Consider the following 72,089-nt stretch of genomic DNA (forward strand, 5'->3'; position numbering starts at 1 on the left):
GCCTGGTTGATCATAACAATACTTCCTTTAACGAAAATTAAGCCTCGTATGGGCGGCCTGTCACGTATATTGTAAATATACAGCAACTGAATCTCTCCTGTACTAACCTGACCTAGTTTATTGTACCGGTACTAGAACTGTACACCTGACCTAACCTACTGTACCGGTACTAGCCCTGTACACCTGACGTAGCTTTAGTAGTGACCCAGTACACCTGACTTACTTTTGCACCAGTAACAAACCTGACCTAACATATCATATTAAGCAGTACTACCCTCACCTTATCCTACGCCATATTACTATCAAATCAACCTGACCTTTCTATCTTTATACAGGTGAAAAAATAAATTACCTGAACATCGAAAGTAAAAATAAAAATCACTTTGAAACGAGAAAAAAACATTAAAAATCATAAGAATATCCGTCAGTGGTAATGGTCGTTTTTCGTCATATAACGGGGTAAAAAAACTCACCGCATTTGGTTATGTTAATTCCGATACACTAATTTAGGTGAGCGGATAATTTATTAAGCGAGAGGCGGAGGGTACACAGAGCCAACCTGTTGCAGAGAGGAGAGAGAGAGAGAGAGAGAGAGAGAGAGAGCTGCAACATTCACTACGCCTCATTACCTTCTTCTTCTCTCTCTCTCTCTCTCTCTCTCGGGCGGTCCACAGGTACCTGCCCATTACACCTTAGCCAAGAGGGCCCACATTTCTTCCCTAATATGGACCAATCGCTTGACTGGTGGTGTAATGGTCAGTGCATTCGGCTCGTAACCTTGAGGGCCTTGGTTTGCATCACCTGGGGTAGAAGAGCTCAATCCTCACTACCTGCCGCCTAGCCCTTTTATGTCCGTCAGTCAGTCAGTAACCGAGGCATGTATAGAGCTGCTGACGCCTAAATATAACCTGTAAATAATAAAAAAATCGGGTAGTATATACAGAGAAGCTCCACATAACGAACTATAAGGAATGGTAGTCCGTTAGATATGAAACCTGCATCTAACGGACTAACTATATCCGTTAGATGGAAGCTTCACCACCTCTAAAAGCTTATCAATTCAAGTCACAGCTTACAATCGGAGAACATGTGACCCTCTAAAAGCTTAGTGGCCCAGAGGTGACCAATTACTCGTTATAAGCTTTGATAACAAGTTTTTTTAAATATGAACACGTTATGGTACAGTTAGGTTAGAGTTAAGCAAATCGTGTTCGTTTAGGGGTAAGTTAGGGTTAAGTTACATTATAAACTGTACCTAATCAAGAGCGGGATAGACATTGGTTAGGTGAGGCGACACAATTATTTAGTAAAGGCCTTAAAGGAGCCACCACCCCGCTCTATCCCCAATACCAAGGAGCAGGAATATGTTAAAGGTAGTTACGACAGTCCAAAGTGCCACTGGTTATATGAGTGCCAGGTGAGAATAGCAATAGGTTGGTGGATCATGTGGCAGTTAACTTATCACCTCCCTGACGCTAGCCTGGTGTTAAGAGAGAGAGAGAGAGAGAGGAGAGAGAGAGAGAGGGAGAGAAGAGAGAGAGAGAGTCTCACAGGTGACTCAATAAGCCTTGTCCCAGAAACCACACCACCACCTGTCTCACACACACACACACACACACACACACACACACACACACACACACACACACAAAATGAACCTACAATAACGAAAATAATCATTAAATAACTCCTTAACACGCAACCAAGTTACTGATATCAAACCTGAATTTCCACCCGAGCCAATTACAGACACTTTAACAAGTATTAATTAATAAAGACAAAAGCTTGACACAACGTCCACATTACACACCAACACCCGCTATTTACACCATGGCCGTCTTGTAAACTCAACAGGTGATGATAAAACACCTATCAGCTGTAAGGTAAAGTGGCAGGGCAGCAGGTGTCCAAAACAAGAGGCAAAGTGGCGCTGTTACCTGTATTCTGAGGGAGGAGTCAGGTACCTGTTATGATGAAAGGTGAGCTTGTAATTAATTTTGGAATTACCTGAAACTCGTTGTAATGGGTAGGAGTAGAAAGTGAGTTTCTGTGACTCGGCTGATCAAGAAGCATGTGTAGCAAATTTAAAGTAAAGTCAGTCCTCCTTAAAGTAATCCATATAGTTAGAGTAAGTACAGTACTCTCACACATCCTCCCAGAGTAAGCAGCCCCCCACCACCTCCTCCTCAGGGCTTAGGCAATATATGTACCCCATCCACCGCCGTCCTCCCAGGAATCTAGTTTGTTGACATTCACATTTTCTATGGAGGAATAATCTCAAGGGGTACACGTTCATTTCCAGTGGCGGGATATTTCGTTTATTAATTTTAGATATATCTCTTAATGTTATGGTAAATAAAATTCCAACAGAGGGAAGGTAATTTAGAGTAAAAGATGAAGTTCCAAGTAGTAAAAATAATTTCTGTTATAAAATTTCTCAAAAAGGAAATTTGGACTAAAAACAAAATCTGGAAACGCTTATATGAATAAAAGTGTCTCAATAACCGATGTCACTCTACGACCACACTATAAATCCTGGCTTAATGGAGCGATTTTGTGAGCGTTCAGAGGTTTGGTTTTACGGTTTGACGAATGAGAGAGAGAGAGAGAGAGAGAGAGAGAGAGAAAGAGAAAGAGAGAGAAAGAGAAAGAGAGAGAGAAGAAAGAGAAAGAGAAAGAGAGAGAGAAAGAGAGAGAGAGAGAGAGAGAGAGAGAGAGAGGACGGGACTACTCGGTAAAGAACCCACACAAAAGACTCTCACTGATCCCAACTAAACTTTTAATACTCAAAAGATAAGAAAAACAAAATAGTAAAGTCTCAATACAATACCGACGCCATGTTTATCTGTCTTCTCACCGCACCTGAACTTAATCCACCTCATTTGACACCTTCCCACCTGCCCAATTAAACACACCCACGCACCCACACCCAGGCGGCAGGCGGACTCAGCATTAACCTGTTCGTCGTCACAGCTTAACAAGTGGATACAGATGATGGTGTTGGTCAATAGATTATCATAAATTACTTATCCGGATGACAAGTTTATGATGCGGGTGAGTGATGGATGAGAGACTTGTTCTGGGTGTTGTGGGTAGAGACCGGCTGACCTGTTTATATGTGGGTTTCAGGCCTAATACGGCTTAATCTATTCCTAGCCTAGCCTAACCCAACCTAGCCTAACCATATCTAACCGAACCTAACTGAACCCAGCCTAACCTAAACCAACCTAGCCTAAACCAACTTAACTAAACTTAATTGAACCTAACTCAAACCCAGACTAGCCTAACTGTATGTGGTGGGCGTGAATGCAGTAAGGAATGGGCGTGAATGTAGTGGAGAGGACGGACGTTAATGCAGTGACTGGGGTGGGCGTGAGTAGTGGCTGGGCGTGAATGTAGTGGGTGTGGTGGAATGGGCGTGATGTGAAAGGCCACATGATAGCGTGGCCAGGTCACTTGAACTGCTGGGTGCACACAAACCACACACACGCACACAGCAACATACACTAACACAAACACACACACACACGCACACAGTAACATACACATACAGTAACACAAAACACACACACACGCACACAGTAACATACACTAACACAAAACACACACACGCACACAGTAACATACACATACAGCAAACTCACACAATAACATACACATACAGGAACACACACACACACACACACACACACATAAACCGTATATATTACACACACACACACACACACACACACACGCACACAGTAACATACACATACAGGAACACACACACACACACTAGACTGTCCTCATAAGCCAACGTAACCTCCTAACATTCCCCGTCGACACATGAAGCAAAAACTAATTACACTGAGATCAAGACTCTGCCTAGACGTTTAGAGACTCGGGCCACACAACACTAAACAAAAACAGGTCCATTCATAGTGACTTCACTCACCCGTCCCAATAAACATGAGGGTGAACGGGTCTGTGTGTTTATACCACCGATGTTTATTTCGACGCGTGCAGCTGTATGACCCCACCCACTGCATGGCGGCGGCCACACAGCTTCCCTGATTCCTCCTCCCTCCACCTGTGCCAGCGCCAGCTTGTATGCTTCCTAAGGAGATCGCCTCTGCACACTCTGCCCAGGTCGCCCTCCCTATTCCCCCCTTCAACAAACAAGGCCCTTACCTACTGTACCCACCAGCAGTAAAACGCCATTAAACACTATTCAAGATCCTGCGTTCATAACACACACTCCAACACTCACCCGGTACTCTCGTCCACTGTAAGTCTTGAAGAGTTCACAGCGACACCTCACCCGGGCCAGGGAATAGATTGTCTACCTAAAGCAGCCCAGCCAGTCCCCATGCCTCGCCTTCATTAAGTTCATGGAGGGTTGCCATGTACGGGAGGCTGTGTCACTAACAACACTTTCTTAAGAAGTAGCATCGTTAACTTCACTCGCTGTATGTAGTCGATTAAATTAAATAAATATATAAACAAACGTTGGACGAGGGTAGGATCGTTCCCAGGGTCAACTCTGTTATCGCGGCGGATCTAACCTCACCAAAGGCGAGTTTCACTACGACGCGCCGGGTTTAGCTCACCAAGACAGCGTGGGTTTAAGCTCACCAAGACAGCTTACGGTGGGTTTAAGCTCACCAGACAGCTTACGGTGGGTTTAAGCTCACCAAGACAGTTACAGTGGGTTTAAGCTCACCAATCATTACCTACATTTGACGTTAGTTTTATATATCAATCAATATTACCCTCACCAAACCTGGCCTACCTTAAGCTACACTGGGATTAACCTAACCATACATGTTCCAAGATTGGCTATGCATTAGTCCTAATCACAACCCGATTAGCCTACTTACGATATAGTCACTACTAATCTGACGCTTGCCGGCGTTTGTTGATATTGGATCTAGCCAGATAAAGACCCCAGTAAATATGTCTATAGAATTAGGCCCGGGTCGGTCGGTCGGTGGAGTTCAAGAATACTTCACTCTTCCCACCCCTAAACAAGGTCACCAAGTCACGTCACGGTACACCTGAGGCAGCGCAGTGACAGAGCCGTCATAACGTGTCGACTCTTGCCAGGACACGGGGAGACGGCTGGTGCCTAACTGACCCGTGACCTCCACTCAGTGCCGGGTGCTCTGCCGCCTCCTGCCGCCTCACTTGGCAATGACACTGATTCTATATGGCACGGCAGGCCACACACACACACACCGACTGTATTACTGTTTGTTTACTAATTAACTGCAGTTATAATACACACACCTGTTAACACATTTTAACATTCTTTTCAATCACTCTCAGTATAAGAAACTGTATTTTATCACTTAATACATTATTATTAACACGTTATAAGACATACAGTAGTACTTAAGTTACACTGGCAGCGTAATACAGTGTACTGATACACTTCCGGTGGTCAGTATTTAACACAGTTCCATCACTCACACTGGAGATATCAACACGGGGTTTGTGATCAAGTTTATGAACGTCCAGTCATGGTTGGGAGGAGACGAGGTGCCCAACACACCCAACCTCTGAGCCTGCCACTGACACACTGGGCATCTAACCCACACTATCAGCTGGGCGCCAGAGAGCCACCCCCACCCACCCAACAGTCGCCAGTTACTCATTAATCTATCATATTTCAATTACTATAAACGACTGATGGCTCTTCCTCCACCTGACAACTTCAGGTAAATACAAGAACAGGTACAGAAGATGCTGCTCTACATAAAGTAATCTTCGGGAAAACAGGAGAAAAATAGTAGAAATGAGTCACCGGCCAGCATACTCCATGATGTAATGGAAGACACACGCGGTCAGTTTCTGATTTCAAATGTCAAACGATGGTGAAGACCCTCCGAACGATCGTTTCGCGTGCCGATAACGACCACACGCTAATTACTCAGAGGCAACTAAACAACGGGGGTAATTTATGGTTGTAAGAACTGAAAATGATCATGTTAAATACAATAATAATAATAATAAAATAATAATAATAAACAATAATAATAATAGAATCTACGGTGGACTAAACACCTGGGGTAAAGCGAGGACTGGAAGCGGCGTACCCTAGCTAAATAATAAACGTTGACCCAGATAATCCTCTCTACCACCTGCCGATCACCATCCCACCCACCTCACCCCGCCCCGCCCACCCCGTGTTGCCTTACCTCAATTACCCCATCCCCTACTCTTTCCTACCCCTTTCAACCCCTACTCACTTCTACCCACCTCCCCCTTGCACCACCAGTACCTTACCTACCTAACCCCACCTGTCTCACCCCCCCCTCCCCGCCCCTGGACCGCCTCACACTCGATCGTCTTCATATCGCATGCGTATTGCACTCCTCCACCTGCAACCTCCTGTCAGCAATGCCTTTACCGTATACTGAGCCCAACTACCACACCTCCCCCTCTCTCTCTCCACCACGCCTCCTTCCCCCCCTCCACCTCTCTTCCTTCTCTCCAATACAGCAAGCCACCACCCCCTCTCCCCCCATCGTCAAACACCTCCCTCCCTCCTCCTTCCTTCCTTCCCTTACACCTGTCATCCACGTTCCTCTCTCCACCACAATCACCCACCTCACCTCCCTCCCCACCACAATAAACCATTCCTCTCCTCTCTACAATCACCTCACCTCCCCTCTCCCCACCACAATAAACCATTCCCTCTCCTCTCTACAGTCAACCACTATACCACCTTAAACAACTCATTCACCACCACCTCTAGTTTACCCCTCCCTCTCCCCCTCCTCCAGCCCATAACTTTCAAGTAGCCCTAAATCCCTTCCTCTTCCCCTTTCCACCTCTTCATATCCCTTTACTAAGCCACTAACACCCCTTTAACCCCCTTACAGAGCTACTAACACTCCCTTAATTAACTCCTTATTGAGCCACTAACATCCCCTTAATTAACCCCTTAACTAAGAGGATTAACTCTTTATTGAGACACTAACACTCTTAACCCTTACATAGCCACAAACACCCCTTAAATAGACAATAACACCCCTTAAAGAACCACGAACACCCTTCCCTTAACCTTAATACCCCCTTACAAAGCCAATAACATCCCCTTATCCCCCTACCTACCCCCCCCCAATCACCAACCAGCATTAAGGGTAGAGAGAGAGAGAGGGGGTGGGGGGATGGGGGTGGGGGGGATAAAGCCTTGATAACAATAGGTCTTTGTAGGCGAAGAGAAAGCTAATTCCTCCTAACCTTTTTTTTACCATTTTATCCAATTTTTTTTCCTGTCTCCAACCTTTTTTTCTCTTCACTTTTTTGCCTGTCTATTTCCACATTATTTCTGTCTACTAGTTTCTACATTATTACCTGTTTTATTAATGTCTTACCTGTCCCTATTTTATTATTTTAATTTTATTTTCACTTTTATTTCATTCCATATTATTATTATTTTTTGTCTGTCTCCTTTGTTCACTCTTATCTGTTAATTCTCTTTTATTATTTTTCAATCTGTCTCTACGTTATTCTGTTTTCTTTAGCTAGACCTTTACCTGTTTTTACATTATTTAATTTCATTTATTTTTTACCTGTTAATTACCTTAATCAATATTTTACCTGTACATTATCATGTCTCTATTAGTTATTCCTACCTTTATCGATTTATCTAAACCCTTCATTCCTTCAGTTAACTTCCACCCTCCGCCTCACTTCCCTCCTTCTCTCCCTTCATCACACTTTCCTCCTTCCCTTCCTTCACCACACCTTCCTCCTTCTCTCCCCTCACCACACCTTCCTCCTTCTCCCCTCACCACACCTTCCTCCTTCCCTTCCTTCACCACACCTTCCTCCTTCCCTTCCTTCACCACACCTTCCTCCTTCCCTTCCTTCACCACACCTTCCTCCTTCTCTCCCTTCATCACACCTTCCTCCTTCTCTCCTTCATTCACCTTCCTCCTTCCTCCCTTCTGCTCACACCTTCCCTCCTTCTCTCCCTTCATCACACCTTCCTCCTTCTCTCCCTTCATCACACCTTCCTCCTTCTCTTCCTTCACCACACCTTCCTCTCTTCTCTCACTCCACCTCACTTCTTTTTCTCCATTATAGTAAAGAAACGCAACTTTCCTTCACCAGTCAACCACTTCAATCCCTCCACCAGTCAACCACACCCTCCTTCCCTCCACCAAAGCCAACCACCTCCTCCCTCCACCATAGCCAACCACCTCCTCCCTCCACCATAGCCAACCACCTCCTCCCTCCACCAAAGCCAGCCACCTCCTTCCTCCACCATAGCCAGCCACCTCCTCCCTCCACCACAGCCAACCACGTCATTATCGAACTTTCTAAAATTATTATCCAACCTTTATCAATTATCTCTAAACCTTCTTTTCTCTTGTTATTTCTCAAAGATGTTATAGAAGAGAGAGTTAACCAACACCTGCCTCACCTCATGACCCGGGACAGACAGGTACAGTACAGGTAAGATTCACGTGGTCAAGCTCCTACCTGACTTCCAGAGTTAATTGGCTTGTTCACAGTTATTAGCTGTAGGTAAAATGGGGCTCATATTATTTATAGGTCCCATTCCTAATAGGCTCCTTCTCTAATAGGGCACAGTCCAATTAGTCCCCAGTCCTATTAAATCTCAGTTCCAATAGGTCCCAATCCTACTAGGCCCCATTCCTACTAGTACTCATTCCTATTAGACCCCAGTCCCAAGACCCCAGTGCTATTAGATCCCCCCCCTAAAAGACCAGGAACCCCCCTTACGACTGAATCTCATTAGCATCGAAGCCTCTATATATATCTCGTCACCACAATTACCTTCACCCACCGACATACAATTACTTACACGCGATTACACTAAGCTTGTATAATTATTTACTCGCGTATTGTAACCCCCAGCCGTATAATTACCTACAACACGCCCCTATAATCACCTCCACGAGATCTGCTTCACCTGTCCTGGCTCCTGTTACCTGTGTTCCGGATTGATCTGGGCTGTGTAAATAATGGTGGTGTGTTTGTTATGGTGAGTCAACAACAACAGCAACAATAATAAGGGTTGAAAAAATAATCAATAAAAATCTAAGAAGGAATAAACGAAATGAAGAAAAAATTATCATAAAATATACAGATTTCTATATACAATTTAGAATACAAATTTATGGGGTAAATATAAAAATAAATAAAACTCAAGTAACACTGAATAAATTGAAATAAATAGATAAAATAGGGAGTTAGGAAATATTAGGATAAAGGGGGAAAATAACGAAAACGATAACAGGAACAGTGCAGAAGATTGTGGGATTATTCACCACTACTATCACCATAACCACCACAACCATCAATAACAATACCATTACCAGCATCACCAGTACCTCATTGCATTATAACTACCACCATTTATACCATCCACCAACACCATCAATATTACCAACACCATTACTAACACCACCATCACCCCTACCACACTACCATGTTCCACCACAGTCAATATCATCCAGCCATCACTTCCACTACTACAATCTCACCATACCACACCACACCATGCACACTACACCACACTATACGTTACCACACTCCACCACACCACACACTACCACAGTTCAATAAGCACACCACAATACACCAACACTGGGGTGACAAAGGAGGGTGATATCACTACTAGTCACTGGTCGTCCGTCGCTGTTTACTCAACCCACCCCGGGGAGCCGCGCGACACACACCTCTCAAACCTGTCGTGTCGTGTCGTGTCGGATCATATTCTTTATGACTGTGTGGATAAACTTACTTCCCAGCCTTTTCGAGAATATTAACTGTTTTTTACATCTATACATCGTGGAGTTTCGTCGTTATACATCGCGTCGTGTTGTGTCGCAAGTTTTCATGTTCGTGCCATAAATCAGCGGCAGTACTGAGAGAAAGCGGGCGAACGTTAGTCTGGCGTATCTTCGGTAAGCCTGTCACTGAGAGGGGGAAGGGGTAGAAGGGAGGGAGAGAAGGAGAGAGCCCCAGGAGGTAATGACACACTGTGCTAAGGTTGGTTGTTTTTTTTAAGGTAGATCAGTGTGTGTAAACCTCCCGCCCTGGCCACCATCATCCTCACCACCATCACCATCGGCACCATCCTCCTCCTTATCATCATCATCATCATCATCATCATCATCATCATCATCACCATCACCATCATTATCATCACCACCACGATCATCTTCCTCCTAATCATCACTAGCACCATCATCCTCATCATCACCACTACCATCGTCATTAGCACCATCCTCCTCCTCCTCACCATCATCATCATCATCTGGATGCACTATCTCGTGACGTCAATGACCGTTCTGGGAATCAGCGCGTCATCTAGATGTGGCCAGACGCTTCCCCATTTAACTCAGGCGTCACTCAGGAGCCAGACAGGTCCACTGCGAGGGCCCAGCGTCACTCAGGAGCCAAACTGGTCCACTGTGAGGGCCCAGCGTCACTCAGGAACCAAACGGATCCACTGTGAAGACCTGGCGTCACTCACAAGTTAAACTAAAACGTCCATTTTTCATCCAGCCATCCAATTAAACCTCCCACACGTCACTCAGCACCCAGGAAGAGTGTCAAGGTTCAGCTGCAGTGAACATGGCATGTCAATTCCTTACTTTACAACCGACATACTTTGTGTCATGGTGTCACTTTGCAATTCAAGGTGATCGTCCATTCGTCACTTTGCAACACACACATATTTGTTCATGCACGCTATAATACCCAGGGTGTGTCAATGCATCATGTTGCAATTCAAGATGATCATCCATTCGTCACTTTGCAACACACACATATTTGTTCATGCACGCTATAATACCCAGAGTGTGTCAATGCATCATGTTGCAATTCAAGATGATCATCCATTCGTCACTTTGCAACACACATATTTGTTCATGCACGCTATAATACCCAGAGTGTGTCAATGCATCATGTTGCAATTCAAGATGATCATCAATTCGTCACTTTGCAACACACACATATTTGTTCATGCACGCTATAATACCCAGGGTGTTTCAATGCATCATGTTGCAATTCAAGATGATGGTCCATTCGTCACTATGCAACGCAGAGGTCGTGTATTGCTTCATGACTCCGCCCACCTACTCCACCTCTCCCTTGAGTCGATCGCTACCTCACTCCTGGACTCCCGGCCACGAAAACCAAAACAGTCAACATTTTCTTCACTCCCTTTACAGCATCTCGTTTTCTTCACTCCATAACGAAAGTACCGTCTCGTGTGTACTCTCTGCCCCCTCTAACCCCCTGTACTACCCCATGTATTCCGGGCCCAGGACAGTGAGGGAGGCGACACAGTGAGTTTATGGTGTGGGTGAACTGATGGATGGTGTATTGGTGGTCAGAATATTGTCCCTCCATCAACCCCCCACGACCCAGTACGTGAGAGAGAGAGAGAGAGAGAGAGAGAGAGAGAGAGAGAGAGAGAGAGAGAGAGAGAGAGAGAGAGAGAGAGAGACTTCACTTCACTTCACTTCACCAGTTCCTCTACAAGACTCAGATTCACAGGAACTCTTAAGTGAAATTATTTCCTCGTAACAAGTGACGTGTGAACACCTCTTAAGTGAACTCCTTCCACCAGCCATGAATGTTGTTGTGTAAGTGGCGTCCAAAATACACACTCACCCATTTGTTTTGTCTTTGGTTAAGTATAAAAAAAATATACATTAAAAAATTTGGAGTTTAAAATTTGAATATTAAAGATAATTTAATTTTCTTTAATTTTATAATGTTAATATTTGTTTCTGATTTGAATACTTAATATTTTAAAAAATAATTAAATATTAATAATGTATATGTTTCCATTTTTTTTAGGATTTCTTTAAGTTTGATGGAAGTTATGACGAGACACTAAATTTTTAACAGCAGACAGACAGACAGACAGGGGCAGACAGACAGACAGGGGCAGACAGATAGAAACCAATAAACGCTCTACAAAAATAGGACTATAAAACAATAATAAAAAACCAGTAGAATATTATAAATGCCATTAACATCTTGAAGACGGAAGGAAGAACTTGACTGAGAGGCCGTGAGGTGTTGTCAGCGGCGAGGGTGTTGTCAGAGGTGAGTAAGCAGTAAGAGCCAACACTGTGTTTATTGACATTATCTAGACATTCTTTATACTAATGCAGGATATAAATAGACACCAGGAGGAACACGACCCCTCAGTGCTGGTACACGTCAAGGGGTGGATCACATGATGCCCACACACGTTAAGAGGTTAGGTTAGGTTAAGTTTGGTTAAGTTTGGTTAGGTTAGGTTTGGTTTGGTTTGGTTTGGTTAGGTTTGGTTAGGTTATATGTAAGGATAATAAATACTGTGTGGCTTCATTCTTAATGTGTACAGGATGATGGTGTGTGTGTGTGTGTGTGTACCTGTCCTGTACGTATGCATAGCTATTCAGTATCAGTGAAATTAAAAACATCAAAGCAAAACGAAACACATTGACTGTTAAGAGAAAGAAACACCCCTAAAAAAAAAATGGTCCTTCAACAACAGCCGGACGCGCGCTAGTGTACCTCGTAAAGACTCGACATAATTAGGATTTGTTACTTTTATGAGAACCTAAGACTTTTTTCTGGTGGCCGCGGGTCTGCACTAGTATCTCTTCCCATCAACTCCCAAGTTTCTTCAAGTTTTCAGCAAAGGAGAGGGGGAGAGGGGAGGGGAGAGGGGGAGAGGGGAGGGGAAGGGGTGAGGGGAGAGAGGGTAGGGAAGAGGGTAATAATAGAGGAACAACGAGGAAGGAGGTGGATACGAACGAAGTAAGAAGCGGAAGAACAGAGAATTATGGAGAGATTGATAAAAACACACACACGCAAAAACAAGAACAGGTGTAGAGTCATGAAACAGGTGTATAGGAGACACCTCGAGAAAGACACAGGAGATAAAAGATAAGTGACAAAAGACGGATGTTGATGACTAAAAGTACATACACAAAAAAAAAGGGGGGAGGGTGGAAGGAAACAAACGACTGTGGAAAAAGGAGAGGAGAGAGAGAGAGAAAAAGGAGAAGAGAGAGAGAGGAGAGAGAGAGAGAGGAAGGGGGGCGGAGGGGGGAATTGGATGCAGCTGTCTCTTATTCCTCAAACTGGCTGACCTTGACACCTCATTCTCCTCCTTCCCTCTCCTCCCTCCCCCCCCCCTCCTCCCCCTTCCTTCCTCTACCCACCTCCTCCATCATCTCGTCTTTGTCTGACTAATGCTTTCATTTAACCCAGCTTCCTCCTCTACTTAACCCAGCCTCCTCCTCCTGCGCCCTCTTAACCCAGCCTCCTCCTCCCCATTTCTTTACCCAGCCTCCTACTCTCTTAACCCAGCCTCCTGCCCCCTCTCCTTACTCAGCCCCCTCCTCTTCCTCTCTTTACTCAGCCTCCTCCTCCTCCCCTCTTTACCCGTTTACTTCTTTTAATTCCCATCCTTTCTTACTTCCCAGCTTATTTCACATTTCCCCCATTTTCTTTCATATTTTCTCAATTTCCCTTTATTAACCAGTGCCTCTCCCCTTTTCCTCCATTATCTCATCCTCCTACACTATATCTCCTCCTCCTCCAGTACCTTTCCTCTTCTTCACCCTCCACTATCTCTCTTCCTCCTTCTCCATTATCTCTCCTCCTCCTCCTCCATTATCTCTCCTCCTCCACTATATCTCCCTACACATCAAGGAACCCCTGAGTTAAATTCCCTGAAATTCTTGCCTGTTTCTTCAGATGCACGTATTCTCACTCGTGGTAATTGAGGATAATTACGTCTCCCGCCACCAGAGGGGAGACACTCGCTGACTACTGCTGCTGTTGTTGTTGTTGATGGTGTTTCACTGTCTGGTTCACTACATTACGATAGACTACGTGTGTTATTGGTTTAGTTTCTGATTCTAGGTTAGGTTAGGTTAGATTAGGTTAGGTCAGGTTGAATTGAGTTAAGTTAGCTTGGATTAGGTTAGGCTGAGTTTCCATGAGGTCAAATTTTAGTACACATTTTGTCATCAATTACGTCCAGAGTTAATTCCTATTACATTTAAGGGTAGAACAAGTGTCAATCACCACCACCACCAAACACCCCTACCCTCTCCCCTACGGTCAACTAAACAAATAGTCTATTAGGCCGACGGGAGACACGGAGTACCTAACACAAGACTCTCCTACACAGCCAACACGGAGTACCTAACACAAGACTCCCTACACAGCCAACACGGAGTACCTAACACAAGACTCCCTACACAGCCAACACGGAGTACCTAACACAAGACTCCCTACACAGACAACACGGAGTACCTAACACAAGACTCCCTACACAGCCAACACGGAGTACCTAACACAAGACTCCCTACACAGCCAACACGGAGTACCTAACACAAGACTCCCTACACAGCCAACAGGGAGTACCTAACACAAGACTCCCTACACAGCCAACACGGAGTACCTAACACAAGACTCCCTACACAGCCAACACGGAGTACCTAACACAAGACTCCCTACACAGCCAACAGGGAGTACCTAACACAAGACTCCCTACACAGCCAACACGGAGTACCTAACACAAGACTCCCTACACAGCCAACACGGAGTACCTAACACAAGACTCCCTACACAACCAACACATAACACTCAATCAGAAGGTCTCAATCAACAGGAAACACGGATATACAAACCAGACAGAGAAACTTACACAAAGATCCTATCACGAGTCCTCAGGCCAACAGGATACTCGGGAAGACAAGGAGTCGTTAATCCGTACGTCCGACAATTACGCGCTGCTCCTACAAGGCGTTAATAGAGTCCCTGGGTGTTTGTGATTACAGAGTCCTTGGTGGGAGATATACACGGGGAATGTCGGTGTGTATTTCATTATTATCTACGTATTATTGTATTTTTACGGTAATTTTCATACACGTGTAGGTGGAAGCGTAAACAATGCCTTACTGTTGTCTTAGTGTGTGTGTGTGTGTGTGTGTGTGTGTGTGTGTGTGTGTGTGTGTGTGTGTGATTTTACCTATTAAGTCTAAGTCACATTACGGAACACAACTCCTAGAGCTATTATTAAGGTCAAAAGGTCAAGGATTTACAAATGGAATCAGTATCAGGTGTGGGTTGGCGTCTTCCTCAAGTGCAGTTTGATTTAAGTTATAGGCTGTAGGGTAAATGAGGCCTAGCCAGCCTTACTATGCCTCAACCTAACCTAACCACGATGACTGGGACACCGGGATACTTTAAGAACTCAAGTCCCGGTCGTAATGGTTAGGTTAGAAAAGGTAAGATTACGGTTAGGTTAGAGTACGGTTATGTTGTTAGGTTAGACTAGGGTTAGGTTATGTTATGTTAGGTTAGGCTTAGGTTAGGTTTGTATAGAATTAGGTTTTTATTAGCATAGGGTAGGTTAGGGTAGGGTAGGTTAGGTTAGGTTAGGTTAGGGTTAAGTCCCATGTAACCAGTCACTGTTATATATGTGGCTCTTTACACCCATCAGCGCAGTAAACTCTCCCACTTAAACCAAGACTCACACGTCCACGTCTCTCAGCTTATAAAGGGAAGCCAGAATTTTTCGTCGATGGGGGATACTTCTTAGGCCTAACACGTCACAGTCCTCACCAGCTGGGTACTAATGTAAACAAACCGACTCTCCCCCCCCCCTATCCCAGACCCACCCCTCCTTCCCGACCCCACCCCGTCCCACCCTACCCCGCCTATCCCCACATCTCCAGCCAGAGAAAACTCCTTCATAAAACCCTCAAGGGAAAACCTGCCATTTGTTTCAGCCACGGAAGACAAATTAAGCAATTGTGGACATATTTCATCCCGGGGAGGAAGAATGATGGCCGCGTGTATGCTAATGATCCAATTATGGTGAAGAGGAAAATATCACTTTGTTCATTGTTTTTTTTTTGTTGTTTCTGTCTCTCAGAAGTAGAACGAGACCAACATAATGATGCTCAGTGAGAGATGGTGTGCTGAGCCGTAGGGGAAGGGGTGGGGGGTGGTGGGAGGAGAGAGGGAGGGGTGTGGTCAGACGTGTAGGCCGCCAGGAAAAAACGTTTCGGCGGTGAACGTTTAGACTTGAAACGTTTGTAAGGAGCCAAAGACGTTGTTTCGACTTTGGAGAGAAAAGTTGTACTGTAAATACATAAGGAAGAGTTTTAGTGATGACAGACGTGTATAGAGCGTGGAAGAAGCTCGGAGGTGCTGAACAAAATATAATAAATTAAAAAATTCTCCACAGTATAACAAACCTCTGCACAACCAACCACATCTTAAACCTTCCCACAACAAATAAAAGAGACGGAACTACAATAAAGTGCAACAAAACAAAACAAAGATGTAATGAACCTAACCTAACCTAACCACAACTCGCTGCCTCTAAGTTCTAAAGAAGTGATATAAATAATAGACGTCTTAAGATATGTGTTATACGGCACAAACAACCGTTCAAACGCTATTGCTAATGTATTTGTATATAAATGCAAAATTATTATCTACTCTGCATTTGTATGTCCACTTGCATTATATTATACAATATTTACATTTGATTTCAAACAGCTTCTATTATTAACACCAGTAACACCGGACAGCTGACCTTGACCTGGGTCACCTGTTCCTATAACAACACCCCAGAGGAAGGAACACTTGGCTGTATTTGGTGGCATTTGAAATTGCATCCAATAAATTAAAAATATTTGCGTTTGTATTTAAATGCACAAGCCTGGTGTAAGCCTCCCCAATTACACCTATCCATCTATCCCCTTCGTAGATCAACTGGTTACGTTCCCCACCCGTCTATCCTCTATCCTCACCCCAAATTCATAACTACGCTGGTCCTCCACTGACCATCCTCATCCCTCCCCCTCTCCCTGGATTAAGCAGGAAAAAATCCTCACCCAGACATTCCCACTATCCCCTACCCTTCTGTGGGTCAGCTGGCCTGGATCCTAACCAACACTCTCCCCTCCTATCTAACCCACACACTCATACACCCCCCCCCATTCTCTTCTATTCGGCCCATACTCTCCCATCCATCCCCTCCTATCCGACCCCTATCTGCACCCCCTCCCCTCTATCCCCCTCCTAACCTCCACTACCCACCCAGAGGCTACAGATAAGACCTCCCTGGCAGGCAGTCGTGTAGCCAGCCAGACTTGGCCTCACTCGAGACCATAAAGTCACCGAACTCTTGGACTTTATCTCGTCCCTCTGGTCTCTTCTATTCCAAGATTCCAACATTCCGCGATTCCCAGATTCCAAGATTTCAGAAGCCCAAGATTCCAATATTTTTGTTAAGATACCATGAATCTAACGTACCAGGATTCCAACTTTTCAATATTCCTGAATTCCAGAACAACAACATTCCTGGATTCTAAAATTTCAGAGTTCCCAGCTATCAATTCCTTGTTGCACTGGACAAGATAGACTTTCCGCTGGCGTAAGGCTGGAATGGGAATAGATGGGACAGGAATAGGGGTGAGAGGGAGGTCAATGGGACAGTAACAAGATGAAAGGAGAGTCAAAGAAAATAAAGAAAAGGTAAACAGTAGAGGAGGAATGGAAAAAAGGCAATAAAGGAGCAGCTTTAATTCAGTCAGTCAATCAATAGTGACGACTGGTTGGGTACAGTCAGTCAGTCAGTGGTGAGGGCTGGTTGGGTACAGTCAGTCAGTCAGTGGTGAGGGCTGGTTGGGTACAGTCAGTCAGTCAGTGGTGAGGGCTGGTTGGGTACAGTCAGTCAGTCAGTGGTGAGGGCTGGTTGGGTACAGTCAGTCAGTCAGTGGTGAGGGCTGGTTGGGTGCAGTCAGTCAGTCAGTTAGTGGGGTCGCCAGTAGATGGCATCACAGGATCCACATTTGGGACACTCCAGTCTTACAGGAGGTCGAGCCACCTCTAACCCAACTTGGAATCATTATCAACTCTTCCACTCAAACAGAGAGACGGTACTCTCTCTCTCTCTCTCTCTCTCTCTCTCAAGGAATAGTATTTGATGTGATATATTTTTTTTAGATTATTTGGGATCACCTGAAGATTATCCACCCCAGCTTATTTCACCTGAGGATTAAACATCGTAAAGCTACCTGGGGGTTAGGTTAGGGTGGTTAATCCTCAGCTGAACTAAGCTGGGGTCTAATCTTCAGGGGATTGTAAATAAGTGAAAAAAATACATAAGAAATGAACAATATTATTTTTTTATGGGAAGAAAGGAAGGAATGAGAGAGAGAGAGAGAGAGAGAGAGAGAGAGAGAGAGAGAGAGAGAGAGAGGGTGGTGTTACGAGTTCATTATGGTCGGACAGACAGACAGACACACAGACACACACACACGTACACAGCCGCGGACGGACACTAACACAGACAGATAGCTGTGTAAAGCATCACTTGCCCGGCTATTTATGGTAGTGACCCATCATCTGCCCACCTCACCTTCCTCTTACTGTGTCCGGCAATATATCACGTCTTGTAAATATGTTCACACACACACACACACACACCAGGGCTGTGGAGGTGGAGTCGGAGTCGGAGTCGAGGAGTCGGAGGAAATTATTGGCAGTACCTAATTCAGGGCTGTGGAGTCGGAGTCGGAGTCGAGGAAATTTCGGCTTGTGGAGTCGGAGTCGGAGTCGGTAAAATTGTCCAGACTCCGACTCCGACTCCGACTGAAGCTATTCTGTTCCTAAGAACAAATATATGAACTCAGGCATATTCATTGCAGTGATTCCACTGATCCCACTAATTTTCTTAAATTATTAAAAATTTATTTCCATTTTATAAGCATTATTATGAATTTATTGTAGCAGGCACAGTATAGCACTATAATTTTGGACGATAGTCTCTTCTTTACCATTTGAAATTTTGAATTATATCAAATTTTGTTTCGTTGAAAACTGCACAGAGGCTCTCAGCTACAAAACAATTAGCTACAACCTGTTTTTGGTGAGATTAAGGCAAATTTAATTTAATAACTTAATCATGTAAGGTTTATCCATTTTCCTTAATAAGGTATTCATTTCTTTAATGTACATAAATATATAACTTTACTTTAAAAGGAATTGTAGGATCATCATTTAGATCCACATCAGATTATGAGCTTAAACAAAATTCATATGCCGAGATCGAACTTTTAGATATACATGTAAATGGTGTTTTCTAGTTAATATCTTGAATTCTTAATAAATTTATTTTTCTTTTGATTGAAACTTTGAAAGTCAAGCCTATCATCTTTTTGTAGTTCTTAAATATCGTCCAGATCATTAATAAAGCTGTAGCAGTATAGCCACGGTGTTTTACTTTTTACCTATGCAGGTTACAACATACAAATTACAAATAGGCCAAGGAGTCGGAGTCGGAGTCGGAAGCATAAAAATTTGAGGAGTCGGAGTCGGAGTCGAAGGTTTTGTCTTCGACTCCACAGCCCTGCCACAAACACGATGTAATCCACAAACAGCAAACGTAAAACATGGAAATAACGATCAAATACTGTATGACCACACACACACATGTTGCTGCCGCCACTGCCGTACCTCTAATGATCACAGGCGAGTGGCGAACCCGAGGTGCTTCGATTCCTTAATTCATTGGTTCGCTTTACTGATTCATATGAAAATAATCGACTGGACGGCGGAAGGAACACCATACACGATTGGTCCGTCATCTATAATCTCATTAATTTTCTTAAATCACTTCTATCCACCATTAGCTAAAATAAAACTGATAATTATTAACGAAAGATAGTCATGAGTTTCGAAGCTTCGTCAACGATCCGCTCTTACGTCACTAAACTAGTCCACAACCAAACAAGCAGTTGGCTTCCACGGTTAGCATAAGCGTAATACTTCCATTACTATTGTTATTATTATTACTATTATTATTATTATTATAAATATTATTGTTATTATTATAAATATTATTGTTATTATTATAAATATTATTATTATTATTATTATTATTATTATTATTATTATTATTATTATTATTATTATTATTATTATTATTATTTGGGTTTTAGGCCGTGAGTAGTGAGTTAATGTTCGACTGATGACTCGCTCTCTGCTCATGAAGAATATCAAAATCATCAAATATGAATTTATTTTTCTTTCTAGGGTGTGAGATGGGAGGAAGGGTGTATGGATTGGAGGTAGGGTATGTGGATGGGAGGAAGGGTGGGTGGATGGAGGTAGGGTGTGTGGATGGGAGGTAAGGTGTGTGGATGGGAGGAAGGGTGGGTGGATGGGAGGGAGAGTGTGTAGATACGGGGAAGGGTTTGTTATATCTTTTAGATTGTTTGGCTCTCTGAGGCTGGCTTGAGGTTTACGGCTGACAAGCTGAAGTGAAGGGCTAGCTGGCTGAGGTGAATGGCTGGCTGGGCTGAGGCAAATATCTGGTTGGCCAAGAACCCCACCAAACAGATCCTCAATGCCAGACAGGCTGCATGCCGTCATTGGCAAGAACTGGCTCCAGAATGTATCTGCACCTGCGCCAGTGTTGGTCAAGTCTGGTCTTGAAGGAGCTCACTCTCGGTGCTGTCACACTCTCTGGCAGAGTGTGCCAAGAGTTTACAAACTCAGAAAAAGTTTGTCTTGACAATTTTCCGAACTTGTGGCTTCTTCAACCATAAGCTGTGACCATCCGCCCCGCTAGGCTAGTGGTGCACGTCCCCCAGCTCCAGGTATGAACCCTCGACTGAGTAATGCCCTCTGAGTTGTTTATAAACTTCAATTAAGTCGCCCCTTGACTACCTGTAGTATAAGCTAGGCAATTCCTGTAGGGGGAGGGATATAAAATTGCCCCACTTAAGAGATTGATAAAAAACAAACAAATATGAAGCACTATGAGTGTATTGTATGTGGAGATTAAAGATTCACATGGTATACTGTGTGTGTAAACTGAGAATATGAACAAGTACTGTGTGTACCTGTACTGCACAGTACAACCTACACAAACAGTGCAGGTGGACACTGCACAGACAGTGCAGGTGTACAATCTACACAGACAGTGCAGATGTACAATCTACACAGACAGTGCAGGTGTACAATCTACACAGACATTGCAGGTGTACAAAGAAGAGTAAAACAGTTAACTTGACCAAGTAAGCCATCTCGCCCCTAATAATGTCCGAGAATAACAAATAGTCAGATGTTTCCTAACATCACCCATTACGAGGAAAACTATATTTACTAACCCCTAATAATATAGGCAGTGAACGAGAGGATGATAATGCAAATATATATATAATAAAGCTATCAAAGAGTCGAAGGTGATAAAGTAAAACAGGTATTCATAGTTTATTGTATTTAAGACGAAAGTTCTAACTTCGACCCGTGTTTATCCTCCTCTTGGTCGTTTAATTTACGAGAATCGGAGAGGCGGTCGCTTATGAGGTCATTATCTTATTCAGTTTTCCTGAAGTTGATTGTATATTTAACTGTAAAGTGACAATGAAAGGTAATGACGTCGTATTTTTTTTTTTTGCTATGATCCTTCAATTGCTTCAGTTTGTTACATTTAACCTTAAAAGAATATCAGGACGGCTCAACGTGTCATTGTAAGATAAACCCCCCCCCCAAAAAAAAAAAATCATACTTCATCTATGTATAAAATGTCATGATATTAAAACACGGATTAAGAGTGTAAATTGGAATTGGACACATATCACAATCGTTATATTTTCTGATATCTGAATGATGGCGGGTGAAGAATGTACAATTGATAGTGAGTGACCTGAGCGAGTATTATTTTTCCCCTTGTGTGGAGAATAAGGATTCATTTGTTGGACTGAACGAAGAACTCGAGATCAGTTTTCTTTGGCTAAGGTTACAGGGGGAACCGATCCAACTTGACCTCTGGGGCGCTCTGTTGATGGCACTTAAGTGGACCTTTTTAAGTCGAAGAAATCAGACCCTGGAACTGTCAGAGGCCACTTTCATCAATAAATATAATGTAGAATGGGAGGATGAATGATCTTCGATCGACAATATATTAGGATGATTATGAAAATGATCATTCAATGGCGAAATGTTGACCAAGGTAAAACATATGTGTTAAAGATAAATACAAAATCAGCAATGGATAAATACAGTATATATAATCCAGTGCAAGAGTGTAGTAAGTTTATCCTATTGCGCTTTATTTAATAGTTTGTGACTGTAACTATCGCGTCAAACCTTCTTTATATTCACAGTTTAAAACAAATTGGAACTATACACAAGTCAACTTTATTTTGAAGAACACCAAATGAGTGAAAGAGAGATGGGACGATCTAATTAAGAGAGGTGCCCGAGCCTGGGTGTACTTGGCAACACGAGTGAGTCAAACTGTTGCAGGTATCCTCTTACAGTCTTCAGTGCAGCGTGACGGGCGAAGAGATTGTATCACGCTGAAGTGCCCTGCCCACATGAATGTGATAGTACTAAAGTATTAACAGTGTATATAAAAAAAATTCAGAAGATGAGGATCGAATAAAATTGATCCTAATATTACCTAATGCTATACAATATTCTATAAATCAGTTGGAAATCAGATGGTTGGTGTGAAATCTGTTTTTAAAAATTTTCAGAAATACTTTACTAAATGGTATAGTGCAAAGATAAGACTTATAATTGCGGATGAATCTTGAAAGGAAGTCGTTTTGTAATAAAACCGTCCATTATGCTTCACTTATCTCTCTAAATTATCTGTCCACTTTAAGGTTCCAACTATCTTGTTTCTAAATACCAAATGGAACACACAATCAATTTTTGGTCATAGAAAGTCTTTATCTTTCCTTATTAAATCAAACACTCATCGGATTACCCCTCATGAAAATTAAGAACCCCCTCTTTATTTCACCCGCTTAACGCAAATTGAGGGGTTAGGTTAGGTTAGGTTAGGTTAGGTTAGGTTAGGTTAGCGTTAGGTTAGGTTAGGTTAGGTTAGGTTATCGTTAGGGTGTTTAATCGTCTCGGTGAAATAAAGTAAGGGTGCCTAATCTTCATGAGACCCGAGTTATCACCAGTTTCTCTTGTTTATAATGGTGAAAAAAACAACAACGAAATTGTTACTTTACATCGCACGAGTTTTCTTTGATCGGAATAATTACGGGTGATATTTTTAATTTGATGTAAAGAAATGAAAGAATATATAGTAAAACGTTATACGACACAGTAACATTATTCATGCGTTCTGTCATGGGTATTTTTTTAGTTTCGGTCATCGCCTGTATTTAATGTAGATATCCATACTATGTTTTTCCGACGGTTTTTGATATGCTTTTAATGATTATGACCTCAATTTCTATGGGAAATCACTAGTATGAAGGTCTATATCGTTCAAAACACATCAAAACCATCGGAAAAACATAGTTTGGATACCTAACCTAACATAAGATTCCCCGCATGACCGAAACTAAAATAATGCCATGTTTTGTGTGAGAGCAATGAAATGGTCAATATATACATCAACAAACAGCGTGAGAGCCAGGAAGCGTAAACCTTCAGATCCCAGTAAAAGAAGGCTACAGGTTGGTGTTGTAAAGTGTTTTAACAATCGGTCTTAAATCTTAGTGCAACAGACAAAAAAGTAAAAAAAAAAACGAAAAAAAAACATGGATGTTGTTGTTTACAGTACATGTATTTCTGTGCGTCAAGGTCAAGGCCAAGCTTTCGAAGTAGGCCTGAGCACTTGACAACAAATGTTAAAATTACTCAAGTTATTTCTTGTAGTTAAGATCAAATAGTTCTGAAACAGAAAACTGTGCTGTCTTTCCTTCTTTATCATAATGTTTGACTTTGTTCTGAACAGTGAACATCAGAGAATTCGTTAAACGTCCTTACCACTAAAGTGCTGCTAGTCATCTTGAGATGGTTTTGAACTTGAAGGAGAATATAAAATTTCGGACAAACACTGATATGCTAATTCAAGGGAACTTGACACCGTAAAGTCTATACATGTGCACAAATATTGCAACTACGTATATTTACTCATACGAAATGTTACTCTTCAATAATTCCTCTATGTTAAACAACACGAGAGCATCGTTTAGAGAAGGAACTTTGAAACATTAAATGCAAGGTCCATATGTGCTAGTGGTACTATGAAAGGCGGTACACAATTAGAGGAACTAAGGATGTTTGCTGGGCCCAGCGCCCAGTGTAGGGTTACTCCCAGCTTAGGTTACACCAAGACTAACTTCAGGACATCAGTCACTGAGAAACTCTTGCACAAATACACAATATTGTTGATTTTTCCAGTATTAAGTCACTTCAATAGTGTTAGTATATATAAGAAAGGGCGTAAATTATTTGTGTTCGGTAGTGCACGCCTTAAGTTCACGAGGGAGAGAAACACAATTGACGCAGGTCAACACTATTGTGGAGTTTGGCAACTTTCCTCACTGCCTCCTTGCCACTCCATGGTCACAAAATGAAACGTTTTTTTTCCGAGAAGGTTCGTTTGAGACGCCCTGGAAGCAGTCTCATAATAAACATTTGTCTTTTTTATGTGAACGTGAGTTAATGTGGGTTATGCGGCTGGATATAAACTGTTTATTACTGTATATACAGCGCTGTCAGTCATCGCCTAAACAGAGTTCAAAGGTTCATCGCTGTGTATAATTCTTATTCAGAACTTTATTAATTCAATATATTGTCCAGTCTCTTTGGTGATATAACAATGACTTAACAGTGTAATTACATATAGCCTATACCTGGAAATAAACAGTACTGTAATATAATTTTATCTATAAAATATCACCTTTTAATGTAACAAATTATACTGAATTTAGTATCTGTTAACATTGTATCCGGCCATTTTATAGTAGACTCACAGATGTTGACTAACACACCGACCAGAGGTCGTTTCTGTGCTAGACAACAAATTCGCCCACACCCACCAGCTCTGATTTGGCACCGCCTCCTAAATGTATCGCTCAGCTAGGGTTGTGAACGAAAGTTTTTGCGCTCATCAAGGGTATGATTGTCGTAATCAAAGAAGGCACAGTAATAGAAACTGGAGACGCGCAGACGAAGAAATCCTACACCGAACACAGCTGACGTAAAAACTGTAGGACAGCCTTTATATATATCTATATATATATATATATCATTGTTAGTCGATGAACGTAATGTTGACATAAAGGTCGATATTGTTATCTTGTACTGTAAGTTAAGTCCACACTTACCAAGGTGTTTGTTTGTGTTGCTTATGTACAGTTCTGTGCTCTGGTTTTTGTTAAGCTTATTTAACTGAATAAAGCGTAACTTAAAAGTGATAACTTTGCCTGAAATAAAAGAATAAAGTATCACGACTGTTGTCCATAATTATATGTAATAACATTATATTGATTACTAGACTGCATTAAAACATGTATTATGAGCGACACATCACTAGCATATAGTAGATCTTTTCTTTCATCAACACGTTCACACGTTAGGAAACTAACAAATCAGTATATATTTATAACTACTGAACTTCTCCTTAGCCAAATTTTCAATACTATTTAAATACGTTAATTCAGTTTCTATCGATCTACCTCAAACTTTTCCTAAAACAGAAACTCTTCCTCACAGTCGTCTCCTTCACTATTCATCCAAATTAAAAATCAGTAAATTTTGTAACATAATGTGGTGAAAAACTCACATCGTTTAGCCTTTGTTTATTTTCCTGGAATATTATGAATGGGAAAATGACGTGTCTTAATGTACACACTGACTCTGGCTTCGACTCAGCCATCAATAAAACACTTCAATGTTATGATTCTAACTTAAATATTGAGAGTTTCAAATATAATGACACCTCTTACTAATAAAAACGGTAAAAACTGGAACAACAATCACTTTTAGTACACAGTTTCTGCAATTATTTTATCATAAGACGAACACTGGCGTGGGAGCTAACCAGAATCGTAAAACTGATTGTCCACATATTGGTCTCAGCAGCTGAAAGGCCAGGAACTCTTTATGTCCTCAGGCAATATATTCACAATGGGTCATTACGGCGGGAAAAAGAATATACAGGTAGCTAAAAAAAAAAAAAGAACTATCCCAGATGTCCTGCTCCCGGATTATCTGCCTCATTACAACTCCTGGATTGACTGAACCAAGACCAACAGACATTTTATAAGCTGAAGGAACACCCAAGTCCATTGTATTAATATTTTAAATGATTTTTTTTTTTTTTTGTAAAATGAACTTGTCAATAATGTGAGGTAAAGTAGAGTGTAACTATCAATCGTTGAAGTAGTTACTGAGGGTGAAAAGCCTCTTGTCATGGCCCATAGAACATTTCCAGGAACGGGCTTAGCGTGGGCCTGTTGTCTCCCTGGGAGGTGGAGGAGGAGGGAGAAGGTGGAGACGAGGCAATGTTATGTTGGGGGGACAGGGTGGGGGGACAGGGTGGGGGGAGAGGGTGGGGGGAGAGGGTGGGGAGTTGTGGGAGGCGGCTGAGAGTGAGGTAGACATAGGACTCCTACACCTGAATAAGAAAGAAGAACAAGGAGGAGAGAAACAGAGAATCTAAGGCCCATGGTTTATGATATAACAAAACTGTATCTTGCGTCTCTCTCTCCTCCCGATAAGTAGCCAGGTAACATCGCATCTATCTGGTATGTTTCCCACGATAAGAAACAAAGACCGTGACCAAAGACCATGCCAAAAAATGCACTGCTTATGTACTGTATGAGGAGCACACAACTCTCTCGTCCCGCTATACACATAAATAAAAAAACGACATGAAAATCCTAAAGTACTACTGTCTGCGGGTGAGTCTCACGTAATAATATCTTGTATCTTATCGTCTAAATACTACAATTCTTGAGTCCATTCATCAGTGGGTTAAAAACATCATTTAAATCCATCATGGCATAAGTTCCTGTTGTCTCTCACATACAAAATTATTTCCAGCTGTTAATTAGTAATGCTCTACGTATATTAGCCAGACCTGATTATACAATGTCTTAATTCTAGCTGGGGTTGGATTAGGTTAGGTTTGGTTAGGTTATATTAGGTTAGGTTAGGTTACATTAGGTTAATTTACGTTAGGTTACATTAGGTTATGTTTAGTTTAGGATCACACATTAGGGTATGTTTAATTAACAGGTGATATAAACTTGGGATTAATCTTCAGGTGATCCAAAACTTGAACATTCCTACGTCACTGTTTGACAAAATAAAACATAGAACCATTGGGTCTCATGAACGACTCGTCACGTACACAACCTCTCCTTCATGTTATACGATCTGTCTCTCCACTTTACCTTTTCTACGCTGTTTACAGGGTCAGTACGTCAGTGAAATTCAATCCATCCACAGCCAGCCTTTCAATCCCAGTCGCAACACACGTCGTTCTTTATCGTGCCATCCCCGGTTCTGTGTGTTCCCTTTAGTCGAATTTCTTCAACATTCACCACCTCCTTCCTTCATTTTTTGCACTTCTTCTCGTCTGTAACTCATTTCCTTCTCACTTCTTTCCGTCTACCTACAAATCACAATATATCAATTAGATTACCTGAAGGTTAGTCCTCTAGTGTTTTTTTTATGTTAAGATTAAACATTTACGGTAGCCTAACCTAACCTAACCTAACCTAACCTAACCTAACCCCCCGATAGCATTAGGGTGTTTAATTATCAGGTTAATATAAGCATGGTAGCTAATCTTCAGTTGATCTAAAAAAAAAAAAAACACTAAATTATATATTACCTTTTCGTCTTTCTCATCCATAGTGTACAGTACTAAAAAGGTAAAACAAACACTTATCAGTAACATTTTGATCTGGCCATACTAGGATACACTACTGAAAAGAAGCATCTGATGGTTTTATAGGTTATATTTGCACTAACATCACAAAATAAATATATTAATGGGTCTTTCAACTTATTACAGAGGGATAAATAACCACTGAACAAACTAAGAACGTTGGCTGGGATGAAGAATGAATGAGAATCACTAACAAGGAATCAAGAAAAATAGAGGAACGGGTGTGTAACTGAATGCTTTTGCCAGGAACGATGACTTGGTGGTGGCAGGGAGAGGCGTAAGAAGATCTGTCAATATATAATATCCCAGGGTGTTGATGATACGACGCACGTACTGTAATTGAGATACTGTAAACATGGCGTGACTTTGAACCTCTCTTAAAGATAAAACTATTTTCTATTTTAAGAAATGTGTCCATCAGCGAGTAGATACAAGGCTTGACTCGTGTCCTAAGAGTAGTTGGTTTAGGCACCACCAGTCAACCCACCTATACACGGGTAATGTATCTTACATTTGGAGAGGCGAAGGCAGTTAAATGAAGTGTCGTCGGCTACGTTGCCTCCTGTGTACCGAAATCTTATATAATTCAGTGTGCTGTATCCGCGCTGCCTGTAACACTTCGTGAGGCTTATAAGACTCACTTTTCATTGTAAGAATCTGAGACTTGTGCTCGGTGATTCATAAGTCTTGCCAGCTGAAGCACCCGGATCTAAAAACAACAATAACAACCAACTAGATTACTACCACACCCAACAGAAACACTTGAGAGAGAGAGAGAGAGAGAGAGAGAGAGAGAGAGAGAGATACCAGTGTACATCTCGTGTGCAAGAGTGGCTGGGTCAAGCCTCCAGGGTATCATGTTATAAGTAAGCATGTGGCAGCCTCCTTTGGCGTGTGACCTTCCTCCACAGAGAGAAGATTATATTTCTCTTTCTCTCTACCTCCTTCCCTACCTTTATTTGTGTCTCTCACTTACTGCCCACCTATGCACGTTATCCACATCCCTCTTTCCCATCAAACTTTCCTTCTTTCTGTAAAATTTCTCCCCTCCCTATCTTCTCTCTTTTAAGTCTGTCATACAAAATTTACACTTATTTCTCCTATAAATAAATGTTTCTCATTAGAACCAAAAAAACACCGATTTACTATACAAAGTTATTAAAAAAATCCCGATTGAAACACTCGTCGGTAGACCCCTCACGTCGGGTGGTCGCGGGTGGCGGTGTGTGGCAGTGTAAGGACGGAGGAATGGCATCATGTGGTATATACGGATGTGAATATATCATGCTTTGGTTACAGAGATTTTGTAAGATATCATGGTGTTCTTAACAGACTGATCATTATCCCTACGATTAATATTAAGACTTTCTATGACACACAGTCTTCATGGATGTTATTAATGTTGTGTGTTTTGATATTGAGTTCGACGTTCGAGTGTGCAGTATTTATTGTTGTAGTGGCAGTGGTAGTTGTTGTAGTAGGTTAAATGAAGCAACATCCGTCTTAATCACACTATTGTTGTCGAATCATCAGACACTGTATGATGCCTGACTAGATTCCAATTCCTGCCAATTCTTACGTTATATTTTCTCCTCCTAACTGGTGATAAAAGAACACATCTTGTTACCGTAGAGTTTCCAGTGCCATTTCAACGACATTTTGACTGACATCCTGATGGCTTAGTGAGGGAGGAGAAAGCGAATTATTTTTTGGGTATGTCTGTTTCTGGGTGCCATTGGATTGAGATTTTATTGAAAGTGAAATTTTATCAATTAAATATTTGAAATGTTTTGGTGATACTTTTTTCTTAATAAGAGATGAATCAATGTGGGAGAGAGAGAGAGAGAGATAAAGGGAAACAGAGGGAAAAAGCTGTACGCTCGCTGTATAGTATGACTGCTGACCCATCGTATAGGATTACGAGTGTTGTGTTTTGTTGTCACTGGTTTAACGTTGACAATATTCAGGTGATGGAAGAGCAGTATCAGGTTGGGGAGCCTCTGGGGGTTAAATACACAGTGAAAGAAGAACCATATAGTCCATAGAGATCAGTCATGGATTGTTTTATATTTTGTTTTATAGATGTTCTGACGTGTCTTAATCCCATATTAATTTCAAAGACGATGTTCTTTTGTTTTTATGTTTGGAAATGATACGTAAACGTTCTTATTTATCCACGGCTTCTGGTAAGTTTGTTTAGATGTAGGATTATGTCTTGACCGTGTATTTGTCTCCTCCTGGTAGATAGCGGTAGTTTAAGAAGCCCTAAAGCCTAAACCAATGTGGCGTTTGGAATGTGTCTTGTAAACTCTTCTTCTTTGACGGTCGGGTTTTGCATACACTTAGCTAAATGTGAGAATTCCCCTCACTGGCACCCCAAAACAATTGCATTTAAATTGAGTCTTTCGTTATTATTATAAATATGTCCAGTTTTGGCTTTTGAATTCTGTATGTGAGCTTGAAGGTACCACACAGAGCAACATGTTGTAGTATTTCTTGTTATTCTTAAAATGCGGAGGGAGGAAAGGAAAGGGGGTTAATTTTATAGTTCGCTCCAAACTCAACGGATCATAATAATAGTAAACATGTCCCGTACTACTACTACTACTACTACTTCTAATAATAATAATAATAACAATAATAACAATACTACTACTACTACTGTCATACATCAAGAATGACAGCATCTCCAAGAAGTTTAATTTAATCGTCCGCGCCTAAGGATCTGAGGAGCCACGGAAATACACACAGAGAAACATTGTATACATCTGTGTCCTTGATATTCGTCCGTGATCTTGACCTCCTCCTCTGGTTGGATATCCTCACTATAAATATGAACTCCTCACCTTGATAGCTCTAATAATAATAATAATAATAATAATAATAATAATAATAATAATAATAATTCTTTACATGTATTATTATTACCATTATTAACATCATTATTATTGTTATTAATATTAATCCATTTAAATTCCCGTTCAAAAAATTCCTTTCCCTGACGTAACACTCATGTCACGGGTCGCGTGGATAATGTTCCTGCCAGCCGTGCGTGGGGTAACCTCGGCAATGTCAACTAGTGTCAAGCAGGACCAGAGAGCAAGGAGGCTGACATACACCATCGAGTGTCAGGGCCAGGAGGAACAAGAAGCTGACACACACACACACACACCCACACACACACACACCACCGTCAGTACTGAACGAGCCGGCACGGGGGAAACACGTACGTCTGGCGCTCTGTGTCGACACGGTGGTGGCGCTGCTGCTGCTAGTGGGAGTAGTAGTAGTGGTGTTTACGGTAAAGAGGCGGGTGTTCCGGAGACAATACCTGTGAGGGATTAAAAAAGAAACTAAACACACTGTACTTATCAGTCAATGAAAGGGAACGTGTTTAAGTGAGTTAAACATTATTCACGGCTCTGTTTGTGAATAACTGATGTAAGAATAATGAATGGTGGTTATATGTTCGTGAATAACTGAATACCATGCAAAATGTAATACAAGTTCATCAAAATCCTGAGGGTTTGTTATTGGTGGTGTTGAGTGATGAGGTAAGATTGTCACAGTTTTCACTATTTTCAACTGGTGCGTGGTCAAGGTGGTCAAGCAGCCTAGTGTGTATAGCGCGTGTGATCAGGGCTACAAACACTACTGGAGGGAAGATTAAACAACAGTCTGCACAGTTTTAAGACATCAAATGACATTGTTATTTTACTCAAGATATTAACAATTTCAACCCCCCAGTCATTTCCAATATTCTTCATCACGTTTTGGAGTCGCTATTGTAAATGTCTAATAATCTTGTGAAATTTATTCTTGAGAGGGAAAATTTACTCCATACAACTTATATCAACTTGTGAAGTGTCGTAGAGAAGAAAATAACTGGAGTTCCCTTTCTCTTAGTACAAATTATAATTACCATAAAAAATATATTAACGACCTGATACTGATAAAATGTATTTCCTAAAAATCTATGGCAAATTTATTCCCTAATAAATTAAACCATAGAAAAAAATGCTAACGGTTTCAGATAATACAAAAAGCCAAAACGTCAGAGGAAATGCTAAATAAAATCCATTTATAAGAAGGAAAAACAATAGACATAATTTATAAAGTAAGACGGGAAAGTTTTGGGTTAGGATGGGAAACGGCGACTGCGCACTGCTGACGAGGAACCGCCGCTCCCTGTAACGTGGATGACCTGCCGTAGTCTCCCGAGCTACCATGAGCCGAGACGGTGACCACCACAGCAAGAAAAAGAAGCAGCAACAGCAACAATCTCATACCACTACAGCAGGCAAGCGAGAACAATCCGACGACCAGACTATTAAGGTTGGTAGAGAGAGAGAGAGAGAGAGAGAGAGAGAGAGAGAGAGAGAGAGAGCATCTTAAGAGTTATTTGAGAGAGAGAACGAACAAATGATTTATAGTAAAGTATTAGGAACTTGTGGAGTCGAAATTTCCTCGTGAGACAACAGGTAGCTAATTAAAGGTAAGTCCTAATTTACAGGTATTGGTACAGATTTATATAAAGTCCTCTCCTTTTTTTTTAAGACAGCTATGATGGCATAACAAGATTTCTAATAAAATTCTAGGAGTAAATATTTATGTAGATCGTGTTTTTAATGTGTAAAATGTAAATAATTAACTAAGATTATTGTATTAATGTTAAACCATCTGATATTTATTTAGTTATTTCTCAATTAATCTTTTACTTGGCTACCCTCGATGTTAAAGAGGCAGTTTATATGGTTCCTCACTCTTATGTATCTCTATAATAACGTCACCCTTTCCTATTACCTTCACCTATCATCTTATATAACCTATATCCTGTCCTGGGAAACAATAACATTTTTAATATATTTTTTTTCCTTTTTGATTTTTATTACAAGGTTGTGTGATGGCTGGAGCGCTAAGTTAGGTTAGTTCGTCTTACAGTCTGGTTCAGTGCTTTTGTTAAATACAAGTAACTTCATTTAATTTAAGTTAGGTACAGAGGTTATACATGATACACTTTTATTAATTGTTGAATCTAGTTTTTCGACGCTATTTTACCCTTCAGCATTACACCTTAACCTATAGAAGAACTTACACGTAAACTATCTGGTTTTTGTATGGGTGGACTATTGATCTCGTCACCTGCTAGAATCATATTTCAGGAATGGTTTGTTTTCATTCGCCGCTGTATTATGAATATCTTCTTTTGTCGGACTCTGGTGTAATACCTGACCAGGCCTTGGGCGGAGGTAAGTACCACCCGAGGCCGAAGAAATTGGGCTGATTATTTTTAACGTGCTATACATCTGGGTGTTCGGAAACGTGATAGGAAACAGGGGTGTGGAGGTGTGTTTAGCGACGGTGGCCATTCTTCAAGGGAAAAGAAAGTGAAAGTAGGTCCCATAAGCATGATTGATTGCCCGTTACACAAGGAGGCAGCATCACCGGTACTGCTCTCGACCGTATTCACTTCCCCAAGTTGTAAACTGGGAGTGCTTGGGGATCGAACCACTGACCAGGGGGCGAGTGCTATAACCACTCGACCACCGCACTCATAGTTCAAGGGGGTGTCACCGTAAATTCTTTGCTTACATTTTGCGGTGATTTACACATGCGGCTCTCGGTATATCTCCTTCTGGATGTAAATAAATTCCGTTGTTAACTACTTTGTGGCCATGCTTTGAGAACGAAGGCTTAATAAGATATAAAAACGATCCCTAAAACTACTAACGTCATCAATAACCTCAATTTTATTCTGAAATTCATAAAAAAAACCTAACCTCCACCACAGCCTGGTCTAATTGGTCAACTGCCGTCCTCAGGGATGGCGAATTTGAGCTTGCATAGAAGATCTTTCTTGTTCACCAACTTTGCTTCAGTTCTGGATGAAACTGGTCAATATTGTCAAGAATTCCAACTTAATATGAAGCGTATTTAGCATAACTGGACTTATTAAGCGCAGAGTACACGAGAAGAAACTGTTTCCATGAAACATGTCGGAAGTCAGTTTTTTCTGCAGATAATTGTGTTGTGCATGGCAGTACGTGGGATCCATATATAATTAAACCCAGAATTGGGCAGTTTTTCCTATTTCACCATTGTGAGCTTTGTACTTAAAAGGCGAGATATTTCTCAAAGAGTTCTTTTGGATTTTCACAAACAGCATGGCAACTGAAATTCGGATCTTTATTACTTGGCAGAAGACGTCTGGAACAACCGGTTTTCATCCACGAATCTCTCAAACAACAGCCTTCAAGATCTTCTGAAAGAGCAGAATACAACCCAAGTTCTGTTGTAATGTGATTCAGCCGAAATTCCTTTGAGACTTACTGACGAACAGACGACTGACTGAAACACATCTTCAAAACCAGATCCGCTCACCAGCTAGCCACTTATGCCAAACATCCCATTGATGAAGTGGAAGTCACTTAATGAATGATTACGTGCCAAACTTCTTTGGATAATTCCACACAACTTTAAAGACATTCATCGCAGCTTCAACAACCAAAGTAACATTGACATACATGCAGTATAGTTGCCTCGTCTGCTACCCACTGTACAGTATAAGTCACTTTAGCGTTGGTAGGAGGTAATTAGTCATCACCGTCTTCCTTACGGTGCCAACCGGTATCCATGTACTCCCGAGTTTCATTTTCCAGGCGAAAATAATGGAATGGTCTGATTACGGGAATTCGATTTCAGAAAATCATCCATGTCAGGTAGAAAAATGGCCTCAGAAAATTCTGCAGACTTACACTCTGACCTTTGTTCTGTTGCTCGAGTGAGCGTTTTCCAGTTCGTCTTGGCGATCTGAAAATTGAGACTTTTCTTGAAAGTCACCGTGTGTGTAGAATCGGTAGCCCCATGACCAGTGACCGTTTCCAGATTAATATTAAAAATATCTGCCCAAAAAAATTTGATTATAATATGAGTTTCTGATATGGGTTTGAGAGGCAATGTACTGTACGCATACCACTGACTCTAAAGAGTTGTTGAGTTGCTTCCGCATGGGCCGTTGCTGTCTCACACGTTAAGTTGTATTCCATGTAAAGTTTTTTTTTTTTGCCTGTGATTTTGTGAAGCCCTAGAGGTCTAGAGATAATAAATGGTCAGCTGTCACACCATGGATAATGGCTGATGCGCATGACTGCGCAAGACGTTGTAGTTATGCGCAAGGATAGAAGTGAGAGAGGAAAAAGAGGGTGACTGATTTCCAGACAGTTGCTCATTGTAGGGCGGCCGCGGTAACTCTGGCATATTTCTTGCGTATTATTTGATATCTTCACCAAGACTCTCCGCAGCCTGTCGGATGACCTGATCATGATTGTTCAGCAATCTATATGTGACGCAATGCAAGCATTATTAATAACAACAACTGGCGTTTTACCATACACTGTTAAGATTAACAGTTGTCCTGGGAATCTTGACTGTATCCTTGACTTCAGCTTACTTCAATATATTGTATCTTGAGCACAGATCCCGGTAAAGTCGTGGAATAATGATATCAAAACGGCCTGAGTTTGCATAATGACTGCTTAATCGTCCTACGATGCGGGCAAAGAAGTTTGATGAAAAGTCATCGAAAAGAACCCCAAGTTCTTTCAAGCCTTTAGAAGCTTGGGAGCCACCCGGAATATTACAAGTGAAGAATCTTGAAGAATTCGTCTGCTACTTGTATGGTTACAGGAGAAGTAGGCGTCGATGTCCGATATCATATATTTCAACGAAAATATAACAAAGATAAAATCATTGATCTCTCTCTCTCTCTCTGCTGCCATCATGCACAACTCTATTGGAGTTTTATGCACCCAGAGCAAATTTTAGAGCCAAAATCTGAAAGTCTGCAGATCAAGCACAGCAACGCCTGGCTGAAACGTCAATTGTGAAATCAAATGGATTGAAAAAGAGTTTCCAGTTGACTTTAAAGATCTTTTGTGTGATCCTGTCCTGGACGACCTTGAAGAGGACTGTATGAGAGAGACGAAGAAAGCGATGACGATGAAGAACTGCAACACTGTCTGGGTAATAGGTAATGGCGTTAATTGGCTACAACTATTACGGCAAAGTGGCTATTGTCAGGTATTCTATTAGCTTTCAACGGACGTAATATGGAACTCCCTTTTCTGGACCGTTTTATCCTGTGCTATTTATTTCAAAGAGCGATAAAAAAGATTCCTCTATGTCTACTATATCTTTTCTTCAGCATGGATTTTTGTGTTAATATGTATTTCATTATTTCCATTCATAAGAAGCAATTAATAGGGAACGGTAAGACAGATGGTATGGTTGTAAGCCAGGTATGGTTGTAAGCCACAGTCATTAGCGGGTAGTTGGGGGCTAATGGTCTCCACTCTTACCTGTCGAACCATTTAAATAAAATGAGGTGGGGGTATTGAAGGAAATCTTTAATGCTTATGTTGGATTATCTATTTGCTTTGTGGACATTTACTAGGTTTTGCGATCTGTTTACGAGACAACAAGTTTGATTCTTGAAAGAAATTGCGAGTAAACAAAAGTCAAGAAACTGTACACCTTCGGCCATCAACCAGCATAGATATCGTTGCAACAAAATGGCAAATTAAAGGTTTTCTTGACGAGTTACACCCAGATGTATCGCTAGTTAAAAATACTCATCCTACTCTTCGGCCTCGGGTGGTACTGTACTTACCTCCACCATGGCCTGGGAGCGCGGCGAGGGGTCCGTTTGAGACTCAGTGGCTAAGTGTGTGTGGGCCGCTCGTCCCTCCTCACACAGTCAACGTTATGACGCAATGTTTTGGTATCACAAGTTTGCCTCTTGAGATGATTTTGTTCTGTGTATCTCTGTGTCTCAACAAAGAAACAATTAAAGTACGTTAACTAGTACATTTCATAAACTAAACAACTATTAAAGATTAAGAAAGATAAACCTTGGTGATACAGAGAAGCCAGTCAGGGTCCGAGATGACTAGGTATCTCTTTGGCCTTAATTCCTATTGGCTAGCTGTTTTCTCGGGTCGGACAAAAAACATTAAAATTAGCCCATATTTATGAGTCATCGGCCGTCACCACCGCCGTAGATATTTTGAGTTCTAGTGTGAGGTGATGGATAAGGTGGTGGTGGTGGAAGAGTATGTTTTGTTGTCCGTCATTGTGTTTCACGTGTGGTAGCGGAGGCCGAATGCTTCTTACAGGTACAGCCCCCGTCTCCTATCCTAAAGGTCTATTGGTTTTACATGAGCAGGTACTGGACTTGACAGTTGGGGAAAGCAAAGAGGGTCGAGTGCAGTGCCGGCCATTGTGCTTCTTGGTGTATCGAAATCTTAGTATTCAATGTTTTTATTATTATTATCATTATTATTATTATTATTATTATTCATATTAGGCCGTGAGGCAAGTGGAATCCATTTTTTTTTCACCGATATAACCCAAGATTTAGCATTGACCAAAAACTGTGTGTCAATTATATTTGGTAATATGGAGACACAAATGGTGATGACCGTCTTAGTGAATCATAATAGTGAACATAATAGTGAATATGCAAGTGGCACTGAACGAATTTTGGTGAAAATATATGCTGATAAAAACATGACAATTTGTATCACTCTAAGACAAATTTCAGAACAAAGAGGGTAATTTATATCCGGATTACGAGAACAACTGTACAAATTAACCCCAAATGAGAAAGCTGGTGAATGTTATAAAAGCTTTTGAAGATAGTGAATTTAAAGGAAAATTTCAGAAGAATTGTCAAGTTTAAAGATAATTGTATTTCTCAATATTCCGAGAACGAAAATAAAAAAAAACAAGGCTAGAATAAGTCATAGTAATATTTCTTTTACTGTTTAACCTAACCTAACCTAACCAAACCTAACCTAACCTAACCTAACCAAACCTAACCTACCCTAATCTAACCCATTACTTCAAGTCTACTAAACATTCCTCCTCTATTCATGGAAGTGGCTGCCAATATCTCAACCAAAATACGTAGGCTTAATGTTATTTCTTTTTATATATTGAAATAGGTCTGTAGATTTTATTGATTAAAAATTACAGATCGTTAGTAACACTGATATTCGACACTGATACTAATTGAGTGTTGTTTTTTGTAAGTATCAATACCCTCCAATAACTAGACAGTAACAATTAATATAAGGAAAAAATAATTCTCATTGAGCAAATCTTTTAACATGAAACCGACTGCACACTGCCCGAAGATTTGTATTTCCCCTAATAATAGTAAACTAGATGAAACTATATACAGATAAATACCCCAAACGTTTACTTTACAGCTATTTAGAAGCATTGTATTAGACCTAGAATTTGTGTAGAGTTGTGGACAAAAATAAATCGGCAGGGAGGGAGTGTATGCAGCGCCTGTCTTATAATTAAACTTAAAAAAAAAAAAAAAAATGTGGTGTGGGAAGAAAATCGTAAAGTTTAAATAATACGGCCGTTAATCTCCACCTTGATGTAACGTAACCAAATTTCCACCTTTTCCCCTATCCTCCCATATACCACCTCCTCCCCTTCCTGCCTTCAGCGACAGTAATAAAGCTTTTTGTCTTTCTATACAATCTATACCATCATTAATATAAAATAACACTTATTCTATAATGCTAAATGAGAAAATAAATTTGATCTTGAACTGATCACCGCCCAATATGTTTTCATGTATGACGAGACAACTTTATAACTCCTGTGATGTTCTGTTGTCCACAAAGAATATTCTGTCCAAACACCAGGCCTAAAACTCATGGACGGTAATACTCTATTTATATATTCTCATTTGTAATTGGGTGTGGAGGTTGTGTTTCCTTGCAGCTGTTGCCTGGCGGGAGACACGACCTTTACTTCCTTACTTGACCTTAAATTTGATATGATAATTGTGATGTATTTATGTTTTACAATTTTTGAAGTTAGACTAGACTGTGAGGGTCGTCCAGGAGCTTGACCCAAACCTTTCTTGTCAGGCGGTAGAACCAAACATTGGGGGGGGGGGGGCTCTGGTCTGTTGCGCTGGTGGATGGTGGCGAACCTCAGACACTAATTTTGAAAGCTCTGGAACTTGTATCCTTGTCTTGTCGAGAGTAACGAGAGGGAGGTGTGGGTATTTCATCACAGGTCACACTGGTGTCTGAGAAAACCTTAAAGCCTTTTTGGAGTAGTTGATCTGTTCTGCACTTCGAACTTGGTTTTATTGGTCTTGATCTTCCATTTATGATCATAATCTGCGATAATGTTTATTGCTTAGGCACTCAGACACCCCATCATGTCGGTGCATGGGTCGGCCAAGGTAAGTCACGAGCTGCGTCACGTCATCGGCGTACATGATGGACTGGCTATTAGGGGCTGGGGATGCCATGTCGGCTGTGTCCTGAGGGTGTAGAGCAGTGGTCACCAACCTTTTGTAGGTTCTAGGCCACATTTATCATTGTAAATACTGTATAGTAGAGGCCCAGAGGACGCCAGAACTTTGGATCTACATTCAAGAAAAAACCCCATCTCATATACATCTCGTAAACTGTACAGTTAATTTTAGTTTTACACGTCTAACTGTTACCAGTTACATACTTTTTACATTTACTCTTGAATTATGCTTTCTTAAAACGAGCTGGGCCCAGTCTGGGTAAATACACACGTCCTGTTCCTCTCTCTCTCTAACTATAAAGTCGTATCAAGTTATTAAATATTTTCATTAATTTCACTTTGACAAAGAATCCCAAATATTTCACAATTTTCTAATAAACTCTTGCGGGGTCCGTAATATGGAGCCTGCGAACTACAAGTTGGGGACCACTGGTGTAGACTGTAGAGGGACGGCAAGAGACATTAACATAGCTAGCGAGGGGAACTCCTCTCCACTGAGGTGTTGCAACTTGATTTTGGTTCTAGAGTCGGTGAGGAAGTTACCGAGGAGGCGCGTCAACATTTCATACACGTATTCATACCTGGTAATAAACGGGGACTCATACAGACAATATCAATAGTTAGTTTCGTGTGATCATTCAACATTAACTAACATGACGAATGCTGCCCAGATCACTCCCGTCTACTGTAGTGTTCAGCCGTCCGTCTATAATTTTTTTCACTTATTTTTTACATCTCATTCAGCCTTAAAGTTCAATTTTGTTCAAACTTTCCAGATATGTTCCTGGAGTGATCTACTGTCAAAACATTGCCTGACATCAATGAACTCTACTCCAAAATGCTATTAATATAAGGTTATTAAAAAATATATAAATATTATTTTTTAAGCGTTTTGTGAAAATGTTTTTAAAACTTTGTCGGAATATTTATTGGATAGTCTATTATAAAGTTGGGTTAAATGTCAGTGTTTATCATCTCACATAAACACTTTCTAAAATCGTTTAGCGTTGGTCAAGGAAAATATTTGAAGTGGTATCCCGGTAGTGAAGGGGAGAGAGTCTACTAATTATTGTAGAGTCATGATAATAAATTTACCTCCAACCAATCTTGACCGAAGTGAATTAACGTGTTCTCCTCTTACCCCTAATGTGGCTGGAATATCATTTAACCTAACCAAACCTAACCTAGCCTAACCTAACCTCACCTAACCTAACCTAGCCTAACCTCACCTCACCTCACCTTAAGTTTTAGTATGAACATTAAGGTCCTGTCTAGGGTTTAGTTTTACACACATCAATAAATGAGTAAAATAATATATATAAGGACACACAACTACTTCTCTTCCACGTCTACTGGTCCTCAAAGGTTAATCGCAGACCCATATTTTAAATTTTTGCTGCTGTATGGTAAAGGTTGTTTTATTTATAGAAAAGTTTTAATAATAAACCCGTGGATAACAAGATAGCACCCGAACAAAACCCCACCCGAACTGTCCCCTCTGAGTGACACCAAGGCTAAACACTGATATAAACAACACCCACAGTATAACCTGAGCGATGTGACTTATGTTTAACACTGACTTGATGTTTAGTGTACGGGTTAAAAGTGCGGCCCTGAATACCATAGTAATACGTTATAACATCAACACGAGCGCCACAGTACTTAATAATCTAGTCCGAGTGTACGCTATTATATCCGTAACCTTCAAGATTTGTATAGTAAACAACATCATCTTACGGTAGTACTGTTTAAGGATCTCTGGGTACTAACCTTCACAGACGCGGCAGTAAGACGACGCTAATGTGTAGTGAACTTTTCGTACGAGTATGAAGACTTTTGCTAACATGACAACAACTGGGTAGATATTATTTGTGACCAGCATACAACCATATTATATTCACTAGATATGTGCCATGATAGGTGGCTCTATATGTGCGACGGTGATATATCGTATACCGGTGCTAAGCCTTGGGTGTGTAAGGAGGCACCGCACCCATTCACTGTTACTTCACCAGTTCAAAAAGTTCGGTAGACCGGAGCCCTGACCTGTTGTGGGTTGTTATCATTGTTCACTAATTTTTTCTTCTACTTTAAACAAAATTATTTAAAGAAGAAAAAAAAATCCTGCTAGATAATTATTAAAAAGTTGACTGCGCTGTCTACGACTCTACATGTTCACTGAGACATTACTAAAAAAAAGTATTTACTCATAATAATCAAAGATTAACCATATTACTTGGAAGACCCTTTTAGCCCTCACTGGACACAAGAGCAGCAGCTAAACAAAATGGTAACGGTATGAGCACTGCGACGTTGATGATGAGGAAAAAAAATAGGACTTATAAATAGAGAAGTTTACTCAAGTTTCCTCTCGGTGTGGGACGCCTGGCGGGGCAACACGCAGTTTGCTACACATATTAGGGAAAACAATTGTGGAACGGAAGTGTTTGTGGAAAGTAAGTGTGCCAAGACCTTCGCCATCCTCAAGCTGTTCCGAAAATAAGAGGATCGAGTCGCTGTGGCCGGCGAGTAACGGATTAAAAGCTTAACTTAAAACATTAAATACCCTTGAGGAAGTACTGTGAAAAATCTTTCCAATTACTTGAAAATAAATATTGTCATTTCGTAAACGAGTCTACGGGTTATCGTTATCCATGCACAAGAAATCCGGAGATTGTAACGTCAAAAGCATACATAAAAAATGAGAGACAAATATCTTTTAAAATAAAGTCGTAACCGAGATTTAATCCAGAACTTTTCTTTGACCAAAATGTTAATCTGTCCACAATTTAAAATATTAATTATAAACTAACATTAAATGACGACGGAAAAGGTAATGCATAAGGACTCTTACAACCAGCTGTCACACCTTCAACCTGTCAGGAACCATTGGAGTCCTCTTCCTCCGCCGAACATTATTCAGTCTACACGCGATCTGATAAACGATTGGGCGAACTTTTAAGACTACGAATGTGACTGTAAGTGATATTCTACAGCGTGTGTAAGTCCATTCATAACCACTTGTGTACGGGCTCCCCTCTGTGCTGAATAAAATCGTCTAACGTTAGCTAATTAAAATATTAAAAGTGGCGTCCCCGTAGTGAAGGGGTTAACGATAATTGTTCTAAAGTTAATATTTTATCTTTTGTAAGGAGAATATGGCTTTGTAAATACAAGTCCTCTGGCCTGGTACAATCTTGAGGGAGTTTGGTTATGGGGTCACAAGGCCCTTCTTCTTTCTACATCCTGCTGTGTGTGTGAGAAACTTGTAACGAAAACTTCACTCTTGTAATTCATAACAGGATATTTTTTATTACACCCAATAAAGTATGTAAACAGTATGAAACAGGTAGACAATATACTACAATATCTGCCTAGTAGGAGTTGACAAGTGAGAGAAAAACATGAAGAAGGTGAAGATTTATAACGTAATTTTTGTATTGGTTGTAAAAAAAAATGATTTTTTTAAATTGAGTTGGGTTTACCAGGTTGTGATGTGACTTAGACTGACGGAAAACTAGACAGATGAATGTCTATTAATCTACTAAATATTAATTGTTGATGAGTGTAGGAATTGTTTTAGATTACGCCCTTAGAGACCGTAGTTATGAGAACGTATTTTTTTATAGTTGTTTTTAGTGTATTGACGTATTTAAGGTACGCTCAGGTACAGAGGGTACGTGTTTATAGACCTGCACAGTCGAAGTGCAGATATTTAGTAAGAAATAACAATTATGTGGTGGTGGTGGTAGAGAGACAGGCAGGTATGGACTTACAGAGAAGCACTTCATGTGGAGGTGTTGGTCGCAGGTGGCCCCGGGGAACCACCACCTCCCACGCTACTGAACCCTAGCCAACACACAAGAGGATGACTGTGGGGCCTGCCTGTGTACCTTCACTGTTACACAGATGGAGGTGTCTTTGTCTCCTGTGTACCACCACAATACTACGCAGATGAGAGGTGTCTACGTCTCACCTACACTGTTACGGAAATAAATTGTCTTTAAGCCTCACCAAAACTTAACATTATGGTAATTTGAAAGAAAAATATCTGAAAAAAATCTAAACAAGGAACGGAGGAGAGTGAAGGAGAAATACGTTTTAAGAAGATTTTAGCGGGTGAAGGATGAGTAGGGAGTGCTGGTGGGTAATGCCTCTCATTCATAAGACAACCCTGAATTTGGCCAGCACTTAGATCTATTTCATCTCCATTATATATTCATGACTTCCAACTTAGCGCTTCGATTCATCAAACATCAGTAATACTACTCATTAACCTCTACATCTTTCTACATTATACTGATGTACAAAATATACTAAAATAAAGAAATACTGGATACCACAAGCTGAGCCCGTACTAGAGAACTAATGGTAATGTATTTGCTTCTGACGATTGTGTTCTGGGTTCAATCCTCGGCCCTGGACAGATGTGAGGAGGGTGTTATCCAGTGTGACACTACCAAACATGGTAGGTTCCCTCCTGGTACCCCAGTTTCCTCCTATACTGTGGAGGCCATAACAAGACAATAGAAACTAATCACTGGAACGGCTAGTAAGCTGATAAGTGGTGAAACGATAAACTAAATTAAGTTAATTATCTTAACCTAGTCTTAACACGTCATACTAAACTGACGGAGATTATTTTTCACTCTTAGAGATCGTTCCCCGCACAGGTTAAGTCATAACAGCTCCGTGCTTCACTCTCTCAGGCGTCTGTGTCAACACGACCAAAACCTCCTTAACTTTTTGTCGGAACACTTCTTGGTTAGTCCTGCCAACACCTACTAACACTTGTACTAAATAATGACGTTCACCTCAACTCCTCTCTCGCCCTCACAGACGACTGATCATATGGGCTGAAATATTTTATGCGTATCTATGAAGTCGTTCCGTTAATTGTGTTCCTGGTAAATGTTAATATTAATGTTATAGTGTATTACTGCACCTCAATAATAAGATCTATGAACGTTGGCTACAGGTTAGTTTATACCAGCGCTGGGGTTAAGAACGTGTTTGTATTTGAGAATCTCGAAGAATGTGTATTTGATTTATATTTGTATTTAATTATTGTATTGTTGTGTTTGCTCAAATACACTGGTCCTGGTGCTGTCCCGAGCCCGGGTGGCAGGGCGGGGGTCAGCTGAACACGGTAATTGGAAGTCTGGTCACTAGTCCGGGTGTTGGGTGAAATGATTTGAAGAGTTGATGTAAAATTTAACCAGCAACGAAATGCTTTTGTTAAATATTGATGAAATAGTTTTTATCTATACTCGCTTCTGTTTACTTTAAACTTGAACACTCACACAGGGGAAAGAAATAATTATGTGATATAAATTATAACTAACCAGTTTGAGAACTCGAATTTTTTATTTGTATTTAAACAAATGGTATTTATAGTTAACAAATAAAAAGATATGCAAGTGTGTATTTGTTTTTGACCATTCCAAAATGACCTCACTTGACCCCACCTCTGGTTTAGACACAACTCATCAACAATTCAACACTAAGAGAGTTACTAGGTCATTAAGGCAGTACGCTCCATACAACCATACAAGTGTTATCCAACAATGTGTCCAATAAATACCGTCGGTTCTCTTCTATTTTGAGTCGCTGAAACTTTAAGCTTCTACCTCAGGATATTTAAACAGCCCATGTAAATATTTATGACTGCTGGGTGGACTATTACATAAATAATTCTTGCCTTACTCCGCCCTTCCCTGTTAGCATCTCGTAAGATTTATCATAAGGGAGATGAAATATATTTATATTAAGACCCATGGGCCATGACACACCTGAACCTCTCATCTAGCAACTTGTGTCTTGCACGTCAGACAGATATGACTCCTACAGGAAACAACTGAGGCAGAACACAACAGTCTGGCATCTATCATGTGCCACTTGTCATCTCGCCATATTGTTTTATACATCGTCTTATATAGTGTGCCACATGCTGGACCAGATAACTTTTACGCCCCAGGTCACGCGGTTTAACACACCTCCGCTCTTATAGACCTCAAGGTGAAACTCTAATAGTTCAACATTCACCAGATATCTATTTATATTCGTTAAATAAAAATGTGGCCCACCGTTGAGAAGAAAGAATTATCATGGCTTATGCTTCATGGTAACTTTTTTTTTTTTACTTAAGATAATATACAGTACCGGAAATCTTTTAGTTCGAGTCAGTGGCTAACAGATGCCACTGCTATAACATATATATATAATTATATTGTTTGTGATCCAAGAGAAGAATAATTAATATCTTTTTAATAGTCTTGGTTCTCACACACATACTGTACACAAATTGTATTAATGTCACTCCTTAATAAAGATTGTACAGCATATGAAGATTGTTTATATAATGTGCTTCAACAGTGGTAATTAAGGTATCATCTCAACACTTGTTTGTGACGGCTGTGACAACTGTTATATTATCAGAGGTGGTGTGTTTTACCATCTGGCTGAGTGTTGCCTGATGCAAGAATATTATATTAAACACCATAGACCAGTGCTTGATAAAAGGTCTGGTGCGTCTTAGGCCTCGGTGAACAAACCAACACGTGTACTGATCGACTGAGATAGATCCTCCAGCACGCGTGAACTGATATACGTAACAGTCGATTGAAAATACCTAGTACATGAACATAGTCGGATAAGCTGGTTTGTCTATATTTTCTAGTAATGAAGTATCTTGTTTTGTATAATGTCGTCAGTAAAGAGAGGAAGAAGAACTACGCAGAGAGCAATACGGGCCAGATTTAGATATTGAATTATAGTGAAGTATTATCATCATAAGAAGACAGACAACTTTTGGAGACCATTATGGGAATAGAATGATTAACACGGTCACATTTACAGGCACAAAGATAAACAGTTTTTATTTACATGTCTCCATAATTATGCTAAGACACCTGTAATAAGGTTGGTTATTACACTAGTCCAACAACACTCAGAAATCACGAGAGATAGAACTGTCTGGATCCTGCGTATCTCTATAAAACAACTGAAATGTGAATCTTAATTACACAAAAAATGAAATTGGGTATGTGAGATGCGTAGAGTTGAGCAGAAGCTAAAAACAGACAAACGCAGAACGGTGGAGCTTAAGATAATGACATTTAGGGCAGATAATGTCACACCATCCAAGTACTGTATGTTGCAACGAGGCTCAGTTTTGTCCGTGACCCGACCTCTGGATATGAGTTACTCACATCGGCGGGACCTGGATAAAAGCTACTCCTGGCTCGCTCGTGATAAGACATACGATACACTTAGCCTAATGTTTACGTACCGGTATAACTGTTTCTTAAGAATGTGTGTGTGTGTGTGTGGGCTCTCTGACCAACTAGTACAAGCATTACCCATAAGCCAAATGACCTCGTATATATAATCTGTGTTACTCAATATTATAACTTATTCCATATTTATGTGACAAGAGACATGACACACAAGAAAACAGAGGAACAAAAAATGGTTTGGTTTAGTGTCGAGATTTTGGCCAGAAAGTCTCGCTGAGTTGAAGTTCTTGTCCCCAGTGTACCAAATACCAAGTCCAAGGTGTAGATTAATGATGGTAACACTTAATTATTATCTTTTCACTGTTTCGTTGTTAAATGATAGAATAATTTAACACAAGTTATCACCTATAAACAGAAACTCTACACGGGTTAATATGTTAAAATTCTCTCCTGAGTTAAGAATAATTAATGAAATATACCTGTTATTATATCACAGGTGTAGGTAGGTGTAATGAAAAATAAAAACACCTACAAAAAGGTAACCGTTGACAGCACCTGTAATTAATGGTGTGCAGAGGACGGCGCCAAGATTTACAGCCAAGTGGAGACAATTGTTAATCTTGAAAATATATCCCTCGACTTTTTTTTTGTAAATATATTACTATAACTAATGTTTACTATTATGTACTGTCCAACGTTGTGTATAAGTACGATATAAGATGAACTACACTTGGAAAATTGAACAAATGCGTAACCAGTGGCCAGAAGCTTACTATGAACTAATGAACACACATGAACGTCTGTACTCCGTGGGTTTTAAAACGTACAGTGAAATTAATTAAATGAAATGAAATTAATCTCGCCGTTTCCACCAAGTGTGACAAATTAAACCAAGTTTTGTGTCGGAATACGAAGAGTAGATGTTAATGTTAGTTGTTGTGATGTCATTATATACAGCTTATACGTCGGAGTTGGTAATTACGTCGCCAGAGTGATTATTCCTACATACTGTCCCTCCTCCCAACACACTGAAAAGAAAAACACACACGACAATTATCTCTGGTGTTTGGATAACTTGGTGTTTTTCCTTCCCCGTTTGTGGAATTCAACTGCTAGTGAGGAAATATACTTAGGCATGACAATATCTATGTGTTATGTACTACGCTGTGTGATGTCAATTCAAAGTATGATGACAGTATCGGGAGTCTTAGGATCTTGTTTGAAAGGTAAACTTGGCCTCCATTATATAAGCAAAGCCTTTGATCAAGCAAAAAAATGAAAGCCTTGCTGGCGATTGGGCAAACGACCAGTAGATAACCACGCCCACCAGCCTAGCCAACCAACCAGAGATGCGGGTTGAGATATACAACTAAATCATGGTTGCCTGGAAATCCGCTCTTGGCTGCGAGGTCACATACGCAACACAATAAATGCCCAAGAATTTTACACAACACATTTCTGGTAGGCTAAGCTTGAAATTTTTTTTTCTCCAAACATGATTACAGGGAAAATACGTAGTGTAGTTACTGTACAACGATACGAGTCAAAGATGAAAATAATATTAGCGGTAAAAGCCTAAGAATTAATATTTGTTTTTAAGCTCGTACTCTCTCTCTTATGCACTAGACATCAACAATAAAATATTCACGAGTAATTTACGTATCTGGTTACACAGTTGGATGGGGTTGGTGGTGTTGTCTGGTGAGATTTACAAATTAATCTCCGTGAATACAGCAACGACCACAAGAATGACACACACACACACACACACACACACACACACACACTAGTTTATACTCGGGATACCTTCTGGATCAAGTTTTACACAGTACACACCTTTTAGCTCCGTGTTATAAAACCTATTAAATTCTCGTCTTTAAAACCTATTCCCTGACCATTTCTATCAACATCAGAGATAATTAATAACGCGCTTGGAAATTTAAAGAAAGTTTGCTTGTCAAGTTAACCAACTTTCTAATTTAATTGTCAAAATGGATATTGTTGATAAATTGACTGGTACATAACTTTGCATCTCCTGCATTTTCTATCTTGATAATACTCCTGAAACGTTATTTTAATGTTATTTTCTTCCTGAAACGTTATTTTAATGTTATTTTCTTCCAAGATTGACTATAAATGCCTGTACTTATTATGCATCAGGTAAATATGTAGTTTAGAATTCTTTACAATTTATATTTTCTTTCGTCAAATCAACAAAAATAAGAACAAATTGGATTGATATTGTTTGTGTGTTAGTACTAGACATAGATGTTTTTTAGTTGATATTTTGTGATTGTATTATTATTATTATTATTATTATTATTATTATTATTATTATTATTATCATCATTATTATTATCATTATTATTATTATTTATATATTTTTTTTAGTTTGAACATTTGGTGATTGAGGGAGGAAGGTGTGGTGGTGGTATAGTGGTGGAGAGTTAAGGGTAAGGTGGTGGTGGAGGTGTACAGTGCCAGATGGGAGGGAGGTATAGTGATAGATAGAGGGAGGTATGGTAATGGAGGGAGATAATTATGAGGGAGATAGGGTGTTGGAGGAAGAGGGTTATGAGGGTGGTATGGTGATGGAGGAAGAGGGTTATGAGGGGGATAGGGTGTTGGAGGAAGAGGGTTATGAGGGAGATAGAGTGATGGGAGGAAGAGGGTTATGAGGGGGATAGAGTGATGGAGGAATGGGGTTATGAGGGAGATAGGGTGATGGTGGTGGTGGACAGTGCCAGGTGGGAGGGAGGGCGAGGCAGATGGGTGGTGGCTGGTCTATATTTAGTAGGAGGTAGTGGCCTTCTACACCACCCTCCCTAACACACACACACACACACACACACACACAAACACACACACACACACACACACACACACACACATACACACACACGATTGATACAAATTACATTCCTTTGCCAGTCATAAGAAGATTTAGAGATATACTGAATTAAATAATTATAATAAGTTCAGCCAATATTCTGTTCGTCATATTCAAACTGAAAACAAGAAGGTTAGGTTAGGTTAGGTTAGGTTAGGTATGGTTAGGTATGGTAAGGTTAGGTATGGTAAGGTTAGGTTTGGTTAGGTATGGTTAGGTTTGGTTATGTTAGGTTAGGGTTAGATTATGAGTCTATAATGGAGAATAAACCTCGTAAACAATTGTATAATTATATGGAATTATTATGAATTATTATAACACTGTCCAGGCTTCTCTTGTTCCCGTGTCCACTGGATGAATCAGCGTGTATTAACCATAATGAGTTCTATTACAGTTAAATCTCTGGGCGTGTATTAGCTGTATCAACCGCTAAAACTGACCGATACTTGATATCCTTTTGTACTGATCCAAACATAACATTATACAGTATAAAGTGTTTTTTCAATGCGGATGTTTAAGTTTTATTCGGAACATTATTATTTAGTCTATTTCTTGCCTTTTATTGAGTCTATTTCCTTTATTTAGTCTACAGTATTTTTAACCCTTTATTTAGTCTATTTCTTACCCTTTATTTAGTCTATTTCTTACCTTTTATATATCTTAATTCCTACACGGTACAAGTAGTATATATATATAAGTGTGTAAGAAACTTATGTAAAAAAAAAATAGATCTCCTATATGCAACACAATTAAGAAAAGGTGAGATTATCTTTCTATAAAATGAACGATCCTTATTCTCTAAACGCAGTCACCCAGAGGCGGTAACCTCCTAATAATATTTGTATATATTTATAATTCAACAAAATATTTACCAGAACTGTATATAGTGAACGATCTGGGTTAAGCCATGGTTAAAATACTGTATGCTGATTATGAGTTAAATTTCGGTGCAATAGTTGGGAGATTCAATTACTTTTGACCTCTTCAGTCACTCAGCTTTTTCTTGCTTCTTTGAACTTTGAAATTACTTATAAATTCCTCCCCTCCCCTCTCCAGCTTATTTCACCAGGAGATCACCTACCCTAGCGCTAACGTAACGTAACGATAAACTAGCATTAACGTAACCTAATCCTACCTAACATATCTCGGTTAGCATTAGGCCCTTAGGGTGATTAATCTTCAGGTGAAATAATCTGGCCGGGGGGGGGGGCGGGGGTCGCAAATCCACAGATGATCCATTAACGTTCTTTAACTCTGAATTTCCTTTACAACAACTTATAAAAAAACCCTGAAATATAGTTCTTAGTTTTCTTGGTAATATATTTTTATACTTCCCCAACTAAAACTGTTTAAGTAACTTATTTTTAGGTCCGTTATCGATAAAATTAGCAATATGACACTAGGTGACAGGGAGAGCCGCTACATGAGTCAGCCTGAGGTGGTGGGCAGAGTCACGAGGCACAACGCTCAGGCAAATGACCTGACGCCAGCCAACTACTTCTGCCAGCACCACACGTGAGGACAGAGGAGATGAGAGAGGTGTAAAATAAGATACACGGTACTTCTGTCTTTAGATATTATGCCGTACCTCTAGAAATGTCCAACACTCGATCCTATAAACATATAATTATAAGAACTATGTAATAATAATAATACCAGTACTATATACAGTATATTCATGAGCTGATCACTAGCAGTATATCACGGTCTATTTTTATACAAAGTTACATAAAAATATAAACTATTCATATATTGAAAGTTAAGAAGTAGTTTCAGTCTAATTTGTTATCCTTAAAATGGAAAGGAAAGTATGACCCCAAAAATACCTGTGTACAGAGTAATACCTTTATAGGCTGATGAATCATAAGTTATCTAACCCACTTGAAAACTTAGTAACTTAAAAAAATATTTATATTATACAAAAACCCTATTTTTTTTTATATATTTGACGAACAACTCAATTTTTGTTGTCTTGATCTATAACATTTTTGAGAATATAAAAGGTCAGACAATAATTTATACACGTCTTCTATAGAGATAAAAAATACAATATAGGAAACAAATAGGAACTGTTAACAAAAAAAGGTCAAGTTACTGGATGATTTTCAACTAAAAACAATGTTAAAGAAGGGAAAATGTGGTACGCTGGTTGGATGTAAAAAAAGTAAACTCAGACCATCTCATACAATAATGACATCTTGAATTATTATGTTATTACAGAAGCATTTGTGTTATGGAAGTGTGTGTGTAATGGGAGTTTTATGAGCTGTTCTCCTCCTCCCGCCAAGGAATATTAAAGGCTGTTTTCCTCCTCCCGCCCAGGCAGATTAGGGGCTGTTCTCCTCCCGCCCAGGAACACACACACACACACACACACACACACACACACACACACACACACATAGAAAAAGTGTAGAAGAGGGTGTGCAAGATTATTCTCTCCCCCTCCTACTCCACATACCAGGAAACGCTCAACTCACTGACCTCGGCTCTCTCTGACCATCACCACGACCTCATCTGCAAATTTGGTGAGAAGCTTCTGCATCATCCTCGACACCGGCTCCTGCTTCAACCCAAAACCCTCGTCCGTGAATTAATGTTGGACACCACAATCGCATCCAGCCCATACGAGCACGTACTGATCGCTATAAGAACAGCCCAGTCCCAACCATTGTAAAAATTATCAACAACTCGTAGTCAACCAGTGTATTTCACTCCCAGTCAGTCTTACTTGTTTGCACTGTCACTATGTTGAAATATTCTGTAGTATGACCTTCTCCCCACCTAGTTATTATATATTATATTTGTATCACTTATGTTACTTGTATATTATTTGACAAGCATGTGACCCATTCCCCAATTATGTAACTGTATATTCTCAACCTTCTGGCTGCCTTGTCCCTTCAATAAAAGGTTTAGGAGGGAGATAAGAAGAAACTGGTTCACAAATAGGGTGGTGGACTAGTTGAACAAGCTTACCAACTTTGTAGTAGGTGCTGGAACTCTGGAAAGTTTCAAAAGGAGGCTGGATAGATTCATGGATGATAGCGAGTGGTAGTAACTCTCGACAGGAGCTGCGATGCACAAGCCAACCGGCCTCTTGCAGACTCCTATTTTCTTATGTTCTTATGTTCTAATAAACCGTTAATTTAATATTATCACACACACACACACACACACACACAACAGTCTATTGATGCCACTTTGCTGAACAAAAATAAATTGTTTCCCTAATGATATAATATATAGGGTTCAATTCTTTATAACCAAGAGGAAAGTGTTGGATTCCCTTACGTGGATGAAACCGTAGAATATGATCGTCTTTCAGCATAATAGATGGGGGGTCCTCGGCTACCTAGTGTGTAGTGAAGATATCCGCCGCCCATATGGAAAGATGGAGGAAGGACAGGGGGGAGGAGGAAGGAGGAGGAGAAGGAAGAAGAGGAGGAAATAAGGGGAAAGGAGGTGGAGGAGGAGGGATAGAGGGACAGGGAGAAAAAAGAGGAGGAGGAATGAAAAGGCAAGGAGGAGAAAGAGGAGGAGGGATGAAGGGGCAGGGGGAAGATGATTGGCGAAGGAAGAGGAGGAGGCAGGGCGGAGGAAAGAGGAGGGGGAGGAGAAGTAGGAGGTGGATAAGAGGGATGAGAGGGCAGAGAAGAGGAATAGGAGGGATGAAGGAACAGGGGGAAGAGGAGGGAGGAGGAGGAGAGAGAATGAGAGGGTCGGGAGAAAGAGGCAGAGAGAGAGAGGAGGAGGAGGAGGAGGAGGAGGAGGAGGACGAGGAGGAGGAGGAGGAGGAGGAGGAGGAGGAGGAAGGAAGGAAGGAAGGAAGGAAGGAAGGGACGTTTATAACTGACAAGCGGAATCGCCGCCCTCCGGCCGGCTCTTTCGCTAGGCCACGGTAGGACGCCACCTTCCGGGAGGCTCCACATTGTCTCACTGTAGTGCATTAAGGCAGACAGCATTTTTGGTTTTGCCATTAGCAGCAAGTATGTACAGATTTTTGCCAGTTCCCACTCTGGAGCATCCAACATGAGAGAAACAAGGAAACACCATGTTTAGGCCAACCATCTTTAGGGACTGTCCCTGGCTTTTGTAGCTGGTCATGGAAAAGCTCACTTTAACCGGGAAATGAAGTCGCTTGAACTCAAATGGCAGGTCAGTGGTGATGAGAGGTATCCTTGGTATAAAAACGTCCTCTCCTTTAGCTTTTCCTGTCAGTATTGTAGCTTCCAGTACATGTGGCATCATGTTCTTCTTGTGAGCGACTTGTCTCTCATTTTGAGTATGATGTCTCGTTTCTCAAACTCTTGACCGACAATCAGGATGGATACTTCATCAACTACAGGAGCATTGAATCTCCTTTCATGTTCTCCCTTAGGGTTCGTGTCTGCTTTGATCCTGACTTTGTACTCGTGAGAAGGCATGTTTTCCAGGTCATTTTTAAATGACTGTACATACGTGTTGCGCTCATGCAGCATTTCTTGGATAGATAGGACAATGTTATGTCTGACACCTTGATTATTGCCACACCTGATAGTAGTCTGCTTTTCATGATCTCCCATGAAGTAGATTTGGAGGAAGTTTGCCTGCTCATCTTCCAGTGGTAAGAGGGATCCTGCTTTGTGATAGACTTGACCCTGGACTTTGAATGTTGGTATGTATCCGTGCTCACGAACTACTCTGGCAGCTCCAAAGGATGTCATCTGGAAGCATGAATTGTACTTCAGTATATTTTCCAAGAAGTGCTTTGACTCTGGTGTTGTTCCCAGAATGAGAGTCTTCAATGGTTGTGGTGGTTTTTCCAAATTTGGCAGTCGTACTTTCCCATGAGAGCAGCACAGTCCAGCAGATTCTCCTTTATACTTCTTTGCACCGCAGTGTTCACATTTCTTATCCATGTTGTCAATGACAACAGAGGGATACTTTTCATAATCTATCTCATTGTCAAAGTTAAATGCTGCTCTTGCAAGTGGATGCCACTGTGTATTCTTTCTTAGAATTCTGGATCCCGCAGCTCTCTGTCTATTAGCATTCAAACGAATTTCATGCGCTTGATCATTTTCTAGAGAAGGCCTTTCTGCTGTTTGCTATCTGTCAGCATTAAGACATTATTCCCTTTCCTGATCTGTCCGCTGATCGCTCTCTCTGAGCATTAAGACGGGATTCCCTTTCCTGATCTGTTTCCTGTGACCGACTGTCCTCTATTCGCTTTCTGTTAGCATTAAGACGGGATTCCCTTTCCTGATCTATTTCCTGTGACAGACTGTCTGCTGTTCGCTCCGGGCGGCTCATCCGCTAGGCCACGGTAGGACGCCACCCTCCGGGAGGCTCCACATTGTCTCACTGTTCAGTCCCCAAAACTTCTTCTTCCATCAATAGTTCATTAACAGTGTATGTAAGTTCCACCATGTATTTCACTACAACGGTACAGCAATGTATACTTTTTTAGCATTAAAGTGTTATTATTTTATTGTCTGATCATAACTACATATAACATCATCAATCATCACTACATATAACACCATCCATCATCACTACATATAACCCCATCCATCATCACTACATATAACACCATCCATCATCACTACATATAACACCAACCATCATCACTACATATAACACCACCCCTCATCACTACATATAACACCACCCATCATCACTATATATAACATCATCCATCATCACTACATATAACACCATCCATCATCACTACATATAACACCATCCATCATCACTACATATAACACCACCCATCATCACTACATATAATACCATCCATCATCACAACATATAACACCATCCATCCTCACTACATATAATACCATCCATCATCACTACATATAACACCATCCATCATCACTACATATAACACCACCCATCATCACTACATATAACACCATCCATCATCACTACATATAACACCATCCATCCTCACTACATATTATACCATCCATCATCACTACATATAACACCATCCATCATCACTACATATAACACAATCCATCCTCACTACATATAATACCATCCATCATCACTACATATAATACCATCCATCATCACTACATATAACACCATCCATCATCACTACATATAACACCATCCATCATCACTACATATAACACCACCCATCATCACTACATATAACACCATCCATCCTCACTACATATAACACCATCCATCATCAATACATATAACACCACCCATCATCACTACATATAACACCATCCATCATCACTACATACAACACCATCCATCATCACTACATATAACACCACCCATCATCACTACATATAACACCATCCATCATCACTACATATATCACCATCCATCATCACTACATATAACACCATTCATCATCACTACATATAACACCACCCATCATCACTACATATAACACCATCCATCATCACTACATATAACACCATCCATCATCACTACATATAACACCACCCATCATCACTACATATAACACCATCCATCATCACTACACATTACACCATCCATCATCACTACATATAATGCCATCCATCATCACTACACATAACACCATCCATCATCACTACATATAACACCATCCATCATCACTACATATAAAACCATCCATCATCACTACATATAACACCATCCATCATCACTACATATAACACCATCCATCATCACTACATATAACACACCATCATCACTACATATAACACCATCCATCATCACACATATAACACCATCCATCATCACTACATATAATACCATCCATCATCACTACATATAACACCATCCATCATCACTACATATAATACCATCCATCATCACTACATATAACACCATCCATCATCACTACATATAACACCATCCATCATCACTACATATAACACCATCCATCATCACTACATATAACACATCCATCATCACTACATATAACATCCATCCATCATCATCTACACATATAACACCATATAACCCATCCATCATCACTACATATAACACCATCCATCATCACTACATATAACACCACCCATCATCACTACATATAACACCATCCATCCTCACTACATATAACACCATCCATCATCAATACATATAACACCACCCATCATCACTACATATAACACCATCCATCATCACAACATATAACACCATCCATCCTCACTACATATAATACCATCCATCATCACTACATATAACACCATCCATCATCACTATATATAACACCACCCATCATCACTACATATAACACCATCCATCATCACTACATAAAACACCATCCATCCTCACTACATATTATACCATCTATCATCACTACATATAACACCATCTATCATCACTACATATAACACCATCCGTCATCACTACATATAACACCATCCATCATCACTACATATAACACCACCCATCATCACTACATATAACACTATCCATCATCACTACATATAAACCATCCATCCTCACTACATATAATATCATCCATCATCACTACATATAACACCATCCATCATCACTACATATAACACAACCCATCATCACTACATTTAACACCATCCATCATCACTACACATATAACACATCCATCATCACTACATATAACACCATCCATCATCACTACATATAACATCATCCATCATCACTACATATAACACCATCCATCATCACAATATCATCATCACTACACACCATCCATCATCACTACATATTCATACATCATTATCATCACTACATATAACACCATCCATCATCACTACCATATAACACCATCCATCATCACTACATATAACACCACATCATCACCATATCATATACATCATCCACTACATCCATCCATCATCACTACATATAACCATCCATCATCACTACATATAACACCACCAATCATCACATATAACACCACCATCATCACTACATATAACACCATCCATCCTCACTACATATAATACCATCCATCATCACTACATATAACACCATCCATCATCACTACATATAACACCATCCATCATCACTACATATAACACCACCCATCCACTACATATACACCATCCATCCTCACTACATATAATACCATCCATCATCACTACATATAATACCATCCATCATCACTACATATAACACCATCCATCCTCACTACATATAATACCATCCATCATCACTACATATAAAACCATCCATCATCACTACATATAACACTACTTATCATCACTACATATAACACCATCCATCATCACTACATATAACACCCTCCATCCTCACTACATATAATACCATCCATCATCACTACATATAACACCACCCATCATCACTACATATAACACCATCCATCATCACTACATATAACACCACCCATCATCACTACATATAACATCATCCATCATCACTACATATAACACCACCCATCATCACTACATATAACACCATCCATCATCACTACATATAACACCACTCATCATCACTACATAAAACAACATCCATCCTCACTACATATAACACCATCCATCCTCACTACATATAACACCACCCATCATCACTACATATAACACCATCCATCATCACTACATATAAAACCATCCATCCTCACTACATATAATACCATCCATCATCACTACATATAACACCATCCATCCTCACTACATATAATACCACCCATCATCACTACATATAACGCCACCCATCATCACTACACATAACACCACCCATCATCACTACATATAACACCACCCATCATCACTACATATAACACCATCCATCATCACTACATATAACACCACCCATCATCACTACATATAACACCATCCATCATCACTACATATAACACCATCCATCACTACATATAACACCATCCATCCTCACTACATATAACACCATCCATCATCACTACATATAATACCACCCATCATAACTACATATAACACCACCCATCATCACTACATATAACACCACCCATCATCACTACATATAACACCACCATTATCACTACATATAACACCATCCATCATCACTACATATAACACCATCCATCCTCACTACATATAACACCACCCATTATCACTACATATAACACCACCCATCATCACTACATATAACACCACCCATCATCACTACATATAACACCACCCATTATCACTACATATAACACCACCCATCATCACTACATATAACACCATCCATCATCACTACATATAACACCATCCATCATCACTACATATAACACCATCCATCATCACTACATACAACACCAACCATCATCACTACACTATAGCACAGTAAGCGATTATAGTTTAGCAAATATTCCAACCTTGTTATATATATTTTTGGTAATATAGTCAAAAACAAAGTTAAGGTACTCGAACTCAACAGCTTATCTTCTCGAATTACCCGCGATGGAAAACTTTGGTGGTGCAATTGTTTCACAGCAGCCAGGAATCGCTCACCTCATCACTTCACACACCCCACTGTCACGTTTCCCCTATGACAGCAGGATCCCAAAGATTTCTGCCCGTGATGTCACACTCCGAAAAGAAATCGGGCGTGGCGCCACCGGCCTGGCCCGCCTGTTCACCGTGAAACTGGCCGAAGGAAGAACAATTGAAGCCGTCATCAAAACACGTATCAGGGGACGTTTCCCCACTAGCCATCCCCTCATGGATGAGGCCCAAGCTTTGTTTGAGATTAATGGTGCTGGCGGGGCCCCCCTCTTTTATGGCGTCATGCGTGACTACGAGGGTTTTGTTATGGAACATTGCCGCGGAGTGACTTTCGAGCACTTTATACAGACCCACTCCAAAGATGAGTGCCTCCAGGCCTGGGCCGTCGTCAAGGCAGCGGTAAAAGAATTCCACCGTGCTGGCTTCGCTCACCTGGACTTGCATGGCCAAAACATTTTAATTGATGACTCCAGCCGCCCATACACCGCCCATCTTTTAGATCTGGGTTTGTCTGAACGTATCTACAGGTTGGATGACGCTAATGCTAACGAAGATTGGGATTCCATTTCTTATATAAAAGAAGGAATTGACGACATGCCAGCCAGCCAAGACTGAAATTCATTACTTCACCACAATAGTACATACAGAGATGACCACTGCCAACACTCAACCATCGATGACTACCACTGCCAACACTCAACCATCGATGACTACCACTGCCAACACTCAACCATCGATGACTACCACTGCCAACACTCAACCATCGATGACTACCACTGCCAACACTCAACCATCGATGACTACCACTGCCAACACTCAACCAAATATTATCGTACTTGAAGAAGGATTTGTTTTTAATTATCATGTTTTTTGTAGATTTACTGATTATAATATGAACACACGATATGTAAATTTTGTTATATTAAAAACAATCTATATCATGAATTTTTTTGTTTATTTACGGATATAAAAAATCCTGAATTGCGATTTTTTTTTTGGAGTTAATGAAAAAAATCCCATATAGCGATTTATGTGGTTTGTCTCATTAAAAAAACGAAAGAGTTTTTGTGAGCCTAGTTTATATCTCATAAGTTGATTAATTTATCTTCACTCTAAACCACAATAAGATTTGCTACACCTGTATTGACAAGTCTCTTCAGGCGAAAAACAGAGAAAAGCAGGACACAGTTTATACTATAATCGTGAAGACTTATATGGCTCATATGAAGATTAGGAACCCCAGCTTGTTACACCTGAGGATTAAACACTCTACCACTAATTGGGGTTAGGTTAGGTTAGTTTAGATGAGGACTAAGTAGTTATGTAGTGTCCTTGTATTATGGATGTGTTTGTGTTATGGTATTTGTTTGAACAATGGAAGAGTTTGTGTAACGGAAGTGAATGTCTTTTATCCAAGTATTGTACCATTTCTAACCCCCCCCCCCTATCATGTCATTATTCAAATACAAAAATGACAACACACATTCTCCCCAGACTATGAGATGTTTATTTACGACTGGTAAGATGTGCTCATATTTATATTCTACATAACAATCCTTAATGTCTTACGTCCAGCCCAATCACAGGGTAGAGGAGTACTGCGGTTGGGATGCAAGAGCTGTTGGCTCTTGATAATTAACATAGTCTTATGTATACAAACAACCAATGGCACGAAAGCGACGGTATATGAAAAATTAATTAATAGCAAATATCTGATACACAAAAGTGTTCCTCTTGAGAGAGAAATTAGCTTCCATACGCGTGATGACCCGTTATGGGCAGTGAAGGTATAGTGTAGACTGAGCCTTTTATTGTTACACAACGAGAAAATGTGACCGACACTGCACTCGATTGGCAGTATTTATCCATCTGTAAGGTAAGGTACCTCAGTTGGGTGAACTGGGGATGCACCGGAAGCAGTGCAACACCCGGGAGGATAGGAGGCGAGTAGTGTAAACACTCGACCTCCGCACTCCCTTGCTTACTCTTACACAGGTTAAACAATGAAAAGCGAGTCAAAGAAAATATAGTCAATAATGGAAATGTTCGTAAAAGGTTTCAACCGGAAAGAAATCAGACGAAGAACCATGATTGTGTGCTGTGTAAAGTTCTTCTGATGGTCAAATTTACTGCTAAATATACTATTGACAAGAGAGAGAGAGAGAGAGAGAGAGAGAGAGAGAGAGAGTCGCTGTGACATGGAGGGCAACATATAAATAGTACAGAGTGAATCACTGTGTCAATAAGATCTTAGACTGCAGTTTGTTGGCAGGAGAGCCGTATCAGTGACTACAGACATATATCTTGGTGAGAGGAAATACCAGCACTGCCTCTAAGTATATTTTAATATCTTGTGGTAAAGGAAGGGAGGGAGGCGGGGAAGGAGAAAAGAAGAGAAGGGGGGAGGAGGGGGACGGAAGGGGGAAGGAAGGGGAGAGAAGCAGGAAGGAAGAAAGGAAGGAAGGAATGAAGAGATGAGGGAAAGGAAGGAAGGAGGAAGAGAGTAGAGGGAGGGAGGGACAAATGGGTGTCCTGCCAAGTACCGGAACTAAATTTTCGCCAACATCTGCTTCAAAAACTTCCTAAGCAAGTTAAAAATGGCGGTGTAGAGACTAAATGTGGTGTTGGGAATATCTCGGCGACATTTTGATATATTTCGCTATAATATCTGTTTCTGAAGAGCGTTCCACTATATTATCTAATACAGGGACACTAGACGTTAACAATGAGAATAAAGATAAATATATCCTCTTAATCTGGTATGTTCTGTTATTTATTTAAGAGATTGTGTCGATGATATTTGGGAGAGTAATTTTTGTAAAGTGAAGTAAAAATGAGAATATTGGAGGTAGTTATGATCTATAATACATTTATTAGTTTGAGAAATAAACACTTATATCATCATCCTATAAGTGTAAGGTCTCTTCTTAACTTTCCTGAAAATTATATTATGAATTGAAAATGTATATGTATAAGATCAATTAGTGACGTCAATAAACGGTACGATGGTCTTGTAGTTTATGTGAGGATAAGAACGACCAATGTGATGCCTTTGGTCAGGCTCAGTGATAATATGTTATCTTTGGAAAATGTTCTTATTTTCTCATCGCGCGTGATCTATCAGTACACAGTAAGAGAAGTTACAGTGTAGAGTTAAAAAAACACAGTTGCTGCTGCCTCATACATCATCAAGTTCTCCGCCTCTGTGAAAACGTTTTGAAACGAGGAGTAAACCTTTACCGTGAGGCAGATCATTCATTACCTTGCCAGCCGCCAGGTGAAGACCCACACACACCTGTCTCCACCTCACTTGCCTGAGACGACCATTCCTATTTTTACCATAACTGAGAGAATGTTTTAAAACGGCAGCACCTCCTCAACGCTAATAAGTTTTCTAGTATGAGAACTAAGATATCTAGTAAAGTGTACGTGTTGAAAGGTCTTAGTTGTTAAATTACACCAATACAGAAAAGTACCTTGGTGGACTCTGAATGATGAAGCTCCTAAAAGTATTAGAACAACAACAACTGGCTTAAAACTAGTAATAATCATAGTTGATGGAACAAATAGATGAATAATTTCAATATTTTACTGAATATCAAAAGTACATGTATACGTTAATTAAAAGGTGTTACAAATATCAAGTATATGTAATTGAAGAAATGAATTTTTTCCGAGTTAACATACTGTATACAACACGTGGACACTGTTCAGTTCACAAGCGATGTAAAGAAATAAAGTGTCTGTCTAAAATCGGTGATGAAATTATTTTCATGTAATGTAACAAGTCTTGAATTGAATCGGTCTCCCAAAACAACATACAGTGACAAATGTAGCCAAAAATGTTGTATTCTTTTTGAGAGAGAGAGAGAGAGAGAGAGAGAGAGAGAGAGAGGGGGGGGGAGGGAGAGAGGGATGTACCACCCCTGCCAAGCGAGCCTCCGCCGTGACTCACCTTCTATGTTTACCTCAGGACTGCCAAGACTTGTATCCATTTTCTGTGAGAGCTTCTCGTTCTCTCTCGTGACGTCATTGTCTCCGTCTCATTTAATAGTCATTGAGACGCGTTGATATATATATATATATATATATATATATATATATATATATATATATATATATATATATATATATATATATATATATATATATATATATATATATATATATATATATATATATATATATATATATATATATATATATATATATATATATATATATATATATATATAATTAGATGTAAGATTTAACTTTTTCCCAAACTTTTTCACAAACCTAATTTTCCGGAAAAAAATAGTGTTATAGCTACTGTAGTTTTACATATTATGAACACATTATAAGACATTCCAAAATTATTGGCTAAACTTGTCAATATGTCATTTTAGAGACCAGTCTGAGAGTTGTTACATCTCAACACCGACTTTAGTATATACTGTACAGTATATTATGAGCCTGATGAATAAGTGTCACTTAACTAATTCTTGTACCTCTTAAAGTCGGTCTTTACTATTAAGAGAACATATTAGTGACGTATTTCATATCACAATTATCATTCCCGTGTACATAAAATATTGATAAGTTCCAGTAGTGACCTTGTTTAACGTCCGAACAGTGTACAATATATTCCGGCTCTTGTACAATTAGTCCAATATATTTGTGAGATAATATTTCAAGTTGACAAGTAAAAATACTCGCACACAAACTTTGATCTCCTTCAGAATGTGACGGACACACGTGATGAAGGGCAAGGTACGACTTCTGTCATCCGCGTCACACCTTTCTCTTGAACAGCAAGATATGTAACGTGGCAGATACATACAGTATAATAATAATATACGCTGCGACACACACACACACACAGGCGTTAACTATTTTTGTTTTTGACGAAATTAATGAGAATGCAGCCATATAGCCTATGTCTACACCCCTTGGTCTGATGGCATCTGCAACGATTACTGACTGAGGCCATGTTCATTTGGTAAGGTTGGCACTCCTGATTAGGTGGTATATTGTGTAACCAATATGATAATCTATATATCACGTAACGTTATTAATACAAATAAATTAACAGGAATGCATATAAAACCTGTACGTTTGTTTAGAATTCTTTTATCCGGAGTGTTATATTGTAAAGGTGCAGATATATGTTTTTGTTGACTGTACATGCAAAAAAAAAAAAAAAAATTGCAGGTCTATGTTAAAAAATTTGGTCGAAGACAAGGGGAGACGATCCTCTAAAAAAATAAATAGGTATTCGTGACCATTTTCGGGACTATTTATACAAACACAACAAATTTTAACTGTATCCTAAATAAACCGGAAAATAGATTAGGGGGCTCCACCTTTGAGGACGAGGTGCAGCAGACCAGTGGGGCCAACTCCATCCCAAATTTCAGTTGCATCTTCAAAACTGTAGTGGTGCATAGTGAACAACCGTATCAACAAACAATCATGGGTAGCAGGGTATTGAACGACGGAATATGGTAGTTAATGACTGCCCTGAACATAGCATATGTATATTTAGTGAACGGCTACATATGTAAGTGTGGCATATGTATATTTAGTGAACGGCTACATATGTAAGAGTGGCATATGTATCTAATAACATAAAACTTGTCAGAAATGGATGTAATGAACGTCAAGGTACGAACGTGTTACATAACTCTAGGGAGGAGTAAGGTGCTGCATATGGCCCATTTGTTAGTCGACTCATCAAATCCGCCCATTCGACTCTCACATGATGGCTCCTTCTCGGCCATTTGTGACGGTCGACGGCGCTGATAACTTGGCCGGCGGGGCTGGCGGGTCGACCTAGCGTTCATGTGGCTCACCCAACGGCAGTTTTGATATACCGGCGTGTGATAAATTTAAAAGATTAATTATTACAACTGTTATTTTTATATTACACTTAGATTTGTGTTTTTTTTACATTTTGTAGTGAGAAGTTTAGGATAATGTTCTATCTTAAGTTCATTATTGAGGACTTACGCTCACTCAAGCCTTCATAGATTGTTGTTGTTTTTTTCCTTTATATTAACCGGTACGGCTTTCATTTATTATCTCAGTATCTTCGTGTTGGGGGTTAGTGTAGCTCAAACTCTTGTCTGTATATTACCAACTGAGACCACCATGTTATAGATATTTGCTGTGATGTGTTTGTAGACGTTAAATATATCCCAAATGATTTATATCCACACTCCAGAATAATTCAACAACTGTTTCAAAAGCTACGAACTTAAATATTTACGACATAAAATACTGTTTATGAGAATATTGATCAGAAATTATTCCCCCGTTAACTGTCTCACTGAAGCCAGTATTGCTCATTAAGAGGAAATATTTGTTTTTTGGGGGGGAACTTCGTTAAATTGTAATGTACACTTCTCCACCGCCCACAAGACTCAGTGATGTACCAATAAACATGTCACCAGTCCCTCCCCGCTAGTTTTTGTGATGAATATTCTGTTGAAGAGTTGGTGTTTCAATGCATGATCTTCAAATTAATGAACTGAAACAACATACCAGAAAGTTTATTCCTAGATACAATCCTACTTGAATGACAATATGAATGAGTGAGCTGTTAAATGAAATAATGAGAAATACAGAATAAGGAAAGTAAGTAAATTTATAAATATTTTATCAAGGAATCAAATGAGCGTCATAAATAATAACCTTATCGATTAAAACATTCCTTTGATATCTTTATGGGGAGACTATGTTAAAGAGCTGCATTCCATTAACCGAGTTCCTTATATATCCCTTATATTCATATATGATTGCATAAACTACCTATATTAAGCTCTTAACATTCTTCACTCACAAACTTATATACGATCATAGGTTAAATATATACTTTCATGTAAGTACGATATTCACCACTGTAGTACAATGTTGTTAAGATGCATGTACAGTTAACAGAGATACCAAGACATTCATTGATATTTACGTGTATGTAAATGAATTAATATATAAACAATCAGAGCTAATTTGCATACCTAAATGATAAATGATTTTGAACGCGTTAAGGCGAGTGACTCCGCTTAACACCCAAGATCGCGGTCTTCAAGTCTCAGATATACAACTAGTTTACATTCCCCTAATTACCTGATATAAAAGGATAATTTGAATGAAGCTGTGTTGATAACGTGAGAAGAAACAGTAAACACAAACGAGACAATAAACTCTCAGAGCCGAGGGTAATTGAGCGATAAAGCGTGGAGGAAGAGAAAACAAAATACACTGTCACTATCCTAACCAGACCCACTAGGCTAGAGGAGTTGTATTTCTTGTTTTAGTGTAAGTAATAATATTTAACGAATTAACTAACTAGGTATACGTGCTTAAACACCTTAGTTATTAAAAGACAGTAAGATATAAAACAACAGCTTATCTGGACAGTGCATCTGTAATTTTAATATGCGGATGAAGTGACCGAGTGGATGTATTTAAAGACGTGAGTTGTGGTTGTATAAAAAGTTTAATTTAAATATACTCTGGATTTTGTATTTTTTTTTATAACTTGTCAATGGAATTAAGTGAGACGAATATGATGTATAAGCTAGACGACAAACGTTTACTTAATTAAGTGCTGCGAGCGATTCCGCCAGCAAAAAAATATTTTTCCTGCATGAATTTTGCTGCTTTTTTATTGGAGACAGTATTTTTTTGGGGGGGGGGAACAAAAACAACTAATGTTTTCCTTATTTAGCTTAACCTGACCTAACCCCTTAGGGGGGTTGCCCCCTTCGACCCCCTTTGAGTGTACACATAATGTTGTCAGTATTTAACTTATCCTTATTTAGCGTATTGGGGAAACTATTTTTTCAGAGTTGGGTCATGTATTATATAGCATGGTAACACGATTCAGAAGACCCGTGCCCTACACACTCCCCCTCCCATAGCTCGCCGACGGTATTATAATATAAATTATAAAAAAGAAACACTTCCCCAAGAGAGAACATTGTCACTAGCAATTAACAACAAAAATTACGGGGGAAAAGCGGTGTGTTCTTGGTAGAATCGTTGGCAGCATTAGTCTAAACGTTAACCAGTTAGACTTACAGTATTATTAAAACTTAAATTGAGGATTAGCGACTTATTTCCACCATTTCTAATTACGTTGTGAACCTGATTGTTGCCAGGCGCCACTGTACCCAGCTGAAGGATATTCTTTAGTATTTAAAACACAAGTTAAAGTATTAGTTTTGCCTTTGAAATGAATGGAATATATTTTTTTTTTTGTGACGGCTATAATATTTCTTTAACTTTTGCTCTGGAATAGAAATTATTATAGGTGGAGCCATCAGTGATACTTTCATAAATTTTATTTCTTCTTTAGCGTAATGTTCACTTAATTTACTGTGAAAGTTACGTTGAGTATCAAACATTATGCAGATTTCCTTTTATAGTTACAGACATCAATATCCTCTGAAATCTGGTGGTGGAAGCGGTAAATTTGATTTTCGGGTTTTCAGAAAATATAATTTTTTTTCTCGATAATTTATTTTAAACAACAGTCCAACTTGACCTTTTCTCCTAGACTGCGAGTAAAATGAAACCTAACCTAACTTATGCTAATCTAACTTAAATCAACTTAATCTAACTTAACATAACCTAACCTAAAGGCAAGTCAGGTTCAGTTACATTATAAATTCCCCTCTGGTGTTCAGGGAGGTAGGTGTTGGTCATGATGTGTTACAGTACGGCAGCTGTCAGGGATGTTAAACTATGTTACTGGAAGTCTGAGCCACTGTAACCAACATACTCTTCAGAATAACCAAACAAGATGTGTTTCTGCCGCAGGGTTGAGCATCACACTATAGCTATCGGCGGTGATTCCCATCCTCGATAATTCTTTAGCCCGGTAAGGTACACACACACACTGGTTACTGCCGTCCAGTACACAGTGACACACTAATATTACTGTGATGGTGAGGTTATGATGTATTACTACGCTTCAACAATAATATTAGGATCTTTACGGCACCTGGTCATCCACAAGTTTTTATTTCATATAAGATATTGTGGTTCTTTTTCGGCATGACGGCAGCGGGGTCAAATTCTTCTTTTACACCAACACAACAAACCAACCCAAACCAAACCCAACTGACCTTACCTTACTAGACTAACATATACTATATTCTACATGGTCAGATAAGGTTAGTTCGTTTCGTTTGTTTTATAAATTAGTTTGTACCATTTTCACGTCAACAGTCAGGTCACCGAGGCAGACGGTCACCCATCACCGGCTGGATATTATGTTTGTTTGTTTTTTTTACGACGCGATATAATTTGTTTTGACACACCGAAAGTTGAGATGAAAAAAAAAGAGAAATCAATAAACGTGGCGAGAAAAACATCTAGTGTTAATAGAGGAAAAAGTTTTATGGGTAAAATTATATGTAAGTACGTCAAAATACCGTACTGTATATTGATAAAAAAACTGAATTATCGTAATAGAAAATCACGGATTATATTTTGACATGTATATACAATAATGTTTCCCCTGTTTACACTAAAGAGACAATATTATTTAGTTTAAAGTATTTAGTGCATGGGTGGTGAACATGTCAAGAAGACTCTCACAGCCTGTACGGTGATGGTGATTGTGGTAGAAGGTGGTAGCGGTGATAGTGGTGGGTGGTGGTGGTGATGGTGGGTGGTGGGTAGTGGTGATGGTGATGGGTGGTGGTGGTGATGGTGGTAGTGGTGGTGGCAGTAGTGGGTGGTGATGGTGGTGGTGAACATGTCAAGAAGACTCTCACAGCCTGTACGGTGATGGTGATTGTGGTAGAAGGTGGTAGCGGTGATAGTGGTGGGTGGTGGTGGTGATGGTGGGTGGTGGGTAGTGGTGATGGTGATGGGTGGTGGTGGTGATGGTGGTAGTGGTGGTGGCAGTAGTGGGTGGTGATGGTGGTGGATGGTGATTGTGGTAGGTGGTGGTGGTGTAGTGGTGGTGGTCGATGGTGCTGGTGAAGGTGATGGTGGTGTTGCTGTTGGTGGTGGTGATGGCTGGTGGTAATGATGGTGGTGGAGGGTAGCGATGGTGATGGGTGATGATGATGATGATGGTGGTGGGTGGTGGTGGCAGAGTGGGAGGTGGTGATGAGAGTCACAGACACAGACTGCCGGCTGACCTACGGTAGCTCAATGCATCCTAGTTTCCACTCCCGAAATTACCCAACTATCCAACGCAAAATTTTTCCCTAACTATTAATATGAATATTCTTTCACAGGTTCCAGTGTACATTTCAAACAATTTTGGATAAATCTTTATACCCACAGTGAAGTAAGTTCTCTATCTGTTGCCTGACATGATTAGCAACGGGGGAAGTCTAAACTACACTCTAACTTCACAGTCTTCTTAGGGCAGACAAGTACAGTAGTGGATATAATGGTAGAGTTAGCATCACCATGATCATTAGTGTGGACAGCGTGATGTGCACTGAGATGAACACCCCAGATAGCATCATTGGGGATATAAAACAGTGAAATTATACTATACAGTCGCCTTTGGTTTACGCTCCATAATATTCCATAAACTTAATGAATTCGTCAAGACTTTCATGCCAAAATGTATCAAGGTGGGTTTTTGTTGAGAACATGAGGGCGTAATCCTATCCGAAGCAGTCCTGGAAATTCGAGCTATTTCCAGCTGTTGCAGGACGTTCCATACCTTGTGGCTCTTGTTCTGCAGTCTCTTGCAATGTTTTGGTCGTCACACAAGAACTGGTTTCAGGTGTCTAGTCACATGTAGAATTAACGATATCTGAGATTTTCTAGTCCGCCGTCTTGGTAGTGTCGTGAAGTCACCAGCAACTTGTCAGCGTCCAGGAATTCTTTGGTCGCTCATGCCTGTGTGTCGTGAGCCTTCAGTCCTGTGTGAGTTGTCTAAATAACTTGTATACCACGGCAAGAGACCTGGGCTCAAGACGCTGACGCTTCTGTCAAAAATCTTGGTAAGCGTCTTCCAGTGTTACCAATGTCCGCCAGTGTTCTCTACATCAGCGCGAAGAAAACCCCATTTAGTAGCTACAGGTAACTGCTGTTTTAAAACGATATAGGTATAGAAATTATCGTCGTAGAAAACCAACTGAAGCTAAGTACTCAACAGTGAAGGAAATACTACTGAACGAGATTGTTGCCACTGTCACAATGCTTTAAGATGTAAAGAAGAGGCTCAAACTGCTCCTATGGGAAGATAATCATTCAATCAACTAAAAGTTAATCAGAGTTTTGAGGAAAACTTTTTAAAATTAAATATACAGGAACGATCAGCTATTATAATGACCGTGTGTATGTTTTGGTCGTTGGTATGAAGTACTTCCCAGGAAGTGAAATAATAATTTCAGTCCAATCATCTTATCATATTTCGCCATTAATTTTGATAGCCTTTAAGCCACAATTGGTTCCCGGTCTGTCTGACCTCATACCGACTGAGAACGAACTATATAATGGCAATTAAGTCGAAGTAACAAAAGATAGTTATAATAAGAATCACTAATACTGATTAAAAACAGTAATGCACATGGAGACGAAATTTATAAGGAAATACAGTCAGCTATCCGTGTCTCTTGACTGTAGGTAAGTGTCCGCTGAGACTCTAAGCTTTGATTGGTTAAGTAAATATCATACATAATCAATTTTAACATCTATTATTATTTCTATAAGCTTAGTTGTTGAAGATTTGAGTTAACACACCTGATAGCCTCAACAGGGATCCATTTACTTGTGGAATAAATCAAATATCAGCAACTATGAACGTTTACACATCTGGTAGCCTCAATAGTGACCAGATGACGGATAAAAGAAACAACATATCCGATTAATTTGACTACATGGATACGTTTACCTTAATCCGTCACTAGAGTTCTTGTTTTTGCTTTAATGTATTCAGGTGTTTCAACCAAGAAGAACTTTAAGTACCGCTCACTAAAGTGTTACTCTGTCCACTAAACAACAACATTTAGAATGAGAGAAAAAAAAAAAACAACAACCCCACATTCTATCCCTTGTTGACTTGGAATAGCCTTCACACACACACATGCATACTCAAGAGAGATTAATGCCCCGATAAATTACCTCATTAGTCATTTGCATTAATGTGTATAATTATGTAGATTTATTAAACCCTCTCCATATACATATTAAAGGTTCTTATCTTACCTATCACGTCATAAGTCATGGGTATAATAAAGATACACTACTTCATTTAGATAATAGCTTGATGTCTCAGTCTTCTCGTAATCAAGACCCGAGGCTTTTGCTGGATGAAGCGCTGATGACTTAACGTTAAATCACCGAAAATAAGAAGGAAAGAAAACGTATTGAAAAACGATGAGAAAGTAGATAAAATTATGATAATATAGAAAAGATATATTAAATTTGTATAGACCGGAAGTAGAAGGAAATAAACTTATGAAAAGAAAACAAAATAGATAGGAGGAACTTATGAGAGAGGAATAAATCTTCGACATAGGAAATGCAAACAACAAGACGAAGAGGTATAAGAGGAAGAAAACTATTAGGAGAAGAAGAAGGAGGAGGAGAAGGAGAAGAAGAAGAAGAAGAGTGGTAGTAGAATACAAAGGAAAAAAGCAAAAAGAAGATTGGGAAGCTACGAGGCGAAGAAGAATAAAGAAACTGGAATAAAAAATAAAAAAAAAAGATGGAAAGGTAGAGGAGGTATAGGAGATAAAGAAGATAAAAAATGCTAAAAGAGGAAGAGGTGAAGGGAAAGACGAGGAAGAAGAATAGAAGGAGGAAGAGGAGAGGGAATAACCGAAGAGGGTGAATAGAAGGAGGAAGAGGAGAGGGAATAACCGAAGAGGGTGAATAGAAGGAGGAAAAGTTGAAGGAATAGACGAAGAAGAAGAATAGAAAGAAGAACAGGTGAAGGGTTAGATGAGGAAGAAGAATCAGAAAAGGAAGAAGGTGTTACTGTATTCTCACTTCACTACTCACCATTAATCGTTCATCTTTACATCCCCCTATTATGAAAACCTCCTAAATTACCTTAATTACTTAATAGAACGTAGATAAATTTATGGCACGAGTAAATCTAGGAAAAGTGCTTGTCTAACATTCCCTAACATTAATAAATTGACTTTCTTTTTTATCTCAGGGTACACTGGACGTTTACAGAGCAATGAACATATCTTGTATGATCCAGTGTGATAAAGGCTTCATAATTCAAGCTTTAGTTACCTCGGGAGAAATGCTGATGAATGCACCACTGAGGGCTTACTTAGCAGGACACGCTGGTATAACAAAGCTTTGCATTTTAAGCTCTATTTATGACTGTTTTAGGTATATTTATCTTTATATGTAAATTAAGACGTTGAATCTCATATAATACCGTAAACATATATTTTTTTTTTACCTTTATATTTGAAGAAGTAACTTGAAAATATTGTTGTAGAATAGTAAGGAACACGTAATCAAAAAAGTATCTTTACGGAGGGGGATCGATG

Source organism: Homarus americanus, unplaced genomic scaffold (assembly GCF_018991925.1).
Source record: "Homarus americanus isolate GMGI-L3 unplaced genomic scaffold, GMGI_Hamer_2.0 scaffold27052, whole genome shotgun sequence".
In the NCBI taxonomy this organism is placed as follows: Eukaryota; Metazoa; Arthropoda; class Malacostraca; order Decapoda; family Nephropidae; genus Homarus; species Homarus americanus.